Source organism: Petaurus breviceps, unplaced genomic scaffold, assembly GCF_028583685.1.
Source record: "Petaurus breviceps papuanus isolate PSGF00001 unplaced genomic scaffold, PetGlider_PUasm1.0 79, whole genome shotgun sequence".
Lineage (NCBI taxonomy): Eukaryota > Metazoa > Chordata > Mammalia > Diprotodontia > Petauridae > Petaurus > Petaurus breviceps.
The window spans coordinates 21,055,718-21,127,806 of record NW_027186523.1 but is presented as its reverse complement, the minus strand read 5'-3'; the positions used below and the strand labels follow the sequence as shown (position 1 = coordinate 21,127,806).

Sequence of the window (72,089 nt, the reverse complement as noted above, 5' to 3'; positions counted from 1 at the left end):
TCCAAAGAGAAATCCAAAGGTCAACATAGAAACATATGGAAGCATAGAAGATGTGCATTTCATACACCTTTCTTTTGTCCTTCCATTCTCTCTCAGTTTACTCAGTCTGCTTTTCATTTTCAAGAATATGAAAAATATCAATGCTACAGTATTTCCAGAAGTCACATAAAAGGGAGTTAAAACAATTATCACGAGTACTATAAAGGAAAGACATGCTGATTTTTTTTTGTTGTTATTCTTGTTGCTACCCAAATTCCATTTCTAAAATTATATTTTGAGGAAACTGTCCTTGTATTTTCCATAATGTTTGACATATATAAAAGTATTTATTAATTTCCCCCATTTTCTTATAACTCCATTTCTCAGTGGAAATGACAAAATTACCCTTAGGTATCCATATAATGAATTAGTTACAGTGTGCTATTGTAAAGCCAAGCACAAGCAGCTTTCCAGAAGAATGCTATTGTGAACAGCTTTTGAGGTTCTGATTACATAGTATAGTGAACACTCTATTCAATAACAAATCAGAGCAAAACATTCACAGTAAATCAAGGTACAGCATTCACAATGTTACAACTTATCACAAATAATCAAAATACAGCATTCGCAACAACTTATCACAGAAAATGGCTACATAGTTTTTACCACAGTGGTCACACAGTTTTGAACAAGGTATAATCATTTAGTCAATCAATCACTTAGTAACTCAATAATTCAATCAACCGTAAGGAGGCTCACCTCCTTAAGGGTCACAAAATACAATAGTCAAAGTTCTCTACTCATGGGGCACACCAAGTTACAGTATCAGTCACTACTCAGCACTCTCTTAAGGGGAAATGTAAAATACACAGGCAATCCACCCCTCAGTCACAAATAAGTTACAATCTTCACAGTCAGTACACATTATTTAAGTAAAGTCTTCTTTCAGCTTTACTTGGGATAGTCTCTCAGATTCCCTGGATCCCCTTCCATGGTCCCAGCTCGTACCTGGATTCACCAAACTGTCACCTAGGTTCAAAGGCTGACAGCTCCCAGTTCTTTGTCCAGTTCTCTGTGCTGTTCCTGTTCCACGCTGAAGTTCACAGTGTCCAGTCCACCTTCATTCTCTGTTCCTGGGAAGTCAAGCCTTAACAAAGCCACAAACAGACAAAGGACTGACACCACAGTCATGCCTCCTCCTGCAGCTCTGCTTCTGCCTCCACATGGCTTGCTCTAAGAAATTCTGTCAGTTCTTAATTCTCACCAGCAGTTGCTCTGCCTCCATGAAGCTTATCCCAAGAAATTCTGACTGTCCCTCTCTGGGGATTTTCCTTATATACAGTATTGCTCCTCCCTTTCCAGCCCTTCCCATTGTCAGCAACAGGAGTTCATACCTTCTGTTTCTTTAACAGAGGCTTAATCTGAACTAGGTGCTAAGTATCTCTTAGCTTTGCAATTCAAAGGGATCTTTAAATTTCATTACCATTACAGCTATAGCCTGGGTTCAATCAGTAGACTTCTCCCAATGAAAGCAGGTATGGGAGGAAATAGAGCATTAGACTTAGCATTTCAAAAGCTAGTCCATTTAGCTTCCCCATCACATTCAGGTGAACCAAGTTATTGTGTTGATATCTGATACCAAATTTTTTTTATTAACTACTCCTGATGTTGGTTCACATTTTAATGTCAGAAAGGAAGGGTAGCATACATATTTATCACTCTTCAATATGCTCCTAATATAAGGGGAAAGTGTTGAAGCAATACAATTAGAAAATACTATAGCTTTTGGGATGTGTTTGCCATATATGTTTCTGTGTGTTTCATAACTAGCAAATCCACTGATAGAAAACACTGCCATTTATAGATGATTTCCAATAGAACATATATTTTCAGTGATTTATTTTTTATAAATTGCAATACATTATCTAAACATTAACTCATTAAATTGGCTATGAGTTGGTTATTAAATTAGTACCAAGGGGGCAAGTAAATGAACAAGAGTGATTCTGATATTAAATTTTCTTAATTATTTTTTCCTTAATGAAGGGTGGCTAAATAATTGACTCATACTGGTAAACTGCCCCAGTGACATTTAAACATATATTGTAGTAATATAAATCTTACTATTTAGTGCTGTATAGGTAATCAAAGAATTGAGATCTATATAAAAAAACAGACCTAAACAAAACAGATCAAATAAATTGCTTTTTATTAAAAGGGCCAGAGTAGAGGTACATTTTGGATTATCTACTTATTAAGGGAGCTTTTGACTGAAATATCAATCTTATAATGACCCCAGTTAAGAACAATTCTTCTCTGGGGACAAACCAAGGGTAAATGTACTTTGATTACATCTGGAAGAACTTCAGCCATACTAGAATCAAGGACACTTTTATTGTAATGAGATTTGTCAGTGAAAAGGTATTCTAAGGAAGACTGGAATATTCTTCTTTGACTATTTGCATGAAGAAGAAAAACAGGCATGGATCCAGAATGTTTTATAGAAAAAAAAAAAAACAACATTTTACCTGGGAAGAGGCTAGATAATTTTTGGAGGCACCTTCTAGCTCTCTAAGTCAATAGTCTGAAGATTTAAGCAAATAAGACCATGTGTTTGAAGTAGACTGTCCCCTGCCCCCACCACATAAGTCTGTATGCCAAGATATGTCATACTGTTTTAATGAGACCCATTTGAAATTGAAAACTTCAATGTTTTTCTTAAGGGCCCTATAATCTTAATTACTTGCATTTCACATGTGTTGAAGGAACACCAACTAGGCAATAGCAATTTATCAGAAGAGAGAAAAAGATAAAGTGTGTCCTAAATGTGTATTTTAATATCAAATAGGGGGACTGTTCATTTAGAATAAAGGTAAAGCATTATGACAAAAGGTTATCATTAATTTGTATAAGACTGAGGCAGATAATAGGTTTCACTTTCATATTCATTCATTTGGACATATTGAATCCTTCCACCCTCCCAATAATAATAACAGCTTTATATGCTTTAAAATTTGCCCCTTCTCTTTCTCTCTATTTATGTGTGTATACACACACACACACATGTACATATTTACTGGTGCATACACACATTTTCAATTTCAGAATCAAAATAACTCCATCAATTATCTACTTTTTATAGATTAGAAAACCAAGAAATATTGTGACTTGTTCATGGTCACACAGCTAATAAGCTTCAGGGTTGATATTTAAACTCAGGTGTTTCTGATTAGAAATGCAGCATTCTGTTATACCACATTGCCTCTGTAAATGTATAGATAAATTAGGGAACTTCATTAGATTCTTAAAAATATAGGATAGTGACCAGGTATTTTCTTCCTCTATTAGTCAAAAGAGAAGAAGTCAAAAACTTAAGTCAGTGTAGGAATATTGATTAGATACTTAGTGGAGTTTCTGAATGTGAGCATGGTTGAACCATGAAATACGTCACTGAGGAAGGGATATTGGACATTACAAAAGGGAAAGATAGAAGAAAATCAAGTAAAATAGTTTTAAGGAAATTAATTTAATTCTCCATTTCTATTTTTATGAGGTTGGTTTTATTTTTAAATAAAGATATTCCCAGAAATAAACCTGTAATCTCATCAATATAGCTGTTACTACCAATGATATAAATCTTAATTCATCCATGACTGACCCTCTAGAACAAATGGCCATATAAGCTTGACCATCCTGTGTGACTCCTGTTCATTTCCTCTCAGATGTCCACCCCTATAGATCAATGATCTATGGCTCATCCTCTTTTTCTCCTGACCACACAAGGGCATCAGTGAAACATACAGGCTATCTAGTCATTCTTTGTTACTTTCATCATGTGATATTTCATCTCCTTTTCCAATCATACACTTTTCTAATGATATTCTTTGTTCTAGCTCTTCATGATTCCATATTTGTTGTTTGTTGTGGCCTGCTCCATATTTCATGTACTTTTCAATTGCTCCCTGAGAGAGACCCAAATTTAGTTCTCCTTCTTGGAGGTTGCCGCATTACAGTTCTAGGAGCCATGAAACAACAGAGGTAGAAGATTGACAATACAACAGAGGAGTCTTTGATTCAGGGAGAAATTAGGGGTTATTAAAGGAGAATATTAGTAAAAACAAATACATGATGTAGTTGAAATACTATCCAAATACGTATCACAAAATATATAGAATGGTGAGAAACCTGTGGCCTTGAGGTCACACGTATCCCTTTCCATCCTCTAGTACAACTCTCTGACTGAATCTAAACTTCATAGAATAAATCCCCTTAATAAAAAGATTTGTTCTGTGAGGTTTGAATTCAGTCAAAGGGCCACACTTGAGGACCTATTGGGCCAGATGTGGCCTCGAGGCTGCAGGTTCCCACCCGTGGATAGATTTCAAAGGTTTAACACCAAGCAATCATAATCATAAGGCACTTTCCATGCCTTAGAAACTCTTTAGGGTGACAATCTAGTTACTAGAACTCTCATATAGGCTGCATTAGAGTAGGTAGACCAAGACAACCAAGTTTCAAAATGTGCAATTTCAAGATTAGGATCTGAGTCTTTTCTAGTCTATTATATTGTATATCATTTTCTGAGATGATTAATTCAGGCACTGTTAAAATCAGGCCAAGTTTGTAGATTTTACACTGTATAATTCATTTAACTTTGTACAAAGAAAAACTATTCTAAGGCTGTAAACTAACAATTACATAGGTCTGCTATATCATGGATGCCAAATAAAAGATTATGTATTTCCTAATCTGTAAAATAAGGGTTTGACCTAAATGAGTTCTAATGCATCTTATAAATGCACAGTTCTAAAATTGAAAGTATGATGCATTTGGAATGGTAGGACTTCAGTTTAGGAAGCTGATTCAGCTATGCATGTGACCTTGAGTCAGTCACTTTTCCTGTCTAGGCCTCAGTTTCCTCATCTATAAAATGAGGTGAAAGTAGCTGAGATTTGATGCCACTTAAAGATGAGCTCTATATCCGTGATCCTAAGTTGACAGGCCATGGTAAACCAAAATGAATGGTTCCATTTTTTTCTGCTGACCAAGGACAACTGACATCTGGTTTGTAAATATCCACATTAAAAAAAAATAAATCTTGTAGACCGTATTCTGACGCACATGGAACAGAAAAACACAGAAGAAGAAAATGAAAGTCAGTGTAATGGAACTATAACTTTTCTCTTTCATTGTACTCACAGAGCTTTCTATATCTTAATGTGGTTAATATAATTTTTATTGTGTATTTTCCATATACAAATATAAAACAATTATTTAACAAAACAAGTTTATGGAACAGATTTTTATAATGCTAGTCTAGCTTTTTATAATATGTAACTATAACAATAGGTCTATATTTTTTATGTTAACTATACAAAATATAGTAAAATCATGTACTCAAAAGAGCTTTGCAGTATTTATATAAACAACAGAGTAAAGTAATGATCTGCGTGTAATAGGTTCATCTCTCCCTTTGGAGGCTTATTTCAATGTTAAGCAAATGCTGAATGTAAAATAAGACAAATGTACCTTCAGTGAAATGCATACAATCCTGGAAAGTTCTTTAATGCCCTTTAGATGCAGTTTGTTGGGCACTGAGTTTGCATTTACCAAGAAAATATTTGGTTTTGGTGGTTCAAGTCATGTCTCCTTCCTTCTGTTCTTTTCTTAGAGTTGGCAGTAAGTGTAGGCGTGTGTCTGGGCCACTAGCCCAACTGTACCAATGGTTCTCTTTCATTTCCTCTGCCTGAATCAGCAGTGAATGTGGGGGACAGGATGGTCATCAGTCTCCTTGCCAAAAAAGATCAGGATGATGCATCTGTTTCCATTTCTGTGGTAGTTTATGACTCCTGAAGGTGGTGAGCACCTGAATGGAAAGCGAATGGGAATTACTCTTCACTAGTTGATAGTACTCCCCCAGAGTTCCTTCCAGTTTAAAACAAACAAAAAAAGCAACAATCACCACAAGAAAATTCCTATCAACTATCCAAGTGTTTAAGCTGACTCACATAGAGACAGGATTACCACCTGTGGAGGGAGATTCCCTTAAGTGGATATTCTGGTTTTCCTCTAGTCACTGAAGGCAGTTAAGCCTGTGTTTAGTGGTTCATGCACATACAGTTTTCTGAGATGGTAAAGCTATCATTCATTAAACACTCATTGGTATCTACTATATGTGAGACAGCACTCAGGGTACAAAAGTGATATAAAAGATGGCCCTTGTTTTTCAGATGCTTGGAATGTTACTGGGCAGTTGACACAAACATAAAAAAAAAAATTATTGTTTTGGAGCAGACCTGTGATTTCATTGACTTATTGTTGTTGTTGAGTCATTTCAGTCATGGTTGACTCTTCCTGACCCCATTTGGGGTTTTCTTGGCAAAAGATAATGGAGGGGTTTGCCATTTCCTTCTCCAGTTCATTTTATTTATTTATTTATTTATTTAAATTCAATTTTTAATTTATTAATTTGTTTGTTTCCTTTTAGTTTACAGGATTCAATTCCACAATTCCTTGAATTTCACATTTTGTCCCCCTCCTTCCCCTCCCCCCAATGGCGTCTAATAATCAAGTATAGGATCTGTAAATACTTTCACATTATACAATGGTCAGGTTATACGGATGGCTTATACCAGCTGGAATGAAAAATGGTAAAGAGGACATAAAATCAAATAAGAGAATGAAAAAGATCAGGTATTTTGCTTCCACCTGGATATAAATTTAGTTCTTTCTCTGGATGCACGTTTTTCTCTCCATCATGCGTCTTTTGGGATTGACTTATATCCCTGCATTGTTGAGAAGAGTCCAGTCTATCAAAGTTGGTCATCACACATACGTTGTGTCTGCAATTGTGTACAAATTCCTCCTGGTTCTACTCTTCTCACTCAGCATCAGTTCTTTTAAGCCTCTCCAGGTAAATATGAAGACCGCTTGCTCCCCGTTTCTTATAGCGCAATAATATTCCATAACATGCATATACCACAACTTGTTCAGCCATTCCCCAATTGATGGACACCCCCTTAATTTCCAATTCTTTGCCACAACAAAAAGAGCTGCTATAAACATTTTTGTACATATGGGTCTTTCTCCCATTTCTATGATCTCTTTGGGATATAACCCTAGGAGTGGTATTGCTGGATCAAAGGGTATGAAAGTATTTATAGCCCTTTGGGCATAGTTCCAGATTGCTCTCCAGAAAGGCTGGATCAGTTCACAGCTCCACCAACAGTGCATTAGTGTTCCAGTTTGCCCACATCCTCTCCAGCATTTGTCATTTTCCTGTTTTGTCATCTTAGCCAATCTGACTGGTGAGATGTGGTACCTCAGAGTTGTTTTGATTTGCATTTCTCTAATCAATAGTGAATTAGAGCATTTCTTCATGTGCTTATAGATAGCTTTAATTTCTTTCTCTGAAAACTGCCTGTTCATATCCTTTGACCATTTATCAATTGGGGAATGACTTGTATTCTTATAAATTTGACTCAGTTCTCTGTATATTTTAGAGATGAGTCCTTTGTCAGAGACATATGTTGTAAAGATTCTTTCCCAATTTCCTACCTCCCTCCTAATCTTGGTTACATTGGCTTTATTTGTACAGAAACTTTTCAATTTCATGTAGTCAAAATTAACCATTTTGCATTTTATAATGTTCTCTAATTCCTGTTTTGTCATAAAGTCATTCCCTCTCCACAAGTCTGATAGGTAAACTATTCCTTGTTTTAGCAGACTGCTTACAGTATCAACCTTTATACCTAGATCATGAACCCATTTAGACTTGATTTTGGTATATGGTGTTAGATAATGGTCTATGTCCAGTTTCTGCCATACTATATTCCAGTTTTCCCAGCAGTTTTTGTCAAATAGTGAGTTCTTATCCCAAAAACCAGGGTCTGGGGGTTTATCAAACAATAAATTACTGTAGCCGTTGACTTCTGAATCTCATGTGTCTAATCTATTCCATTGGTCTACTCCTCTATTCCTAAGCCAGTACCAAGTGGTTTTGATGACTGATGCTTTATAGTACAGATTGAAATCTGGCAAAGCTAGTCCACCTTCCCTAGCATTTTTTTTCATTAATTCCCTTGATATTCTGGACCGTTTATTCTTCCAGATGAATTTTGTTACTATTTTTTCTAACTCTATAAAGTAGTTTTTTGGTAAATTAATTGGTATGGCACTAAATATATAATTTAATTTAGGTAAAATTGTCATTTTTACAGATGAGGAAACTGAAGTAAACAGATTAAGTGACTTGCCAAAGGTCATACAACTACTAAAAGTCTGAGACCAAATTTAACTCAGGAAGATGAGTCTTTCTGATTCCAAGTCTGGTATTCTATCCACTACTCCATTTAGACACAGAGAACTAATTACTGGTGAGTAATCTTCTTCTACTTATGAAAATCATCAACTGCCCTACAATTTACCACCTTAAGAGCATTTACTTGCATCATTGTAATGCTAAATGACTTACCCAGTGTCATCTAGCCAGTCAGTGTCAAAAGAAGGACCAGATCTCTATTGAATGTGTCAAGTTGCCACACAATATAATGATCATGAAATAAATCATATAGACAATAAAAGCTCTACCCATTTTCAGAGGAAAAATCACTGTAATGCCATCATGAAGAAAACCTTCATGAAAGGAAATGGGTCTTCATCTGTGACTTAATTTGACCTTTGAGGGATTAGTAGAATTCATACAACTGGAAAGAAATGGTGACAACACTTCAGGAAGAAAGAAAAATGGAGTCAAAGGTATAGAAGCCAAATGAAAATAGTAGACAGAGACAGCATGATTTAGGGGAAAGAACTCTGGAATTGGAGACATAGGACCTGGGTTCAAATGCAGTAACTGCTAACCAATACCTCTGGGACATTAGGAAAGATAATTTCTGCACCTAAATGTCCTAATTTGTAAAATGAGGGCACTAGACTTATTGACCCCTAAAGTGTTTTTTTTTCTCTAATTCTACTTGCCTATTATCTATGACAGTGGACAAAGTCTTCTGGCTGAAGTTTGTTGGTAAGTGCTTAAGGGGAGAAATGTCAATCAAATAGTATAGAGCCTTGGAATGAAGAGTTTGGACTTTGTTTTACAGAAAATGAGAGTTAATGTTTCATCATCCCACTGTATATCTTTGTACCACCCATCCACCAAGTCTGAAATGCATCCCCTCCAACTCATTTTCCTAAAATGGCTAGTTTCCTTTAAGATTCAGCAAAAGTATCACCATCCAAAGAAAGTCTATCATCATCCTCTCAGTTGTTCATCTCTTGTCTCCTTTAATTACATTGCAATGATTATATATCTATTTAGTATACACCTAGAAGCAGTTAGAATCTGTTAGGTGGCACAGCAGAGAGAATGTAGAACTTGGATTTGAGAGGACCCAAGTTCAAATCTATTCTCAGATATCTACTTAACTGTGTGATCCAGAGCAAGACATTCAACCTCTATTTGTAAGAGTTTCCACATCTATAAAATGGGGATCGATAATATCACTGACCTCCCAGGATTATTGAGGGTATACAATGAGAGAGTATTTGTAAAATGCTTTGAAAACCTTAAAATACTATGTAAATATCAGTTATATTTATTATTATATTCATTAGTTAAGTTTATTATGTTATGTTATATTTATTATTAACATAAATGCATATTGTCTTCCCAATAAAACATACTGTTCTTGAGGACAGTAACTAGATAGACTTTTGGTTTTCTATTCTCTTTACTGGAAAAATAATAGGTATACATAGATCCTTCAAGAGTGACTCCATAGAATTCTTTCTCTTCAGTAGTCTTCCCTATTAGTGATGAAAGGTCAGGCAGTAATGTTTTCCATAATAATGTTTTCCATAGCCCTCACACAGAGGTCAGAAGAAGCAATATAAGGACACCCTCCAGGTCTCTCTGAAGTATTTTGGTGTCTATTCTGAGACATGGGAGACACTGGCATAGTACCATCCAGTTTCACATGCCCACATCAAAGAAGGCATTATGCTCTATGAACAAAGCAGAATTACAGTAGCTCAAAAGAAATGTGAAGTATTCAAATTTAGAAACATTTCCATCTCAAATGTTGATATGGATTATTTGTATCTGATCTGTGGTTGATTCTCTGAGTTTGTGCTGGTCTAATCAGTCACAGTCAGATATGCTGTACACTGACCCCAACAACCTGATGTCATTTTAGTTCTCTTTGATTATGAAGGAAAAGAACAAATTGGTCTACAACAACTGGTTGGGAGATAGGAGACTATTTGTGTATCTGTTCCAGTTTGAGGATTTAAACATACAATTTCCCTTAAATTGACAGCTATATGATTTCCTTCACCGTCAGGAATAATAAGTGAAAATGTACATAATTATGTATTAATCTGCAAAGCAGCATTTCAGATGGAGCCTGAACCACCAATGTCACCTTTCATCCTGTAGGTCATAAATAGTGAGCAGCCTATCTATGATAAGACACCAGCATTGGGAATTAGGGGAAGGAAGCAGCAGCATACAAAAGTTTTTGGTCCCTTCTGATTTGTGGTTTGTAATAAAGTTGTAGTTTTCACTGCAGTAAAACGCGTCTCTGCTGCTTGATTTTGATAGGCACTGGTCTGCATGTGATTTAATATTTTACCTCCTTTCTTTCACACTTTGGCTCTTAATAGAACATCTGAGTTTTTGTAGTGTCTTGCCTTTCTTTAGGTGAATCAGCAATAAGAGAGGCTGTACTTGTGCTCAAGTACACAGCCATATTGTCATGGTGGCCTACACAATAGGATGCATATTTATTTAATGGAATACAGTGTTGGCGTGTAACTGAATAATTAAATGAACTGTGGAGACAGGTTTTTGATTTAGTTGTTTAATTATAATTCCTTAAACATTGCTAGTTCTAACAGGCCTTGTAAATATTTATAGTGTAGGAACTTCAGCGATGTTGCAATCCAGCAGACATAATGGATGTTATTTAGGGTCCTTAAAGACCTATAAAAGCTTGACAGCTCTTTTGATTCCCTTTGGCCATTTTGCAGCCTTTTCTTTAATCACTGGAGTCTATTTTTACTCTGCATGCCATGTACCAAATGAATTGGTCATTTTTGTTGAATTGGCATTCTCCTGTATGCTCAACAGAGATAACAAAGGGAGTCCTGGTTAAATGTTATAGCTCCAGGCAGGTACAAGCACTTTTACCTTCAGGGATGCAGAATAAATATTAGGGATGCAGGTAAATATTAGGGCAGAAGAAGAAGACCCTTAAGGCTCCATTTCTTTTTCTACAGTTCCACCTCTTTGTATTCTTTATGATTTGATTTCTTTGTCACATGAGGTTCCAAAACTCTAACAAGTGTCCAGGTTGGAGCAGGTGTTAGGCAATATGGAACAGTCCTCCATGACTCCTATTACATCAGGAATCTGGTCCATAGCTTTTAGAAAAGATTCAATTGTCCAGTAGAGTTGTCTTTGGGTATTCTACCATAAAATCATGTGCAAAATTGTCCTTGTAGGTTTTTGTAAGCAGTAGAGGATAGAACAAAGAACATGGAGCCAGAAAGACATGAGTTTGCATTCCTCCTCACACACTTAATCTGCTGTATGAGTTTAGGCAAATCACTTAACTCTGAGGCTTCTGTTTCCTTATCTATAAATTGAACTGGCCTCTGATGGCCCTTCCAATTCTAAATTTATGTTTCCTAGATATGAATCCTCAAGAAGAAATATTGAAAAGTCATTGAGGTGAGAATACATGGCAAGCATACACATCTGAAACTTGAGATAGATGTCCAAGGCCTCCCTGCCTTTTCTTTGCCATTTTTGGATGCTTTCTATAGGCTCACAGTTTCTTTTCTCTATGGGGTTTCTTGGGTAATGTTTTGGAGCTAAGGATCTCCATGTACTTTATACACAAATAGTATTTTTACAAGCCTCTGCTCTAACCACTACTAACTCATGCTGGCTAAGATCAAAGTTACAGAGAATATAATAGCTTCTTTTTGCTGAGCATACTTTTCATCCCCCTCTTTCCCTATTTCTCCCCTTGGGGATACATTGTCCTATGCTTAAGAAAACCTTCAGATCTTTGAGTTCCTTAGTGTATCCAAGGAAAACACCAAACAGCAACATCAAATACTCTAGTAATAATTCCTTGATTCTGTATTAAACCATGGTGCTCCTTTTGGACCCTTTCTTTCACGTGTTGGTTTATGTCCATGAAAAGTCATTTTCCAAATGTCCAATACTGTGCTTCTAAAAAATTTTTAAAATTTCATTCAAAATTAATTTATTTTTAAGTACCTGAAGGGGAACACAGGAAACTGCTCTTCCATAGGCACTGTACAGAGTGATGAGCAAGTCAAAGCTTCTAAAGGAAAATGATGTGGGGGAAGGGTGGATGGGTAGGTAAAATAATTAGGAGAACCTGGGATTGTCATTCTACAACTGATGTTTTCTCACCCTGGTGGGTGAGTCAGCAGATAGGGGTTAAATGACTCCACTATAAAATGAGGACAATAATACTACTTATCTTCTGGGTTGTTGTGAGGAAGAAAATGAGATCATATTTATAAAGTACTTAGCACAGTTCCTGGCTGGTAGTTGGTACTTAGGGAATCCATTGTTCCTTTGATTTATCCTTCCATTCATCTTTTCTTCCTTCCTTCATTCCCTCCTTCCCTCCTCCCTCCCTTATCTCTAGGCTCAAATCATGATTTTCTAGACTTTTTCTATTATGATTGTAGCAGCAAGCACCCTAGCATACCCAGGATGGCAGCTAGCACAGGTTCTAAGATCTGCTTTTCTAAAGGAAAGCAACACAAAATGGGTTAACAGTCTTACTTTAATCAATCAAACATATATTATTTACCTAGTTTAGAGAAAAAAAAACTTCAGAGATTACAAATAAGTTACAAGCAGAAGTTACAAGCAGACAGAGAAACATATCAGCAGATAGGCTTCCAGCTGTCTGACCATTACATCCATACCTAGTCAGTTACCAGAGAGGGAAGCACCAACATCTGGGTTTTCAAAGCCTGGGGGTTCAATGGCTGCCCAAAGTCTCATCTAGTCAAATCACACAACTCTTCTCAAAGTGAGCCCCAAAGCAAAACCTCATATCAGAGGTATTTGTAGCCTTCTCCTGGATCCGAGAATGTCATAACCCTCTTGAAACACTGCCCAAACACAAAGTAACAAGGTGTTGGCATTCCTGAATAATAAAAAAAAAAAGCTTCTCACCACAGGCTCCATGTGACCACATTCAGCCTTTTAGGGGGCAGTGTTTTCAAATTTTCAAATCTGGGAAAGTTCTCAGAATCACTTAAGCCTATCAAATGGCCAAGGGGCAGGGAAGATCTTCAGATTCCCATTCCCCTAACAATGACCAAATGTTAACTCAACTTCAATTTATTCATGGAATCCTACAAAACTGGCTGTTGTTAAATGGCTCTCTCTCTCTGCATTAAAATTTGAATATATGATCACAATGACATTTTGATTATAGATAAAATAAGAATTAGCAAAACATTCTTTTGAGATTAAAGTGTTGATTGATTCTACTTGTGACAGCAGGACTTTGGGTATCATAAAATGAGTGAGCCCCTGAAGAAAGTGGTATCATATTGGCCAAAGAATGTCGTTCTTTTGTTTTTCCTTCATTTTTGAAGAGGACAAATGACATCATGGGGGGGATGTCTTGACTCATGAATGAATTGGATTTAAGTGAGGCAGAATTGCACAAAGCCATCAGCCCCACTCTCTCTTCCACAGTCACATCAGAGGTGCTAAGGCCTCCTTGAATACCCCATATAACACAAGAAGTCTAGACACATTAAAACAGTGTAGAGAATATTGTTGTACTTCTAATGTTGTGATAAAAATTCAGCTTTCCTAAAATGGAGCCAGTGCAAAGGTTCAAAATATATTCCAATATATTCTGAAAATGGAAGATTTTAATATTGTTATACTTTAGCAAACTACCATTGGTTAAAACAACAGTAGCAACATCTTGCAGGAAAGAATTGAAAATCAAGGGGATGCTTATCAGTTGAGGAATGGCTGAACAAATTGTGGCATAGGATTGTGATGGAATACTATGATACTATAGGAAATGAGGAGGGGGTGGTTTAAGCAAAACATGGTAAGACTATATGAATTGATCCAAGTGAAGTGAGAAGAACTAGGAGATCATTGTGCATAGTAACATCCATGTTGAAATGATGATCAACTGTGAAAATCTTGGCTACTTTGATCAATACGATTATCTAAGACAATTCTAAAGGACTCATGATGAAAAAATCCTAGCCACCTCCAGAAACAGAATTGAAAAAGTCTGAGTGCAAATTGAAGTATAACTTTTTCACTGTATTTTTCTTGTTTTTTTTCAAAAGATGGCAAAAACTGAAATAATGTATGATTTGCATGATTTTACATATATAATTGATATTATGTTGCATGCCTTTTGAGTGGATAAATGAGAGGGGGAGTGAGGGAAAGAATTTAGAACTCAATTTTTAAAAAAGAAAAGAATACAAGCAATAAATAATAAATTGAAATGTAAAAAAAAACCCTTATCTTGCAGGGAATTGTTTCAGATAGTGTGTTTTTTTTTTTTGGTAAAAATACATGTGAAAAACAACAATAATAGGTTGGTAGTTACTTTTTAACCCTGCATGTAAATGCACATGAATCCAAAATGTATGAAAAAATGAAGTAGAAAGCCTACCAAAATTGAGAAAGATTTGACATAAAATATGTTTAAAGGCTCTAATTGTTATTTAAAAAAGAGTGTCTATGTTAGTTTTCAGTTTATATGATATGGATAATGGAGAATTGATATATAGAAAAATAACTTTTAGATCCCCTAGTTCCCATTAAATATGATCATACATTATCCATATTGTCAATAATCCTCCTGAAATATTCAAGATTAAAAATGTAATGAAAAAGAATGGTGTACATTCATAGTGACTGCTTGTGTGAGAACAGAGCAATAAAGTCAAACACTGATTAATAGAACTATTTTTATTCTGGGTGACAGAAGTTAACACTAAGCAGTAAAATCAAGTTCTCTGCACATTATAAGTTACAAAAGAACAGAGTTGTTATATTATTCCCACTTGAGTAATAAAATAAGGGACAAAATTTATTATTTTTCTTCTTGACTGTAGAAACCTTGAACTATTAAAAATGACTAAGCAAAGAACCTCTATTTGCCAGACTGGCTAAAAGAAGAATGTAATAAAAACTAGTCATCTTTCAATTGGTGGCCATGGTCTAACTCCTCAAATTTTTTTTGGAAGCTATGATTGTCAACTTGAATTTGTACTAAACTACCAGGATTATGAAATCTACAAAAGCAGTAGGACTAAATTCCCTCGAGATATCCTCCAAGTGAAACCTTATCTTGTGGCCAAAGAGAGTTACATCATGTTCTTTTCACATTTCCTTTCCTTTGTTGTCTAATCACACTTTTAGGATTAGAAGGATGTTAACACTGAAAGCTGCAAATACCAACTAGTCAAATTATTTGCATAGGTCTCATTATAAGTTAGAAAAGGTGATTAGAAGGGATTGAAACTGTTGGTATGCCTTTGAAAGAAGCTAGCAAAAAAAAAAATAGGATTGTTAGAAGAGAGAACCAATAAATACACACAAAAGAAGAGATTAGTAAGAAGGAGCTTATAGATATCTTAATTACAACTTCAATTAAAATACCCCTGAGCATCATAACTGTTCTTAGACATTACATAATGATGTCTGGTTTGATTTCAGCTAGGAATACCTAATTTTCAAAAAAAAATCTAACATCAACAACAATCTTTATTAATACATTTTGTTTTGATTCAATGGAAACTTTCCAACTAACACACAAGCAAAACATTTTATGAAACACATTGTTCATTAAAAAGTCTTATAGTCTAACAGGTGAAAGAGATGTGACCTCTAATTTTAATAAAATTATATTAATATTGACCATTGATGTTGAAAAGGTTTTTGTTTTCTTTTTTGATGATATAATTGATAGTATTGCACTTGTATGTTTTAGTGTGCCTTCAGTGTGTATCATATTGTCACACATGTGTGTATATGTATATATTTATATATACACAAGTCATTTAAATTTAAAAATTAATGAGAAAAAGAGCATAAAAATAATTTGGTAATTACTTTTTAACCTTGCATGTAAATGCACATGAATTCAAAATGTGTATAAGATGGATTAGAAAGCCCACTTAAAATGATAAAGATTAGACATAAAATAAGTCGTAGGAATATTTAAAAAAAAAGAGTGTCCATGTTAATAGGAAGTCTCAAATCCTCTAGAGTCCTTTCAAAGCTCACAAGTTTTTTGTGAGGGGGGCTAGATGTAGGCATGTAGGGGGCTATAGAGGAGGATCCCTAAACTATTCCTACTCAGGGCCTTGGTGAGAAGTCTTTTACTACTAAATTGCCAGTCAGGTTGGTTTGTTATTTTATACAAAACCCACAGGACATGAACAATTCTCCTTAAACCAGTTGCAACATACTCCCTGCATGGCATCGCTCAATTATGTCCAATGGTTTTTAAAGGACTTCTAAATTAATCAAGAACTTCTGCTTTTTTTTCTTTTTTAGTCTGAAGTCTTCAGTTGGTTGATGGAAATGTAATTATTTGGGCCTTGTTTGCACTTCAAGCAAATTCATTTGTAAAGTCCAAAATCCTCTGGTGTTAAAAGCTTTTTATAACCCAGTCCCTTTCAATCTTTTCAGTCTTACTCCATATCACATACTCTTTGATGCAAGGACATTGAACTCCTTGCTATTCTAGGAACTAGCCAGTCCATCTTTTGACTGGAGACATTTTTTTAATGTCTTCTGGAAGGTTCTCCCTCCTCATCTCTACCTCCTGGTTTCTGAACTTGCTTAAAATTCCATTTTCTTCAGGAAACCTTTCCTAAACCCTCTTATTTTCAGGGTCTTCTTCTGTTAATTATGTCCTATTTATATTGCATATGGCTTATTTGTACCTAATTGTTAGCTTTTTGTTTCCTCTATTAGATTGTGGCTTCCTTGAGGTTGGTCAAGAAGGATCTGAATAGGACTAAACAACAATAACAACAACAAAACAGACTCTTTGGCCTCTATTTCTAATCCTTGCCCTTAGTACAGTATCCGGATAATAATAACTTAATAAATGTTTATTGACTACCTTGCGTTTGTCTTGTTTGTTACAATGGAGATCAGCAATATACACTTGTGATCAGTTTTAGTCCTGTGAGTCAATTAAGTCCTGGAACAGTTTCAATATCATTTTTGGAAGAAAAAAAACTAGCCTAACTTAGAAGAAGGCGTAGGATATATCTACCAACACAAATATATTTTGAAATTTGATAGCATCTAGTACCCCTTCTTTCAAATTAGTAACATTATATATCATAGCTGATTTTTCCTTTCAATTGAATTTTGTTGTTTCATATAATTATATGGTGCAGGTAGATGGTGCAATGGATAGAACGTGTGGCCTGGACTCAGAAAGGCTTGTCTTTTTTAATTAAAATGTGACCTCCAACACTTACTAGCTATGTGACCCTGGGCAAGTCACTTAACCTCATTTGCCTCAATTCCTCATTTGTAAAATGAACTGAAGAAGAAAATGGCAAACCACTCCAGTATGTTTGCCAAGAAAATCCCAAATGGGGTCATAAAGAGACATGACTGAATAACTATTATATAAAATATTCTTTTGGCACTTTGCTATAACACTAAATTTGCAATTTGGGAAATACATATATTTTTTACTTTACCTGACCAAATTATGAATAATGAATATCTTTTAAATGCTATTGATTTTCCATTATTTCCATAAGAAATCTTTTGTATTTACATAGGTTGTATATATTACTTCCAATCATTTAATACATTTGTTATTATTACAAATGGAATTTATTTTTCTATTTCTTCTTCCTTTGTTTCATTAGTGATATGTTGTATAGAAGTTTTTTTTTAATTTTTTTATTGCTTTATTTTTTCTGGGCAGGTGTGAGAACCATATTTTCCTTATCTAATAATAATTTTGGTACAATGTCTTACTCTGTTTTTGCAATCTATTGATATAACATTGGAGCTATCCATTTAAAAATGTTTCACAAAATTAACTTGTAAGTATTAGGGCTATTTAATATGGATTGTTGTCTAAACCCAATTGCTGCCAAATCACTTTACCTTTATCTCAACATTTTTTGTTGAAGGTAGAACTTATTACAATAGCTGTGGTCCTTGGATTTATCAAACGCTATGTTACCATGTTCCATTGCTTCTGGGTCTTATTTACCTTTAATTCATTGATCAATTGCTATATTTTTTAAAAGACTATCAGATAGTTTAGTCTATTACTGCTTTATATTATAGTTTAATTATGGCACACCCAGATTCCTTGATTCTTTTTTTATTATTATTATTTCCCTGGAGATTCTTGATCTTTTGTTTTTCTGGAAGAATTTTATCATTTTAATTCATTCTATAAAATGACCACTTGGCACTTCAAGTGTTAGCTAATTTAGATGGTATTTCCATTTTTATTTAATTAGCATGGCACAATAATATCTCTTCATATCGTTCCAATAAAGTATTTTATTTTTTTATTGTTATTATTTTGCTATTTGGAGGGGGTAAGGCAGGGCAACTTGGGTTTAAGTGACTTACCCAAGGCCACATGTCTAGTAAGTGTTAAGTGTCTGAGGTTGGATTTGAACTCAGGTCCTCCTGATTCCAGGGCAAGTGCTCTGTTCACTGTACCAGCTAGCCACCCCAAATATCAATATTTTTTCTTTATTTTGCATATTCTCTTCTCTCAATCTTTTTTTTACTTATTGCTAACTTATTTCAAGAGACAACATTTTTATAATGATATTATATAAAATGGTGATCAGATATTCTTGCTTCATTTTTGATCTTATTAGGAAGAACTCTGCTATTTCTTCTGGATAATTATACTATCTCTTTGTTTTAGATAGTTCATATTTACCTTATTAAGAAAAGCTACATTTATTTTTTTTTATAGTTTGCTTAATATGAGCACTGTATTTTGACAAAAGTCTTTTCTGTAACTATTGCTATGGTCAATGTTATTAATACGATCTGTTACAGTTGTAGTTTTCATAATGTTAAACCAGTCCTATATTACGAGTATAAATGCAACCTGGTGATAATTTATAATCTTTTATGTGTTTCTCTAACCTCTGCTAGTATTTTATTTAAAATTTTTCATAAACTTCTTTAGTTTAATGTACCCATTTTTTTTAAAGCAATGGGGGTTAAGTAACTTGTAATGTACCCATTTTGCTATACTGTCTCACTGTTATCATTCTTTTCTAGTTGACAGTGATTACTCTGGCCCCCACTGTCTGAAAACCAGAACTGTTTCTTTTCACCTCTCCTCCAGGGCTCTCTGGTATACTTAAGGGGTTGGGGGTGGGGTGATAACTAATCTATGCTATCAGCTCAACCCTCTACCAAATATGTTCTTAAAGTTTTAGGAGGCCTTAATATCCTTGTTCCTTTAACATTTTATCAGTCACATCAGCTTTTAAAAAGGAATATTAACTTTACTGGGATGGCCAGAAACAAAATTCAGCACCTGAGAGGTTACCTCTATTTTACTTCCTGTCTCTGGGGAAGGAAGGGGAACTAGTGTCACAGATTAATTCATTTCCTATACAGCATTAGTTCCACAATTTCAAGTTCAAAGCCACCAAAGGCCTGAGTCCTTGTATCTTGGCTTCTCAGGTCTTCCTTCCAGGGACCATAGCAAAATCTAGTATGGAATCCTGGATCAAGATAACCAGGACTCAAGATCTCAGCTAGAGGTCATAAGCGTGTGTGGACCCACTCTTTTACACCCTCTGTACTTAGAATTGAAAACAAATAAAACAGATAAAAAAAGAAACCAACATCAGTTCAATGGGGCCTCAAGGTAGGGGAAGGTTGTTCTTCTCCCAACCAGTTTAGTGCTCTGTGACCACGCTATGGGCAAATGAAACCTTTACCTCTGAGAGAAGCTGCAAAGAGAAAGCTCTTCTGCCTCTGTCAGATTTAGAGGCAACCAATGCAAAGATGCTGTTTCCACATACGATGGTAGGGGGACATACAATGTCTTCTCCCAGAAGCAAGTATCAGTTCCTTGTGTTTCCAAAAGGAATGCCTCCATCTTAGATGATCTGGGTATGCACCAAAGGCCAGTGACACAAGTATTTATTGTTTATAGAGAGCTGTTGGGTTTTGCTTCACAATCCATTCAGTCACCCTCATCCATTTGGGGGACTGTTCATCCCATTCACATTCATAGGTATGATAGCTAAGTTTATTTTCCCCCCTCTCTCAGATGGTAATGTTTCTTCTACCTCCTCCTCATTCCCAATTTAAGTGAAAAAAAAAAGCAACTGAAATTCACAGTAGGGGGCTAATGTGAATTAGAATTATCAGACTGAGGTCTCTTTCCATTTTTTACCCTTCTAACAAAAGAAGATCTAGCCCCATATCCCAACATCTTTTCTATTTTCTCCTTCTTCATTACAACATTGTAATTTCATTGGAAACAATCCCCTCAGCAATTTCAATTTTCCTTTCAAATTCCCTGTCATAGCTCAGTCTCCTAGCTAGTTAAATAGAGCATCTATTAAAGGCATCCTAAATGACAAGCCATGTGCTAAAACCCAGTGATGCTAGTACAAGCAAACAAGACAATCCTTACTCTCAAACAGTTTATATTTCATTTGGCTATGACAGCATGTAACATACAAGTGGCTAGAATGTAGAGGAGGGAGAAATAGGGCTGCTGGTCAAAAGGTAGACATGTCTTGAGAATGAGTTATAATGACAATAAACTAAATATATATATATATATATATATATATATGTTTATCAAGCAATTTACTTGTATTATCTCCTTTGATTCTTACAACAACCCTATCAAGTAGGTGTCAATATCATCTCATCCTATGAATGAGGAAAGAAAGGCTGAAAAGTTAATTATCTTGCCTGGAGATATATAGCTTAATTATCCTCACTCCAAATCTAGGTATTTAATCTATGGGTTGTTATAATACTAAAACCACAATCTCTTTATTAAATAGTCCTTTTCTAGCCCAAATATAAGAAATGTTCATCAGCAAGTTAGTGAAGTGGATAGAGGGCTGAGCCCGGAATAAGTAAGACCCGAGTTTAAAGCTGATGTTAGACTCTTATTAGCTGTGTGACGCTGGGCAAGTCACTTTACCTCTGTTTGCCTCAGTAAAATGGGGTTAATAATAACACCATTCTACCAGGATTATTGTAAGGATCAAACAATTGGCATATAGTAAGCACTATCTAAATGTTAGCTATTGTTGTTGTTGTTTTTGTTATTATTAATCTGTAGTACCCAATTATAAGACATGACAACTGAGTTCTTTGCCACATTTCCTCCTTTCCCAGTATATTTCTTTCTTTCTTTTTAGCTCCCAAATTACAAGCTTGTCTCTGTTTCATCACTGCCCCTAATAAGTGATGAGTAGAGAAAGAATATGTAGCATAGTATTTTCACTATCTTTTAGAATGTAACCATTGAATCATCACTTAGCTTTTTTGAGGGGTTTGCACTTGTTTTCCTTTTGAAAGTTTCTTTTGTCTGCTGTATTTGCAGTTATAGACTTTGCCCAGCCCAGCTTTCTTAAAAAAAGTAGACTTTGATGTCATTAATTCTATTAAATATGATTTCTCTCCTTTTAGTACTTTTCTGTTTTAGGTTGAGCCAATCAAGAGTTCATTAAGCATTAACCATGTTCCAGTCCTGCTATGTGTTAAGGTACAAAGACAAAAATAAAAGTTCTTATCATCATTACATTCTATGAAAACACAGTATTTAAACATATAAGAGTAGAAGAGTGAGAGTAATCTAAAGTTAGAATTTTTTCAAGGCATAAGCAAGTGATAAGAAAAGGGAATTCTAAATTACCAAAAAAAAAAAAAAGGAGAAATGCGAATCAAAACAGCTTAAATTTTACCTCATACACAACTAATTGGTAAAGATGACAAAATGGAGATTGTTGAGTTGGAGAGTTTGGGGAAAAACAGGAGCACTAATGCATTGTTGGTAGATCTATGAATTAGAACAACCATTCTGGCAAATAATTTGGAATGATGCAAATAAAGTGGCAAAGATGTCTATATCATTTGACCCAGAGTTTCCTCTGGTAGACATACACCCTAAGGATTGTTAACAAAAGGGAAGGCTATATAGGTATTAAAATATTTAAAACAATACTTTTTTATGGTGGTAAAGAACTAGAAACCAAGACGTTCACAGGTGTGATGCATTACATACAATACCATATTTGTGTGATGTATTCTAATTTACTTTTGCCTAATGGGAAGATATTTACCATCCATTAGTAGGCCCATGTGACCTGTTTGAGTCACATGGAAGCCTGAGTCTCATGAGTGTGTGGTGGGAGGAGCTTGCTGAATGGGTGGAGCAGGAAGGGTGGAGCAGAACACAGAGAAAGTTGGTCAGAGCTGGGAGTGAGAGTAGTTACAACTGAGGGAGAGAAAGGAAGCAGGCAGTGAGCTGTGAGTGTTGTTTCTGGGAAGACCCTAGCAGGGGGAAGACTTGGGGATGGATGGTAGTGCCCTCTTCCATGTTATCATGCATAGATTTCTTTGTTGTGATGATGGATTTGGCTTTCTGGTGTGGGGATTCAGCTTTCTGGTGTCCTAATAAATGTTTTTGTTGTCTTTCATGTGGAGAATCTGTTATGTTTTGTGATTCAAACCTGGGAATACACTAGCATATTCATGCAGTTGCTGTGAGTATCTCATTGGCAAAATAGATGTCTTGATCAGTTGTACTAGGTTTTATTTTGTTTTGTTCTCTTCCTTTACTTTTGTATCTGTCTCTTTCATTTAGAAAATTTCTTTGTGGTAAGAAATTCTCTACTTGAGAGAATGGGGAGAAGGTATAGAAAGTGAAAGCTAAATGATAGAAAAACACAATATATCAGTAATAATCTTTTAAAAACTCCCTAATTATTTTTTAAAAGAGAAAAGTCATTGGTAAATTTGGGGGGAATAGTTTTTGTTCAGTGATTAGTGATGCAGCTATGTTGTTAGTGTAATTCTTAAAATTCATCAAATAGTCTATAGACAACATTTCTATTCCTATTCCTTGAGTACCAGCACAGCACTCAGGCTTTCCACTTGCTATCTCTTCCTCTCAGCAAGACTATTCTTTTGTTGTTGTATATAAATCACATTTATTTAATTGAATAATTTGGTTAAAGATTACCAAATTTAGATTTCAGAAGACACTACATGTACAAAGTTTTGAACATTCCTTTTGACTAGATTGGCAAGTATCTCAGTAGGTTCCCACAATAAGAAGATCACAGTAATTCAGTTCAAGGAAATAATTCACTGTTCAAATAATATATTTCATTACATTCATTACTTTTTAGACTGTACTACAGACTTTCTCTATCATACCTCCCTCCTTCTATGCTTCTTTTTATGTGTTGTCTTCCCCTATTAGAATAAAAGCTCCTTGAGGATAGGGACTGTCTTTCTTCATCAGCAAGACTAACTCATTGTCAAAACATACATTTCCTGGCTGAGAATTGATATGCCATTTCTTATATATAGAATAATCATAAGAAACAAATTGCAATCTCCTAAACACACCATTAGCCTCTTAGGTTTTTAGAGATTATTTTATTACATTATTCCCAGTCATGTATCATAAATGGAAGAATATTTTTATTCTTTAAAAAAAGGATTCTGTATCAAAGAGTAACATATCGTCTTTGAATGCATATTGAAATTTCCCAAATGCAATTTAGTACTTTTCAATTCTGAGTCCAGATATGATCTCAGATGAAATGAAAAAAAATATTTTGTCAGCTGTGTCACAACACATCATATATATTGTTTTTCCTTCACTAAAGTGTTGTTTTCAGAATGATGAAATAAGTATTTTTTTGAACCAAAGATCAAAGAAATGTGAACTGTGTAGTAACTAGAAAATGAATGACTTTTATATTTAACAATGGCTGGATTAATGTGCACTAAGATATTTATTATTTTTTTAATAATGCATCAATAAAGACTATTTATGCCTTAGGGACCCATAAGCATTGGTCCAATTGCTCACTTGATAAGAAAATTTGACAGCTTTAAGAGCTGAAGTGGTGGAAATATTTTTTTAGAAATTTCAGTTCTAAGGGGCAGCTAGGTGGAGCAGTGAATAGAGTACCAGCCCTGGAGTCAGGAAGACCTGAGTTCAAAATCAGCTTCAGACACTTAGCACAAAAACTAGCCATGTGACCTTGGGCAAGTCACTTAACCTTAATTGCCCTCCAAAAAGAAAAAAAAATTCAGTTCTTTCACACACACACACACACACACACACAGAAGCACACGGTATATTCCAAACTAAATTTTTGTCATTTGGTGATTTGACAATTGAAGGAAAGAATTAAAAATGGGAAAGGAAGAAAAGGTAAGATTGAGAGGAGGGTCAAGTATGAGTAATCTAGTTTGTAGTTGGAGAGAAAAGTCAAAGCTGTAGAGAGGAATGACAGAGCTAGTTATTACTGCTAAAAAAATGCATAAATATACAGTCTGTTGTTTGTGCTGCATAGATATGATTTTGATAGCCTATGTTTGCCAAATAAAAATTGATATGTTATAAGAAATGAATAGAAGAATTTTAGGTTTGTATATTCTATTCATTATGAATAAATTATATATTTCTTACTCATTGTCTCTGTGAGTGTTGCCTGTAACTTAACTTTGTGGGGAATTGGTTCTCAAAAAGAATAAAATATTTAATTTAGTTCCCACGGCCAACATTATTTCTCTACTTGGTCTTAGCCCAAATTGGGCAAGAAGTGGATGGCATATTTCTCTACAGTCTAAATAAAACAAAGATTTAAGATAAGCATCCATGTTATTCATGTAAAAATAATCTCTCCTACTTCCCCCATCCCTTTATATATCTGGAAAATTGCTTCAAGATTTCATTTTAACTATAGAGACAGCTAAAGTTAAGTTTGTGAGAAAGAGGGTCTTTTAATGGTTGAGTCTTAATTTTATAATAATGAAATATGAGGGAGAGACATTAACATGTTGAACAGATGTTAATTCAAAAGAAATTTAGTCATTGTATGATTTAAAACAATTGTCATTGAAGTTAATGTGTTTCCTTCAACTTGGGTGGCAGTTAATTTGCCAATGATGACTCTAAAATTAAGCAGAGAAGAAGCAACCAAACTATAATATTTTAGTTATTTGACATTAAAAACAGCTTTAACATGGGAAAACCAACATGTCCTTGCTACTTCTCCTTTAGTTAGCTTCATTGTATTTATAGCTATGTTGAGTCAGGAAAATAAATTTGCAGTCCTCATCACACAGCACTCACCCATGTGAGACATCATCTTTTTTTAGAAAACATTATTAAATTGTAAATGTTCTTTCTAGTTTTCAGTGTATAATTCAGTCACTGTTTGACAATTTTGTAATTCTATCAGTATTATTCATGGAATATGAATATCTACATATTAGGTTGGTTGCTTTTTTCTGAAAAGGTATAACTTTTGCTGGTAATACGGTATGTGATGCATGAACACTTGCTTCAGTATAATAGTCTCATAGCCTATAGGTTTTGACTTCCTATATGAGTCATGCTTTACACCATTTTCAAGGACTTCTTATACCCTCTTCACTTCTACTGCTCTGATTGCTAACTTGGTTTTGAATTTTCCTCTCTTGACATCTGGGTTCCTATATGAGGTTTTCTGTGAATTTCCTGCTTCCTTAAACACATACCTGTCCATGGTACTGTTCTTCTATCTTGCTCTTATATTTATTTTATTGCTTGCTCCTGACTATGGGCTTCATCTTCATATCTACTCCTGCCATTCTCCCTTGTTCTTTTCCCCAGCTGTGTACTAGTTTTTGCTCTCTATCTAGTTTTTGGATTGATGAACTATATGGGGGATTCTTTGATGTACAGAAGATGAAAGTAAGGAAGCTGAAGAAATATATAAATAAAAGATGACATGTTTGATAGGCATTATACCAAAAGAAGGCTAAAAGGACAGAAAGAGTTAAAACTTTGAGAGAGAGACAAAGAGAGAGAGACAGAGACAGAGAGACAGAGACAGAAAGAGGCAGAGAGGAAGGAGAAACAAAGAAGGAAAGAAAAAGGAAGAGAGAAAAGAAGGAAGGAGGGAAGGAAAGAAGGAAGGAAAGAAGAAAGAGAGAGAAAATTGTTAAAATTTACATGACCTAGAGGGGCACTGTTTACTTGAATTAATACACCAAATGTTAGGTTTCAGTGTTAGACTCATTTCCTTGTTAAGCTACTCTCTGTGTTCATTAATTTTCTATCAGGTGTGGGTAATAGACATTATCAACTTTTCAAAACATGTCACTCTAACTGGCTTGCTTCACCACTGCTCAGCTAGACTTGAGGATAAATTTCCTTTCCTTTTTAGGTTCACTTCTTCTCTCTTAATCTAAAATTAGAATTTTGTAGACCTGGACACAAATAATTCTAAATTGTTTTACACTTCAATATCAATTTTGGGGAAAAACACATATAAACATTTAAAGGTTTTACTTAAAAGCTGCTACTTGTAGACCACAATGGCAGCAGCTGATCATTGAACCTCTTTATTATTACTTCATGCTTAGGGAAGAAATAAGGAGTGGTTAGAGAGGCATGTGGAGGGAAGCTTACCCAGGTAGGCCTCTAGAGAGGTGAATGAAAGACATGGGTTAGATTCTGGTGGTATTTTTAACTGCTACAGCAGCAGGTTCTCAGTCTATATTTTTCAATCCTGTCAACTCCCTTTGGCCTGCCTCAAAGAATCTCACTTTGTTTGGATGTGTGTAAAGTCTCAGAAACTCTTAAATTTCCATCTAGGAGACAATACTCAGTACTCCTTTTCCTTTGGTTCTCTGAATGACTTCTTCCCATCTTAGCTACATAGCTTCATCATGGAAGGCAGTTCCTTCCTTAAACAAAAGTCTCTGCAAATTTAACTTATTTTAAAACAAACCTATGTCAACACTCAGATACTCCTCCATAGCCCAACATGTCTCAAGTCAGCATTTATGGAGGAAAGGGGGCTTAAATTCATAAAAAACTTTTATTTTTAATGAAAGAATAAAACAATAGATGGATCCCAGTGATTAGTGTAGATTAACTCACTCATAGTGGATGATAGCTATTCTATCACTATTTTCAATTTTTTCCTCTATAATTGATGATGATAGTTAGCATTGATAATGGCACTTTAAAATTTCCGAAGTACTCTACATATTATCTCATTTTATCTTCTTATTGGAAAGGATAAAATAAATGTAATTGAGAGGGAAATGAGACACCAAATAATTAAAGAAATAGTAAGTGATCACATTGATAAATCCAATGTACCTAGCCAGGATGAATTGCATCAATAAATATTTAAAGAACTTGTAATTGTGACTGTTGAACTTTACTTGAAAAATGAAATTTCAAAAATCAATAAGAATCTATGTTCATTCACTGCAAACCCCCATTTGCTCCTGGAATGGAGGTCCAAATTGAAGGAAAAAAAAAACTCTTGCAATAAATACACAGTCAAACAAAACAAATTCTCAAAATTGCACATGTCAAAAAAGAAAATAGATATCTCACCTCAAATTGCACCCGGAGTCTATCATCTCTATGTCAGGTGGTAAGGAGAATGTTTCATCATTTGCCCTCTGGAGTCATGGTAGGTCACTGTTTGATCAGAGTACTTAAGTCTTCCAAAGTTGCTTGCAACTTTAATTGTTTTCCTGGTTCTATTCATTTCACTTTTCATCAGTTTATGTCTTCACAGGTTACTCTGTAACTGGTTGCTCATTATTTCTTATAGGAGAATAGTTTTCTATTATAATCATATACCATAATTTTTGAGCACTTCAATTTATGAACAACCCCTTTATTTTTAGTTCTCTGCAATCAAAAAAGGAACTCCTATAATTGTTTTTGTACAGATGTTTCCTCCCCTCTCTCTTTTTTTTTTTTTATCTCTTTGGAGTATAGATCTAGTAATGGTAATGTCAGAAAAAAGGGTATGCATAATTAAGTAATTTGGTGATCATATGTCCAAATTGCTTTCCAGAATGACTGAACCAATGTGTAATTACATGAATAGTGCATTCATGTCCTATTTTCTCCCAACTCCTCTAAATTTGTCATTTTCTTCCTTCTATCAACTTTATTAATCTGATAAGCATTAGGTCAAATTCCAGATTTTTAGAATTTTCATTTCAATAATCATTAATGGTTTGGAATATATTTTTATAGCTTAGATTACTCCCTCTAATACTTTGACCATTTATAATTTGGGCAATTCTCTTTTTACAAATTTGAATCAGTACCCTACATATCTTGCAAATGAGACCTTATTCAGAGATTATTTCCCATTTGTGTGTCCCATCCCATTTTGGTCACATTGGTTTTGTTTGTGCAAAACCTTCAATTTAATATAGTCAAAGTTTTTCATCTTATCTTCTTTGATACTCTCCGTTCTTTGGTTGTAAACCCTTGCCCTATCCATACCATAAATCTGAAATGCAATTTAGTCCTTGTTCTTCTAATTTTATACTGAAGTTATGTATCCATTTCAAGTTTATCTTGATATAAAAGTTGTTGGCTTTTACCTAGTTCATGCCAGAGTGCTATTTTTTCCAGCAGCTTTTGATGACTAATGAGTTTTTATACCCGAGTAGCAAGTCCTTGGAATTATTAGGCTACTATGCTCATTTCCATATGTATATGTGCATTAGGTTACCATGCTCATTTGCAAATGTATGTGAGACATGTATATGCAAATGAGCACAGTAGACTAATATATATGATTACTGTTATATATGCATTATTATTTATAAATATGTATATAAATATACACACACATATATGTGTGTGTGTGTGATTACTATTGTATAGTGTAGTTTGAGATATGATACTACTAGGACACTTTCTTCTCACTTTTTTTCATTATTTCTCTTTTTATTCTTTACCTTTTGTTGCTCTGTATGAATTTTGTTATTATTTTATCTCTATATAGTAATTATTTGATATTTTGTTGTGGCATTGAATAAATCAAATGATTTATTGTCACTTTAATAATACTGTCTTGGCCTTCTCATAAACAATTTATATGGCACCAATTATTTGATGAAATTAGAGTATGTCTAGAATATTCTTAATAATTAAACCACACTATCATTAAAAAAAAGTTTTCTCCTTTTGGGTGCTTATTCCCTTGATTTCTATTTCTAGCACTAACTCCAATAGTAGCAATGAAAATAGACAACCTTGCTTACCTCAATCTTATTGAAAAGGCCATGGATTAAAGCCTGTAATATATAATTCTGACTTTGGGTATTAGATAGAAATTATTAATTATATGAAAGAAAGATCCAATCATTCTTATGTTTCCAAGTGCTTTTACCTTGAATAGGTTTTGTATGTAGTCAAAATGTTTTCTTTATCTATTGATATAAACATCTGATTTTATATTGTTCTTGTTATTAATTGGGTCCTTTATGCCAATAGTTTTCCTGGTATTTAACAAATCCTTAATTCTGAGTATAAATCCTACCTGTTTATAGAATATAGTCTTTTTGACACACTGCTATAGTCTTCTTAATAATATTTTATTTTATTTTTGCATCAACGCTATTTAAGGATATTGCTTTATAGTCTCTTTCATTTGTTATTCTTTGTTTTAGGTACTAAGATCATATTTGTAACAGGACAAAATTTGGTATAATGCTTACTTTTTATTTTTTTAACCACTTATACAATATTGAAATTAATTGTTGTTTGGATATTTGATAGAGTTCACTTGTACAACTACCAGAGACCAGAATTTTGATGTGTTTTTCATTTTGAGTTTATTTATAATATATTCTTTTTCTAAGCATGAGTTAAAGTATATATAATCCTGTTAATTTAAATATATTGTATTTTTGTAAGTATTTATCCATTTCATTTAGTTTATCAATTTTTTGGCATCTAATTGGGTGAAATAGTTTTTAATGCTTTTTTTCTATATCTGTTGCTGATTCATCTTTTCAAATTTTGATATTAGTAATTTGGTTTACTTATTTTATTTTTATAAAGTGAAATTATCTGATAACATTTCTTTCATTTCTCACCCTAAATATCATCTCTTAGTTTTATTTGTAATTCAAATTTTTGCTTTAAATTTTATTAATTTCTTTGATTTTCACATTCTGTTTTGGTACTTAATTAAAATTTCTTAATTTGATAGTTTTCTAATTTATGTGGTTCCATTCCCAATTCATTAATATGCTCTTTGTTTTGTTGGAAAAAAATATTTGAAGATAAACATTTCCTTAATAACCACTATGACTGAATTCCAAAATTTTTGACAGATTTTTCATTGTTATCATTAACTTTAATGAAATTATCTATTGCCTCCCTGATTTGTTCTTTGACCCACTTAATTTTTTAACATCAAGTTATTAACCTCTAATTTAATTTTTCCTCATTTACTCCTTTTAAGAATATATTTTAAATGTATTGCAGTCCATAAAAATGTTTTTAAGATTTTTGCTTGATAGCATTTGTTTACAAAATTTCTGCCTAGTTCATAATCAACTTTTGTAAAGCTGCCATGGGAAATTGAAAACTATGAATATTTTACCTAACTAATTGAACATGCTATTCAGATTCTAAACTACTTTCATATTGATTTTTAGTGAGATTTGTGTAGGTCTGAAAGAGACTCTGTGGTCCACCAATATTATACACCTATTCTCTATTTCCCTCTATACTTCATTTAACTCTCCCTTTCAGCATTTACAAGTTTAAGCCAATTAATACACATTCACCATATATGATATCTATCAGGATAATGTGGTTTTCTTATTTATTTTAATTAAGTGTATTTTTACTGTTGCTTTGAGACCATGATTACTATGCCTTTCTTTTTATTTCAGAAGAAGCATAAAACACACTAATTAGGAAATTTTTGCAATGATCTAGGCCAAAAGAGATGAAAACTTAAACTAACGTAGCATTTATTTGAGTTGAAAGGAGGGGCCAGATGAAATAAACCTTATGAAATTAGAAATTGCAACTTATTAGATATGTGGAGTGAAGAAGAATGAGGGGGCCAGGATGATGAAGCAGTAGTACAAGATATTGCCAATGTTGGATTTGGGAGCTGTGTCTCTTCTATTGCGCTTATCCTAGTATAATGCTATTAGTAGCAATTGAAAAAAAAAATGTCACTTAATATAAGACATTGTATAACATTAAAAACCAAAAGAGAAAAAATTCCTTCACAAATTCATGTTGAAATAACAATGCCTTAATCTTCTATTATATCCATTAAAGTATTTCTACTTCTTGCTTTGTCTTCTAAATCTGCTATGCATATCCATGATATTATTTTAAATTCTAACTAATGTTTGTTCTTCAGTTTTATTTTTATTACCTATTAATCTGTTTGACTTTATCGATTATATTATTTCCCACCATAATTCATTTTAACCCTTTAATATAATTTTGTAATATTATTAATTACTCTTTTCCCCAATTGAACTAAATCCTCTTTTAGTTAATTTATTTTCCAGTTTATTTTTTCCTGTGTTACTTTCTTCTTTTTTTTTTGCCTTCTTATAACATATTGCTCTCCATATATTCTGCAATCTAATCACACTTGCCTAACTGTAATTCCTTAAACATGAAACTCCATTGCCCACCTCCATGATTTTTTACTGGCTATTCTCTGTACTTGAAATACCTTCCTACCTTTCCTTTGCCTCTTCAGTTTCCTTTAGAATTCAAATTAAACCCCAGTTTTTTTTTTCAAGAAGCCTTTCCTAATTCTTTTCTCCATCCCAGTTACTAATGCCTTCTATTTTCATATTATCTATCATCTACTCTGAATAGACCTCAGATATTTCCCGGTTATTTACATGTTATAATCTTTATTATAAAGTATGTTCTTTGAGGGTAGGGACAATTGATTTTGCCTCTTTTTATATCTCAAGTATTTGACATAGTGCTTGGCATACAGCAACCATCTAACTTCTTCCCTTAGTATTTGGATGGTATACTACTTGGTGCATATATGTTTATTATTGATATTACTTCATTGTCTATTTTAACAAGATGTAGTTTCCTCCCTTGTCTCTTTTAATTTGGTCTATTTTTGCTTTTCTTTGTCTGAAATCAGGATCGCTACCCCTGCTTTTTTTTTTAACTTCAACTGAAGCATATAATATATTCTGCTCCAGCCTTTTACCTTTACTCTGTGTGTAACTCTCTGCTTCAAACATGTTTCTTGTAAGCAACCTATTTTAGGATTCATGTTTTTAATCTACTCTGCTATCTGCTTATATTTTAAAGGAGAGGTCATCCCATTCACATTCACAGTTATAATTACTAACTGTCTATTTCCCTCCATCTTATTTCCCCTACATTTCTACTTTTTTCCTTCTTTTCATCCTGTCCTTCCTTATCAGTGTTTTGCTTCTGACTACTTCCTCCCTCAATCTGTCCTCTCTTCTACAGCTCTCCTCCCTTTTCTTTACCCCTTCTCCTTCAAATTCCCTATAATGTAAGATAAATTTCTATACACAACTGAGTGTGTATGTTATTCCCTCTTTGAGTCAAATCTGATGAGATGTAAGTTTCAAGCAATGTTCATCCTCTCACTTCTTTTCCTCTACTGAAAGCGGTCTTTGTGTCACTTCATGTGATATAATTTACCGTATTGGGACTCCACTTTTCCTCTTCTCCCAGTACAATCTTCTTTTTCATTCCTTAATTTTTTTTATCATCAATAAAAGTCCATTTATACCCATACCCTCACTTATGTATACTCATTCTAATTGCCATAATAGAGATACAGGTCTCCAGACTTACAAGTATCATCTTCCTGTGTTGAATGTGGTGAATCAAATGAGAAAGATTAGTATTAACAAAATCACAGATTCCAAATGTTTAATCACGTAAGGTTATTTAACCTTATTAAGTAACATTTTCCCCTTACTTTTTCATGTTTCTCTTGAGTCTTGTATTTGAAGACCAAACTTTATGTCCATCTGTGGTCTTTTCATCAGACAATATTGAAAGTCCCCTATTTCATGACTGTTTTTCCCTGAAAGATTATGTTCAGTTTTGTTGAGTAGTTGATTGTTGGTTGTAACAAGCTCCTTTGCCATCTGGAATATAATGTCCTAAGCCCTCTGATCCTTTAATGTAGAAGCTGCTAAGACCTCTATAATTCAGCCTGTGACTCCTTGATATTTGAATTGTTTCTGGCTGCATACAGTATTTTCTCCTTGACCTGATAATTTTGGAATTTGGCTTCATTATTGCTTTGAGTTTTCATTTTGGGATCTCTTTCAGGAGGTGATTGGTGGATTCTTTCTTTTTTTTAATATATAAGCAATTGGGGTTAAGTAACTTGCTCAAGGTTACACGGCCAGGTGTTTCTGGGTGGGTGCTAAGTGTCTGAGCCTGGATTCGATCCCCACGTCATCCCGACACTGGGGCCAGTACTCTTACTTGCTGTGCTACCTGGCTGCCCTAGTGGATTCTTTCAATGTCCATTTTACCCTCTGGGTCTAGGATATCAGGGCAGTATTTCTTGATGATTTCTTGAAAGATGCTATTCAGGCTCTTTCTGATCTTGACTTTCAGGTAGACCCATAATTATTAAATTATCTCTCTTGGATTCATTTTATAGGTCAATTAGGTGTTTTACATTTTCTTCTAATTTTTCATTTTAGTTTTGTTTGACTATTCTTGATGTTTTGTGTAGTCATTAGCTTCTACTTTCTGAGTTCTAATTTTTAAGGAATTATTTTTTTTCAAATAGCTTTTGCACATCCTTTTACATATGGTCAATTATACTTTTTAAGGAGTTGTTTCCTTCAGTGAATTTCCCCCCTCATTTGACCAATTGTATGTTTTAAGGATTTTTCTTCTTCAGTCAATTTTTGTCCTTCCTTTTCTAAGATGTTGATTCTCTTACATAACTCATTTATTTCCCATTTTTTCTTCTGTCTCTCTTATTTAATTTCCAAGAAGGCTTTTGGGCTTGAGATCAATTCAAATTCCCATTTGAGATTTTACATGTGTGCATTTTAAAACTGTTTTCCTTTTATGAGTTTGTGTTTGGATCTTAACTGTCACCATAGTAGCTTTCTATGGTCCAAGTTATTTTTTGCTTTTTGTTCATTTTAGCTTATTTCATAACTTTTAATGTTGGGCTCTGCTCCATGGATGTTGTCCCAAGATCCTTGTGCTGGAGGCCAGGGGTCTGATACACTGGCTTTCTGCACTGGGGAACCTGGTCTAGTTGCACCTGCTGTGCCCTGAGTCCTAGGACTTGCAGTTTGTCTTCTTTGCTGGGGCTGGAGGCTTCACTGTTGGCCTGCTGTGCCACTGGCCTTCTGAGCCAGCACTGTGAGGGACTTCAGGTTCTAATCTATTTTGTGGTCAAGAGTCTCCTTCTGGCTTTCCTGAACACTGTACACACTGGCCTATACTCCCCTCTTTGCCCAAGTGAGACACATCTTTCCTGAAATCCTAAATTATCTTAAGCTGAAAATTGTTTCACTCCATTTTTTTGTGTTCGCTCGCTCTGTTTAGAGACTTGATTTAACATTGTTTCTAAGGGAAACTGGGGAGAGCTCACCCAACTTCCTGGCTTCTCTCTACCATCTTGGCTTTGTCCCCACAACCCCTTAAGTTAAGCTTGTTAACTGACTATAGGAAATTATCAATGATAAAGAAGAATTAATTAGACAAAAACCTCATAATACTAAGGGTCCTCAACACTCCATTTTGTTGAATGTGGTGAATCAAGTGAGAAAGATTAGTAATAAGAAAATCACAGATACCAAATGCTTAATAAGTTGCAATGAATAGGTATATGAAAATAAGTAAATGGAAAGAGCCTGAAATACATATTCTTTCCAAATATATATGGAACACTCAAAAAACTTGATCAAGTTTATATCATGTATTATGATTACCCTGTAAACTGAATAATGTAGATGTCATACAAGTAATATTTTTAAACTGTCATGTAACAAAATAAAATTTAAAAACACAGAGAAGCAGTTTGACCTAATAGATGGAAGACGTTCTAACTTTGACACATATTATTCCAGAAGTCCTAGGAACAACACCAATATCCACAGAGCATTTATCCATAAGAAAACATGAAGAAATGCTTATTTGTCTCCTTATGATAGAATTTCTAACCTTGGAAAAATAGCAACGATGCCTCAGAATTATCAGGTACAATTTCAGTCTCTGAATAAAAACAAAATATTTGCTTTTCTTTTCTGACCTTCTTTTGCTACATTTCTTTTTCACAGTCTTTTCCACAAACCAATGATTCCACAGTTGTTACCCAAGGCCAGTTTCCTTTAATTTTTCTTTTTATTTATGTTTTCTTGAACTTCTTTAAAATGATTTATAATACAAAGACATTTTAAGAGTTTACCACTAAATCAAATTCTGTCCTAAAAATACAAACTTGCATATGCATATTCAATGAAAAATCTTTCTAAATCAACAGCCAGCTTGCTTCCTTTCAGAAGGAACAATAAATATTAAGCCCATATTCTAAACACAATTACCAGAAGTCATAGAACTAATTCAAAATTGTCAATCAGACAGGTAGAATAGAAGCTTTATTGTTCTCAAACAATGAGCAAATGAAAGTAGAATAAAGGTCTACATATCAAAACTACTCACAGAAAAATATCTACACATGAAGTGAAATGATTCTATGCTCTGCTGGGGAAGGCACATGAAATACTTAGCTTCTCTTTGATTCTTTCACTTGAATCTTTGAACATAATTTCTGTTCCATTTGGAACAAAAAGTGTTTTGTTGATAGTTACCTTGGCAGAAAAGAAACAAGCTAATCCATTTCCTTGTAGAAGAGACAGCAAATGGAGCAATTCTCTTTAAGAAATACACAGTTTTTTCTAATCATAAACAGATAAGGAATGGATTAATATTAAGATGCTGAGAAATTTTTTCAGGATAGATCTCACACTTAAGATATAGATATTTAAAACACAATGTTATCATTTATTTATGTACAACTCTTCATGGCCCCATATGGAGTGGTTTGCCATTTCTTTCTCCAGCTTACATTACAGAAGAGGAACTGAGACCAACAGTGTTAAGTGACTTGCCTGGGTCACATAGCTACTAAGTGCCTGAGGGCAGATTTGAACTCAGAAAGATGAGTCATGATTACTTTAGACCTGGTACTCCATCCACTTCACCACTTTGCTACCCTCTGAACACACTGTTTACCTTTAGTTTCAGTTTGTAATTTACATGACTGTCTCACATACAGATTTACTTTATTTATTTTTAACTAGTATTTTATCTGCTGCCAATTACATGTCAAGACAATTTTTAGCATTTGTTTTTACAAGATTTTGAGTTCTAAATTTTTTGCCCTCCCTCTCCTTCCCTCTTCCAAAAATGGTTGGCAATTTGAAATAGGTTGTGCATACGCTATCATATAAAATATATTTCCATGTTAGTCACAGTTGTGAAAGAAGAAGCAGATCAAAAAGAAAAAAAAAGAGAATAAAATAATTGAAAAAAAAAACTATTCCCTCATCTGTATTCTGAGTCCATCAATTCTTTATCAGGATATAGATAGCATTTTCCTTGGTGAGTCCTTTGTATTATTCTTGGATCATTTTGTTGGTGAGAAGAGCTGAGTCAGTCATCATTGATCATCACATTATGTTGCTGATATTAAGTACAATATTTTCCAGGTTCTGCTCATTTCATTTTTCATCAGTTGGTATAAGTTTTTCCAGGTTTTGTTGAAATCTACCTGTTTATCATTTCTTATTGAACAATAGTATTCCATTACATTCATATACCACAGCTTGTTGAGTCATTCTCCAATTGATGAGCATCACCTTAATTTCAAATATTTTTCCACAACTAAAAGGGCTACTATGAATATTTTTGCACATGTACGTCCTTTCCCCCTTTTTTGAGATGTCTTTGGGATGCAGATTTACTAGAGATTTTGTTGCATCAAAGGGAATACACGGTTTGTTTTCTCTTTAGACATCGTTCCAAATTGCTCTCCAGAATGCTTGGATTAATTCACAACTACACCAATAGTGCATAAGTGCCCAATTTTCCCACATCTTCTCTAACATTTCTTATTTTCTTTTTCTTTGTCATATTAGCTAGCCTGATATGTGTGAGGTGTATTTCTCTAATGAAAAGTGATTTAGAGTGTTTCTTCATATGCCTAGAGATGGCTTTGATTTTTCATCTGGAAATTGCCTGTTTATATCACCTGACCATTTATCAATTAGAGAATAGTTTATATCCTTACAAATTTTACTCAGTTCTCTATATATTTAAGAAATGAGATCTTTACAAAGACACTTGCTATAAAGATTGTTTCCTAGCTTTCTGTTTTCCTTCTGATCTTGGTTACATTGATTTTGTTTGTGCAAAAGCTTTTTAAAAAATTTAATATAATTAAAATTATGTATTTTATACTTTGTAATGCTCTCTATTTCTTGTTTGGTCATAAACCTGTAACATAACTTCTCCTTTAAGAATTTGGAGGCTATGGGGCAGCTAGGTGGTGCAATGAATAGAGCAGTGGCCCTGGAGTCAGGAAGTCAGGTCCCCCTGACTCCAGGGCCAGTGCTCTATTCATTGCACTACCTAGCCACTCCCCATAGTAACTTTCTATGATCAGATTATTTTTGTTGTTTTTTTTGCCCATCTCTTTTTGACCTCTCTCTTTTCCTTTAATTTTGAACTCTACTCCCAGGATGGAAGGAGCACTGTCTCGAGTTTCTTGTGCCAGGGTCTGCAGGCCCCGACTGTTTACTTGGTGCTGCACTAATATTGCCTGGAGGCCCACAGAGGACCCTTGTGTCTGGTGCTATGCTCAGGTGGTGGGGTGGAGCGTGACTGGCCCTGCTGGGAGCTGTAATAGTATGAGAGCTTACCTGATGCTGAGTCAGGGTCCTAGTGCTGGTGTCTGGCATTTGCTGAGGCTAGTGTGGTGTTTCTGCACTTGCCCAGGGCTACACTGAAGCCCATGCCAGTCTGACCACTCACAGCTCCCTGTTTGTCCAGGGCTATGGGGAGGCATGCGGGCAGTTTTAGAGCTGGAGTCTTCCTCTTTCCTTGGCTATTCTGAGACACATGGTGGGTCCTGTGGTTGGCATTTGCCTGGTCTACCACACTGGGGTTCAGGATCTCCCACTTGTTTGCTGGGGGAGGACTTGCTGCTGGTTTTCTGGGGTGCTTTCTGTCCTGTAATGTGTTCCCATTTTACCTGAGTGAAACAGAACTTTCTTGTTGATCTTCCAGGTTACTTGGTTTAAAGAGTTGTTTCACTCTGTCTTTTTGCTGGTTCTGTTGTTGTGGGATTTGTTTTGGGGGTTATTTTATGGCTGTTTAGAAGTGTATGTGGAAGAGTTATGGCTATTTATTGCTTACTCTTTCACTCTTTAATCTTGGCTCCCAGAAGTCTCACATATAGTTTTAAAGGAATTTTCTTGAGGGTGGAAATGTGCATTTATAAAACAGGATTTATCAATGTGTTTCAAACCTGTCCCTGAAATAAGGTAAGAAATTCTACTATCCACAACAGATAGGTAGCACAATGGATAAAGCACTAGGCTGGGGAAAGATCTGTGTATGAATATAGTCTCAGATGCTACCTGTGTGACCTTTGACAAGTTGTTGTTCAACCTTTGCCTTAGTTTTCTCATTTGTAAAGTGTATCACTTACCTTCTAGGATCTTTGTGAGGATAATATAAGATATTCTTATAAATTGCTTTGTATACTTTAAAGTGTTATATAAATGCTATTATTATCAATAATTACTGTTACTACAAACACATGTCCTTGGATATTAATGTTGACTCTGTGTTGTCTGTTCATTGGCAAGGCTCAAAGTGAAGTGAATTTCCCTTTTGAGGAAGCTGGAGTTCTTCCTTCAAGGTATTTCTTCTAGATGCCCAATAGCTATTTGTATGAAAGGCTCCATTAAGTGCAAAAATTTGCATGTGGCCCTTCTGTCATTCAGCTTTAAAAATTGTTTTAATCTTTAAATTTTTATTACTTTTTATTTAAGTGTAACTTGTGGGTTACATGTTACACTTTACACTGTTGACTTGCTAATAACTTACTTTTCACTCTCTTCTCCTTCCAGTTCACACTCAAACTAAAGTCAATTAGATTCAAGGCTTTCTGTTCTGTTACCCATCCTATTAAAAAAAATCTTTACAATAAGGAACCCTGTTCTTCCCAAAGGTTGAAGAGTTTCTTACTGTGCTCCCCTCACTCTTCTCTATTTTTTTTTTTAGTATTAGTGACTTTGTTAACCACTCCTTTACATGACAATAATAGCTTCATTGGTCTAGAAGTGAAAGAAAAAAAAATCCCAAATCAGTTTAAAGGAACTGTCTCAGTAGATTTATCCAACTGTATGAATTATTAATAAAAATTATAAAAGTTCATCATGTCCCTCCTAGCCACCAATCTGAAAGAGAAACTTCAAAGTTAGTTGAATTCTACATAGTCAACAAGCCAAAGACTTCCTCATTTGCTCCTTCTGGATACTCCCAAAGTACACATAGTCAAAGCTCAGCATACCCTGATTCATTACACAATCTGTTGATGAGAAAAGGTTGTCAGGGTGGCCAGGTAGCACAGCGAGTAAGAGCACCAGCTCCAGTGTTGAGAAGACCTGGAGATCGAATCCCGGGCTTAGACACTTAGCACCCACCCAGAAACACCTGGCCGTGTAACCTTGAGTAAGTTACTTAACCCCAATTGCTTAGGGGCGGCCAGGTGGCTCAGTGAGTAAGAGCACCGGCTCCAGTGTCGGGATGACCTGGATCAAATCCGGGCTCAGATATTCAGCACCACACCCAGAAATAATAACTGGCTGTGTAACCTTGAGCAAGCTACTTAACCCCAATTGCTTAAAAAAAAAAAAGAAAGAAAAGGTTGTCGTTCATCCTTAATTCTCAAAGAGGACCAATGATATCATGAGGGTGATGTTTTTACTTGTAAATGAATTGTATTTAAGTGAGGGAGAGCTGTGCAAAGTCATCAGCCTTACTATTTCCTCCAGAGTTATAAAAATCTAGTTGCAAGACATATACAGGTTGAGATTACTGGCAATGACCCAGGAAGCAGTGAGTCTTTTTAAGCAAAGTCTTTCCCAGGTATCTTTGTCTGTTGCAATGCCCATTCATTGATTGAGGTCTAGGAAGACACTGAGACAAAAGATGGCCTAGTTTGCCATCATAAAAAAAAAGCAATGTGGCATATTGGTGATGAATCATCTCTTTTCCCTGTATCTGTTTGAATGAACCAGAATGAGAACTTCTCTCTTATGTCTAAGAGAAAACTGACAAATTCATTAAAAAAGAAGACAACTCTTTTGTGTCCTGTAGTTTTCATTTATGATTTCTTAAAATATGGCTCTGGAAAAAAACAAGCTTTGAAAAAGCTCATTGTAGGGGGGGCTAGGTGGCACAGTGAGCAGAGCACCAGCCCTGGAGTCAGGAGGACCTGAGTTCAAATCTGGCCTCAGACGCTTAACACAAAAAAAATTAACTGTGTGACTTTAGGCAAGTCACTTAACCCCAATTGCCCTCCAAAAAGCAAAAAAAAAAGCTCATTGTGATTCAAATGGAGCTACTTGACAGTGCCTTTGAATCCCAATTTTTTTGGCTTTCGTTGATTGGCTAATAATAGGTCAGAGCCCAAGTCTCTCTTGCTTATTGTTCTGGTGGCTCAGAGTGACTGTAAATAGCAATTGTTTTCTGTTCTGACCAGAAACTCTGAGGGTCTTCCCCTCCCAGGTTGCTGAGAAAATATAATTACTATAAAGAAACAACTTCACTCACAAAGGAAAAAAATGATAAACTAGAAATAAATGGCAAACAGCACTTAGAGGGATGGAAGGGAAGCTAACGAAACTTTTCCACAACTTTTTCACAGCTGTTACAGAGGGATGAGTGCTCCCTTGTCATAAATCAGGAGTCAGAGGCAGGTACATTCTACTGCCAACCTCTATTTAGTCCACAGTTTCATTCACTGTAGTAATCTTGTGCCTGTCAGGCTACTTCTATCCCTAGCTCTATCTCCCTCTTGTTGCTGTATTTTGTCCTTTCTTCTCCTCCAACACAGTTCAAAGAATCCCTCTGGCTTGCATGATCCCAAACAGCCCATTTCAAGTTTCCTGATGTTCTCTCCAAGGGCAAGGGGGAGGAAGAAAGGGAAGGATGCTATTACCTCCGGAACTACAAATCCTATGATTCCCTGGAGAGCTTTTGAATGCCTCTTCTATTTCCTCCAAAACAAATGACACCCATCAAAGCCATGTTACATAAATAGCATAAAACATAGTGTCTCTCTCCAAAAGAAACTACTTTCAACAAATAGCAAATATTAGATGAATGCCTACTCTATCTAGGAGAAAAGTACTCACTGGGATGGACACAAGACCTCTTCTGGGGGCAAGAAAGAATCCAATATCACCGAAGCATTGAAAAACAGGAAGAAAATAATATAAGACAAGGATGGAAGAGTGGAGCTACATCAAAAGACAAAGGAAATTGTAAGAGAGACTTCTGAGTTCAATGCTAAGACAATGACACAATTTCAAAAATGGTCCATCAAAATGTTTAACAGTATTGCAGATTTAGATCTTAGAGGGACATTGAAGGCCGCCGAGTTTAGCCCTGTAATTTTATAGATGAAACAACAGAAACCAAGATTGAGGAAGTTATTTGTCTAAGAAAATACAGTTAATGAAAAACAAAACAACAAAAAGAAAAGAAAACAAACAAACAAAACCAAGAACTTGGACCCAGGTTCTTCAACTTCAAACCTGGAGTTCTTTCCACTTTACCATACTTTGCAAATATATTGATACTACTGTGGTAAGCCCATAAAGATTTGGTTAATCTGATTTGTCCAGACTTTGTAATAATAGACTGCAAATGGGTTGAATGCATATTTCTGGGTCCTCAGCTTTATGGATGGTGTTGAAAAGCTATGGAAAATTAGATCAATAATCATTTATGCTGTATTCAGTTTTTTACTCATATATTTAATCATTACCTATACCATATATGATTTATGACCATAAATATCTATGTGAAATGATTATATGATTATTGTATATGTATATAATAAACATAATAATTATACAACACTTGAGTATACATTCCTCAATGTCAGAGAATCATTGTGTAATTGCTTATTCATTAATTCATTTACTAATACTCAATAAGTATCTTGTGTGATGCAGTCATGATTCTAAAACCAGCACACTCTTATTTCAGGTTTAATGTTGGGATGAAATGAGGCACTTGCAAGTCACTGAACATTCAACAAAAGGAATAGTTTACTTTGCCCTAATACAGCAAGGATATATGACAAAAAATACAGTGTCACATAGCTATTTTGGTTGCCTCTCCCCCCAAATCTTTATCTGGATGTACACCTGGTCAGTCAATCATCAGAGTATGACAATTTATATAATCTCAGGTACCTAACAGGTCTGAGAGATCATAACTCATCCTTATCCAGTGATTCAGAATTACAACCAAGTCAACTTGGAGATCTCCTTTCTTCCAGGTAAACACACATAAACCACTTTTATAGCAACAATTTTACCATTCCCTAGAAAGATGCCTCCAAACAGTACTACCCACTTGTCCCCTAAACCCTTTCTGTTAAGAAGCGATCTGAGCCATCCCAAAAGAAAGAAAATATGTCCAATGGAAGGATTCAAGCTGCTTTATTAGGTTGGATAGAGCTTTCTGAAGGGGCAAGGACCTTAAGGATAGGCCATTCTGTTCTGGGGGTAATAACAAAGGTCTGGAGTGAATCAGCACCAAAAGCAGTCCATTCTTATCAGGCACATTTTCCCAGAGATTGGTTCCAAGAAACCAATGGACAAGGAAGTCCTTCCACTTTCAAGAGTAGCATTGATTTATCATGGACATGTTTTTTAAGAGGTCAGACCTCTGATCTGGGCAGTGAGATGCATAGTTGTACAGCTATTCATCATTAGAGGAAATTCTCTTGCCCTGAGATTGAAGAGTACAATTTTGCCATTTGGGGATAGATTTAGGGTAACTTTATATATTGGAGCCTACTGAACTAGTGGAGGAGGCAGGGTTGCAGAGTCTGGGCTGGAGGCATCAGTCTCTGGTTTTCAAAGCTACCCTGCTTTTCTGTTCTTCCTTCTAAGTTTTCTTTTTTCTCTGCTGTTCACTCTTTATTGTTTTTCTCCTTTCTTTCCTAGTCTGTCATAGAGTTAAACACACAGTTTACTACAGTTGAACACACACACACATAAACATATATATATATATAAACATATATGCATGAATATAGGTATACATACATATAGTAAAGCTATCATGTACATATTTCTATCTATTGATTCTTTCTCTGGAGGTGGATAGCATCTTCCTTCATAGGTCCTTTGTAGTTGGTTTGAGTATTTATCTGATAAAATACTTTTAAAATCTTTCTTGAGCAATAGATTGACATATAGTTTGGCAGCTAATGGAGCATGCATTAGAGAAGAGGGAGACTAGGGGAAGGGGAGACTGATCATAATGGCAAAGCAGTGGTATAGAACAAAGGTGACATGTGACTGATCTAGAATAGTGTCTGTGTGAGAGGAGAGAAGGTTGATATGAGAAATGGGGGTATAGAACCAATATGACATGACAACTGTTTTCATATGAGGAGTGATGGACAGTATCCTGTAGTTAAGAATACCTGCTGACCAATAACTAAATGGTGTTCCTGAGTAACTTGAAGGATGATAGTGTCTTTGACAGCAGTTAGAAGAGTTAGGAGTGGAATTGATTTAAGGAGAAATAATTATGACTTTCTATTATGGCCTTGCTGACATTAAGAATACTTATTCAGTTGGTTGTTTAAAAGAATTTGGACTGGAATTTAGACTAGGGAAACATATACAAATCAGAGTCAGAGGACTGTAGCATCAAAAGACATCAAAGATGTGGAATTGCAGGTCATCTAGTCCAACCTTATTTTACAGATGAAGAAACTCATACTCAGAGGTTAAGTGACTTGTACATAGTCACATTAGTAAGTACTGAAGGTGGAATTTGAACCCAAGACTGCTCAATTTAAATCTGGCCTTGTATTCACTATGCTGCAATGAGTCATCTTCATGGAAATAGTTCTTGAATCTACAAGGGCTGTTGAGATTACCAAGAAAGTGAGAATGTGGAGAGAGAAGAGAAGAAGGCCAGGGATAGAGCCCTGGGGCATACCCATGGAGAGAAACATAAAATCACCAAGCCCAGACTCTTCCTAAGGCCACTGTCTCCAAGTTGAGCACCCTTTCCTCTATTTCACACTGTCCTTATTTATCTAATGTCTTTCTTAGATTGTAAGTTTCTTCTGACAGGAACACTTGCCTTATCTAAACTTTCTGTTTCATCCAGACCCTACCATATTGTGCTATACAAACATGTGCTTAACTCATGTTTGCAAAATATATTTGAGTTAAAAAAAAGATTGTGGTTTATCCCATAGATGAACAAGGGACGAAACCATATGTTTAATGAAACATCCAAGTCCAAAAGGAAAAAAAAGAGAATATTTTATAACTAGTATTCTCCCTGAACATTAGGCACACCTTCTTCCCTCACCCCAACAGATTCCCTTACAATACTAGGAGAGCCTTGCTTTTTTGTCTGTGTAAGCTTTTCTCTTCATCTTGGGAGCATAATACAAGCAAGAGAAATGAAAAATTCCAAGCACTGAAAGTAGATTAACTTTCCAGGAAGTTCATTAATCAGTAGACTGACTACCTTTTAAGCCCATTCATTTCAAGGATTCTACATACATTCCTAGCACCACCCTCTCCCCATAAGGAGAAAATGGACAACCATCAATCTTTAGCCTAATGCTCATCAATGTTCTTTGTGAATAAAGTGTCCAGAAAACAACTAAATATGGACAGGACTATTTGGAATTTTAAAGAAAACAAATGAAAGTAACAAAACACTCCAGGGAAGGAGGGGAAAAAATCAGAAAGAATTTTGTTGTATAAGCATTGTGGTATTGAGCTTATTTGCCATATGGCATATTTCCAGCGTGATAAAGAAGAATACCAAATAACAAACTGATATGTAGGTTTTGTATATACATGTAGGCTCCTTTTCTGCCAGCACTCCAGGGAACAGTCCTGCCTGAAGTGATGGGATGGGAAGTGGTGGGGAGGTGAAAGAGGGAGGACCATAAATCACAAGCTGCTGGCTCTGTTGACATTATTCGTGCTGTCTAAAATATTCTCTTTGTACAGAAAGAATGTGTGTGTGTGTGTGTGTGTGTGTGTGTGTGTGTGTGTACACTAATATGTTGTTCATGTACACTTAGAGAAATCTGGCCCCAGGAAAAATTGAGAAGTATGGGTAGTAAGTCTTTGCTAAGGCTAGGTACTTGTTTCTATATCTTTTACATGGAGTCCCTTCCCTTCCTTTTTTTTTTTTTAATTAACCAGTGAATTCTTATTCTCTCCCAGAGTTGAAACTAGAGCTTTGCCACAGATTAAAGGGGCTGAGGTTGTGAGATCCCTTCTCTGTCTCTTCAGGGTAGGAAGGTCCAGAACAGTAGGCTACAAAGGGAATGGGCTGAGAACTGGGGCAAAAACAACTTTCTCTTCCAACACAATTGTCCCGAGTATGGTGAACTATTTTTTGTGTTCTTTCTTTTCACAGTATTTACACTGGTTCTGCTATCTTCTCTCTTTCCAGTAATATTTCTCTCCCAAACAGATTTGCATTCTAATAAGTCATTTGTATAAATTAATATAAATTTAATCTGTTACATCTTTCAGAGATAAATATTTACCTTTTAAGGCTTATTTATAATGGCAAATAAAAGGTCTTATGCCTTTTAAAGGAAAATCAAACACCAGGGAGCTGATGAGGGAATTTTGAGGTAGGGAGGAACGAGGAAAGGATAGGGGAATCAATCACCCATGTAACTATTTACTTTCCCTAGTAGAAGGGCTGGCTTTGTGCTTATAAGAGGTATGTTTTCTTTTTTTAATTTTAATTTTAGAATTTAGTTTTATTTAGTCTTTTAAAATTGAGGATATTGAACTTTAGAGCTAAGTTGTATTTTAGAGAATTGACCTAGGATTCTGGTCAAATATTTATAGGAATAGTTTTTGTCGTGGCAAAAAACAAAGCAAAAAAAAAAAAACCTTTGAAATTTGGTTGGTGTCTGTAAATTGAGGAATCAATCAATGGATGAATTGTGGCATATTAATGTAACTAGGATAATATCACATTGTGAGAAACAATGAATATAGGAAAACATTAAGACCGATGTAGGAAGACTTTAATGAACTGGTGGAAAAATGAAGAAAACAGCACACACACACACACAGACACACACATTCACAATTTCTGTAGTACTGTAAATGAAAATGGCATGGAAAGTAAATTTCAATTAAACCAAATGGCCAATCTTAATCCCGGAGAAGACATGATGAATAATTATACTTTCCTTTTCTCAGCAGAGGGGTAGGAGACAGTGGGTATGGAATTTTGCAAATACTTTCAGATCTACTAGCTTCACTGCTTAGTTTTGGTTTCAGTCTCTTAATTATAAGGAAATGTTTTATAGGACTGTGAGAATGGGTAGGATAATATAAGAAAATGAATGATATAAAAAACAAAAGGTATCAATTAAACAGACATGTGGAACACAGTATCTCAGAAAATATTTAAGAATATGATTTACATAATATAAATCAAATATAGTAATGGGGCAAATGTGTTTTAATATATAATCTTTATTGTTTAAAGTATAATATTTCCTCTCTTTCTGGATTATCTCTCATGATTTGAAATTCTAAAATTACTTTTTCCTAATCTTTCAGTTCACCTCTTCTTACAAATCAATTTATATGTGACATAGCAATACAAATTATAATTATTTATTGGCCTAGACTCATGACTTTATTGTTGTAAATTACTCCCAGTGAGGCAATTCCCTTTACCATTGTTGATTGGCAATTCTTCTATGTTTTATTGTTTAGAAATATTTGTGTCACTGAGAAGTTGTTACTTATCTGTTGTCAGATAGCAAGTATAAGTCAGAATTTTGACTTGAGTCCAGGATTGATGACTTTAAGCCCAGCTTTCAATCTATGTTTCTTATTGTTCATTTTATTTGTGCCTCAGTTTAATTGAATTAGGTGGCAGGTTATTTTTAACATTTATATTTATTTATATTTAATCAGAATAAGATAAAATATCACCCAAAATATAACTACTGATAATTCATTTTGTTTGTGGCCTTCTTATTTTAGCAGATCTCTCCCTTCTTGGGGTCTTTTCTGCTGATTTGTCAGTTCAGCCCAGAACCTCTATTTTAAAGAAGGCCCCAGGTAAGCCATGTTCATGGATTTTTCTCTGGGCTCCCCTCCTGACTTTTTTCTCCACTAGGCCCCAGGGTAGAGTTCTTACAGCTTCCTCAGTTTCTTTTTTATGTTTTGTCTTTCCCCTATTAGAATATGATCTCCTAGAGTGTGGGGACTGACTTTCTTATTGCATGTATTTGTATTTCCAGGACTTATTTCAGTGCCTGGCATATAATAGCCACTTAATAAATGCTTATTGATTTGACTAGTTGGCTTCAATGTACATATAAAAATAATATTGAATGTTTTTTTCTATTATTATAGAAAACACCTTATTTATTCATGCAAGGAGGGGGGGTCTCTCCAATGTACAATTCTTAGAGCAAGAGCAGTCTTCTCTACCTGATGCTCTATCAGGTAATGTTTTGGTGAGACTGCTTCCTGTAACACACAATGCCTGACTTCAGGGTTCACAGCTATTTGTGATTGTTTTCTGTTGACTTCAAAAAGCTTCTCAATTCCTCTATTGTTGGAGCTGAGTATTCACACAAATATATGATAAATAGTTGAAATTGGTTTCATTTCCTGGGCATATTTCAAATGAAGAGGAAGAAATAAGTTACTAGGTGAAGCATGTACACTTCCTCACCAGTTACCATGTGGCCATAGCTGTGTGGCGAATGCATCTTACCACTTTTCTCTTGTCTCTCTGTGTCTTTTTGATCCTATTCTTAGGGGGATGAATTTCAGAAATGGAGGAGACCAAGTTATGATCTTATGAGGTTCAAAAAGTAAAAGAGAGCCACCAGAGGTCCAGGAATTGGAATCCTTAGCAGACTCTACCAATGGAAGTTCAGTGAGGAGCCAACCCATTGGACCCAGCCAACAAATAGATTGACATACATATGGGTGAGAAACCTTGTCCTGTCAACAAGATAGTGTGAAGTAAACTCAGCGGGAGGGAGAGGGGGGACATGGACTGAGTCCAATTTTCCTAAAGACTAAAGTGGTAGAAGATTCTATTTTTTGCTACTTATTGTATTTTCTCAGTAAATATTTATATGCAAAAGGAGGGAAAGGAATAAGCTTTTATATAGCACTGTTTATTTTTTTTGTCAGGCTCTGTGATAAACACTTTTTCAAATATTATCTCATTTGATCCTTGCAACAATCTTGCAAGGTGTTATTATTTCCCCATTTTACAGTTGAGGAAACTGAGGCAGATAAGAGATTAAACAACTTGGCCAGGGTCACACAGCTGGCAAGAGTCTAAGGCTGATTTTAGCTTGGTCTTTATGACTACAGGCCCAGTGCTCTAATGGACTCCCTCAAAAAAAAAAAGTCTCAAAAAAGCTAATTGATGTAAAAGGTTATTCAACATCGAGGAACAGTCAACTGATCAAAACTATATCAGGACAAGGATCACCAGTTATATGGTATTGAAGTAACTCGTAAGTGGTCAATTGACATTAGGGAAACACATTCATTGGTGATTCATAATGTTGGGAGTAATTTGTATATGAGCTTGTAAGCAACTGTATTAGAGAAACTCCCCAAACCTTCAGGTTACTCCTAGAACTCTATGTTGTAATATGAGTTGGGGGAGTAAGCTTAGATTGTATATATACTACATCATCATGAAAGGATAAAGGCATCAAAACTAAGAAGATATTACCCATAATTGCGTCTTACTCCTTTAGGCACATGTGGTGTGTTGATGTATGTGTGTGTGGAGAGGTGTGGAAAACTCTGCAGTTAGTGATTTTCAGAGTGAATGAATGGCCTAGATATCTGTGGTGGAGTTTCTAATCTTTTGGGTTCATTGGTTAATTACTCCACCCCAAAAATCTGGGAGTGTGGATACTACCTCTTGTGTTATTACAAATTCCCCTTAGGAGCACATACCTTAAGAAATTTCATTTACATTCCAAATAAAACAAATGTAATTCATAGTGGGGATGAGGATAGGGCCTCAACCTATGATTTCATTGATACAGGGAACTCCCAGCTGAGGAAATTACTTCAACCAGTAGAGACTGGCACCTTCTCTGCATCTTTTAATCTTAGTTGCTTAGAGCACTGAGAGACTAAGTGACGTTTTTTGTATTATACTGTCAGTATGTGTCAGAGATGAAAATTAATTGCAGGCCTTATTGGGGATGAGGCTGGCCAGCTATTCCCTATGACCTGGTTTGGTTCCTATCATTTGTCCTGTATGACTCTGCATGCACCAGGACATACCATCTCTAGATGCTTCTCTATCACCTTCCTCTCCCCACCCCAAACTCCCCTTAAAGAGAACAGGCTCTCTGCTGTGGGTCTTCAGTGGCAGTATGGCAAAGGAGACACAATAAATGTCCCTCTCATGGTAGGTGATGTAGAATCCCTCTATATCACAGCTTATATATAATGACAGATCCATATGTCAAGGCTATGAAACCTCTCTTGTGATCCAGTTCTTATTGACATATGGCCTCTCACTAAAGCTCTCCTAGGAATGCAGAATATGCCTTGCTGTTTTTATCTACATACAGGTTTCTATCCTCAAAAGTTGTTTGCAATAGGCTAAATTCACATTGGGATGTTCTCTTTTTTTCAGGGTCAGCCCAGTGTGATTCTTGCCTAATTGAGATGCTTTTCATCAGGTTGCTAATTTTTTCCCCATTGTCCTTCAAGCTCTATAAGTCCTTCTGGGGCCAACTGCTATTTTTTTTTTATTATCCAGGAGTGATTCTTATACTATTTATGGTAAGGGGTTGGAATGAAGAATCAAACAGTTCCCCGTTCTTGCTAAATACCAGGAAAGAAACAACAAACTATAATTCTCCAAATGTTTTTAACCATTCTGTATGGAAATACAAAATTTATTAGGTACTTCAATGCCTTAAACACCATGTATCAAAGGTAGACATAGAATAGTTCATATTTAAATAGAGCTTAACAAGAGTACTTGGATATGTTTATTTGGTCCTAATAACAATCCTGTGAGATAAATTGTAGAAACATCCTTATCCCATTTTATTGAAGATGAAAATCAATTTTTTTGAATTGATTTAACCAAGGTCATAAAGCTTGAAATTGACAATGCCATGTCTCAGACCTTTCTTTCTTGACAACTAAGACAGTGATTTTTCCAGAACATCACTCTACTTCATACAATCCTTAGCATTATGAACCATCACTATGCTGTACCCAATAATGCAATGACACCTGGTCTACCCAGGTTTTCTTTTAGGTAAATGAGCCCAAACTGTTGTTCTTTTGGGGTTCTGCATTTTTGTAGTTCTCCTATCTCTTCCTTGCCGCCAGACAGCTATTACTTCTTGCTGCTCTCTGAATGCCTTGCTCTATTGAATTCACTTTAAATACCTAATTTGCCCTTTCTATCATGCTATGTCTTGGGAAGCCAAATAAACAAACTTGTTTTCTTCCTGTATCTTTAAGCATTCCTTCCAAATCATCCTTTTTTCTGGGTTGCCTTCTTCCCCCTTCCACGTGGGTACCTCCCAAGGATCTGTTCTTGGCTCTCTTCTCTCATTTCTCTAATGTTTTCTTCCTTGGCAATCTCATTTAGTCCAATAACTTCAATTATCATTTCAATTCAGATGACTTCCACTTATATTCATTTATTTCCCTGCTTTGCTCCCAAGTCCCAGGCCCCTACTATCAAACTTCTTTGTAGATGCATCTACCTAGATAGACTCCTATCACCTCAATTTCATTATATCTAGAAATAAACCCCAAATTTCCTCCTGATCCCTCACCAGTCTACCACTACTTCAAATATATCTATTTCTTCTAAAGGTTCTAATAATTTACCAAGCCACCAGATTTGAAAATCTAAGATTTTTTTATTCTTATCTTCCTCTTATGCTCAGCCTTCAATAACTTATAAAATTCTATCAGTATTCTACCTCCTAAATATCTTATGTCCATACCTTTCAATCCCACTACAGCTTTCTCCATACTCTCCCTAACCCCCCTCACCCCCCCAAAAAACCAAACAAAATAAAATTCAGGCCCATATGATCTCTCTAATGAATCATTGCAATGAGTTCTTACATTGGTTTTATGTTTTTTACTAAATTTAATTTTTTTAAGTAAGAAAAATAAATTTTCCCACTTCTACCTTCCCTAATCTTCCCACTGCAAAAAAGAAAAAAACAAAAAAGGCATTATTTTAGTAAATATGAATAGTCAAGCAAACAATTTCCTCATTGACCACATTCAAAAGCATATGTATAAATATATATCCTTGGTCTATTACATCTCTTTCTAGAAATTGGTGGCGTGTTTCATCATAAGTCTTCATATTGATAGAGTTCTTAAGCTTTTCCAAACTGTGTTTGAAATGCTGTTTTCATTGTATCAGTTGTTCTTGTTCTATTCATTTCATTCTTCATCAGTTCATACAAATCTCACAAATTGCACTATATCTGTCTCCTTTGTTATTTCTTAAAACACAGTATTTTATAATGTCCATATACCATAATTTATTGACCTTTCCCCCCACTTGGTGGCTCCCCTTTTGATTTCCAGATTTTTGCCATCACAAAAGAAGAGCTGCTAAAATATTTGTGCATAAATGGGTTCTTTTCCTCTTTCTTTGCAGTCTTTAGTGTATAGACCTATTAATGGTATCACTACAGCAAGGGTATGTACAATTCAGAAGCTTTTAGGGCATAGTTCCAAATTACTTTCCAGAATGGTTGGACTAATTCACATCATCATCAATAATGCATTAATGTATCTGCTTTAACATAGCCTCTTAAATATTTGTTGTTTTACGTTTTTGTAAACTTTGGATGTGGTTATTGATGACTTGGATTTCATCTAAAAACTGCCTGAATCTATGTTAAGGTTTTTAAAAAATCAATGACACAATTATAGTTTGGGAGAAGTGCCTTGATGGAATTTATAGTTGATTATGAGTTCAATAATGGTACCTAAAACCAAAAAAACAAAAATCTAATTCTATCTTAGGTTATATTAATGAAACACAGTGTCCAGAATTAAAGAATATGATCATTTCACTCCATTGTACCCAGATCAGATTTGTGTGTCAGATTTTAGGAGGAACTTTGATAAGAATTCTGGTTTCAGAAATGGTATGACAGCATATTCCCCTCTTTTTGTCTTCCTCCTGACCACAACCTTTAGCTTCCTACCTTATCCATGATCACCATACCTCTGGGACCCCCACTTTTTTGGGGGACCCCACTTTTATGACAAACACACATGCATAGAAGAATTGCTGTGTGCCAGGCACTACTAAGCTATTGAAATTTAAAAAATGGTTTCTGACCTCGAGTAGCCTACATTCTAAGGGTGGAAAACAATACATAAAGGTGAACTGGAAAGAGGAAGGGGGTATGTGTTACAGCATGGGATGGAATAGGTGGAAAATGGTATTTAGGTTTGGACACAAGACCTACAAGATAAGGCTCATCTAATAGAACCAAAGGATCTAGGGGAGAGTTCAGGTTAATGATCAGGAGGAGGTAGAGATGATGGGACAAGTAAAAAAGGCATGGCATGAAAACATTGAGGAATATGAGAATTATCCTCAAATATTTTTCAGGGAGGGGGTCATTTTGAAGTGACCCATTTTTTTCTTTGCCTCAGGATGAACTATATTTCTTAAGATGGAACTGTGGGGCAGGCAGATTTTGGCTAACCATAAGGCTTAGAAACAATGGAATGGACTACCTGAAGAGGTAATGAGTTTCTTATCCCCAGAGCTCTATAAAGACAGGTTAGATACCCACATGGTAAGCTAATTTTATAGAGAGTTTTCATGACTCAGGAAGGGGTTATACCAAGAAATCTCCAAGGTCTCTTCTAATCCTGAGATGTTTTTGTTCAAAATTATATGATAGAGTAAGATACATAACATAAAATGACAATATGAAAATGTATAGAGAAGATGATTAGAAAATAGGATAATATGTAATAAGCTGTTAATTACTTACAATAGTTACACAAAGAAATGGAGAATAAATAAATCAGTTAGACTTTTATGTTACTGAGAGCTTTTGGGAGGAGAGATGGGACTTGATCTAGGCCTTGAAAGATACGTAGGATATGGATAGAGATGGAGGAAGCAGTGGTGGAGGGGCACTTATGTGAAGGCTTAGGGTGAACATAGTAGAGAATGACGGAGACTATAGGGAAACGCTAAGCAATTATCAGAGCCAAAATATCATGTGCCAACCTGATTGTAAGTTTTCAGTAATGACAAGGATGTATATCATACAACTTCTCTTTGCCTTCCAACTCAGCAGCCTTGACTTCCTTATTATCTGTTTCAACAATGTACTTACTGTCTATTGAGAATTGCCCTGAGCATGAGGAGGGGATAAAAAGAACAAAGAAAAAAAAAGGAGAGTGTCTTCATCATTGCAATAGAAAGTTGAAGATAAAAGACAGACACATTTAAAAAAATCAAGGTCATTTAACCAACCACATTCAAGTTTGCAATGGTGAATATAGTGCACAATGCAAAGACAATGAGTCCTGGAGACAGTTTAAGAACAAGCTTGTGGGCTAAAGAAGCAATGCTTCCTAGAAGTGGCCAGATATATTTTATAACTTAAAAATATGAACATTATATTCACCCACATTTTAAACATTGCCGTGGGAACTCTCCTTTCCTTGCCTGTCATATCTCCTTGCTATAAGTGGAAAGAACTTTGGACTTGGGGGTTAGAAACTGTGAAATCTAGAGCTGTCCTAGCCATTGGGTGGCCTGGGATAAATCACTGGACCTGTCTTGGAATTGGTTTCCTTAACTGTAAAAATTGGGAGTTAGATTAGAAATTCTACCAACCCCTATCCATCTGTGGCATTCTGTAATTCTTTCAGTCAAGTAAGAGAGGAGCAATATTTTCTAGAGGCCTGCAGTGTAGACTGCTATAACTTTCCCTGAGGCCCTGCTCTTTTCAAGGCTATCTTTTGAAGGTTTTACTCCTTTAAGGTTTTTTGTTTGTTTTTGTTTTTTCTTGAACACTGAAATTCTCATTGGAATTCAATTGACTAAGGAGAATAAGATCCCAAATATGACCAAGCTTTTTGGTCACCAGCACGAAGAAAGTTAAATATTTTTCCCAAGGCTTCAGATTTAGGAGACAAGCTTCATGATAAAAACTGGGAAAGCTGAGATCCCAAGATCAGCACTTGATCCTTGCTGAATTGCCTTTCTCTCTTCTGAATGTCCTTGCCCTATTGTAGCATAGTAAACCTTGTTTTATTGGTTACTAGATAGACTTACCTGCATCATGTCTGCCCTACCAAACAATAATAAATCCTAAAACAATAATAAATTATTTAAATATAATCTTTCTTCTTAAAACTCTTACTCTGAGTACTGAAGAGTACTCTTCAAGGGGGAAGTAGATATTGTAGTGAATGGAGCACTGGATGTAGAAACAGAAAGATCTGAATTCAAAGGCAGCGTCTGTTGCTTATAAGCTGTGTAAATCTTTGTAGTTACTAAACATCTCTCAGCATCTACTTCCTCATCCCTAAAATGGGGATAATGGTAACACCAACCCCACAAAAATTTATTATCTCATATGAAACAGTATCTGTAAAGGCCAGTTACATGCTAACATCATTGTTCACAGAATACATTCAGAGTTTAAGTTAATGAAATGCCCCAAGAACATTTCTAGAAAAAAATAAAAAATTTAAAAACTAACTTTAAATAAGAAAATGACAAAAAAGAATTTTCTTTTTCTCTCAGTTTAGCTTCTGGTAGAAAGCTGTAATCTGATTGACTATATTAGGTCTACAATGTTCCAAGGAGCCTTGTGCCAGCAATGATTTATTTTTCATATTTTTATGTTCTTTCTTCTTTATGGCATATGTATATATATATATATATATATATATATATATATATTTTAAAAAATATCCTGAAGAAAATCACCAAAATATATTAATAAAACATATTCTTTGACTCTATTTGAAATAAACAACCAACACAATGCCCTATGCTGTTGCTGAGGATCCAAGTTTAATTATAAAAGGGATTCTTATAATCCCAGGAATCTTCAGAGGAGAGTTTGAGAACACTCAAAGAACTCCAACCACATAATAAATTCTAGTATAATGGTTGAATCTCATTAATTATTCAGAAAAAATAAAAATAAAATTTTAGGTATTGAAGATAACACATAGGAAAAGAGGCAAATGAATTTATTTAAAATCTACTTCATTATCATTACAGTAATATTTCACATCATGTACTTTCCCCTGTCCATCAAAAATATTTCGTTACTATCTATTGCCTGTAGAACAAATCTGAAAATCCTCAGCCTGGTTTTGAAAGCCCTCTGCTCCAAGGGATGGCTCACACTTATCTTTTCACTTTCACTTTATGTTATACTTTTTCCTGCACTATCAATTACAATCAAACTGCATTGCTAAATGTTCTTTATTGTTGATACCCCCTCTTCTGTCTCTTTGCCTTTGTCCATGTTTAGAATACCTTCCCTTTATTTTTAGAAATTAATAAATCTTTAGAAAGATACCTTCATTCAAATTTAAGCTCTCTGTGGAGAATTCCTGCCCCATTTTGTTTTCTTTATATCCCCAGCTTAGCACAAACTTGATCATAGGCAAGTAGACAATAATTGTTAGTTGAAGAGAATGGAATTGGCCCAGAAACTCTTCATGTGTGCTATTATTAAATTTCATGAGAAATCTAGTCCCATGAGGGTTGAACATTCATTCATTCATTCAGCTAACATTTATTTACCATTGTGCTAAGAGCTAAGGGAGACACAAAGTTTAGATAAGACATGGTCCTCTTGCCAACAGAGCTTACAGCAGGATAAGACTCAAATTTAGATAATTATAGTATACAATATTACATAGTAAGTGAAACAGTTTTAAGAGAAAGTACTATATGAGGTCAAAGAGGAAATGTTCCAACCACATCTTCCTTTCAACTGATGACATCCTTTTATTTTACAGAGAAAACTGATGTTATTTATCTCTCTTTCCCATTTCTCTTCATTTCAAAACCCCCTTTTATCATCCTCTATTCTTTCCTTCAATTTTTGATAAAATTTTAGGTCTTCTAGTTGCCAAGAACATCATGTCTACAAGTGACCTTGATGCCATCTCCTCAGAACTTCCCTTGTACATTGCCCTCCAAGTCGTTACTCTCTCTCTCTAGTCTTCACACATGCCCAATCCATTCTTTTCATGTAATTTGCAAACATGCCAATTCATCCAAACCTTAAAAAATCCCAATAAACACTATCCTCAATTTTAAGTGATTGGCATTTATCTCTGCCCTTTTTTAGGCAAATTCCCCCCCAAAGGCTTTCTTTACTTGATGCCTTCTGTTCCTCTTCTCTCCCTCATTCTTCAGCACTTTGCAACCTGACTTCTAACTTCATAATTCCTCTGAAACTATTGTTTATGCAGAGAATTCCCACATTTATATAGCTAGCCCTAGTTTTTTTCCTGGTCAACCAGGTGGCACAATGGATCAAGTATTAGGTTTGGAACCAGGGAGACTTATCTTCATGAGTTCAAATCCAGCCTCAGACACATTAGCTATGTGACCCTGGGAAAGTCACTTAACCCTCTTTGCCTCAGTTTCCTCATCTACAAAATGTGCTGGAGAAGGAAAGGGCAAACCACTCCGTTATCTTGGTCAAGAAAACCCCTAATTGGGTCACAAAGAGTCTGGAACAAGCCTACCATAACAAAAGTCTCTCTCCTGAGAATTACCAATTACCTTTGAAACATCTCAATCTAGATGTTCCCTGTGCATCTCAAACTCAATTTATCAAAATAAAACTCATTACCTTTCCCCTCAAAATCTCTTATCTTCTGAACTTCCATCTTACTCCCCAGGGCATCACTCTCTTCCTTGTCATCTGTAGTGCCAATGCAATGTGCACAGCGCCAGAAGTCACTATAAATATATCTTCATAGTGCTCAACCACAAAATATAAAACCTCCATATAGAAGACAGAAGCAAAACATTTATTCAAACACCAGAAAACTGGATCCTAAAACCAGTAAGCTGATTCCATCACAGTAGTAAAGAAGTTAATAAGCCACAACACCATAGAGCACCACAGCATCCTTTAGCTTTCCAACAAACCAGCATAAGCCTAATAGTCACTCATAAGCCTAACTGTTTCCTTTGGATATGCCCTCTCCTCCCAACCATATCTAGTTGCTCTGACTCCCAGCTTCCTGTGGGCTCTGCTTCACCCTTCAGTAAACTCCTCCCACCATAGGCTCCATGTGATTACATTCAGCCTATTAGGGGGCAAAGTATATTTTCAAAGCAGGGAAGGTCTTCAAATTCCCTTAGGCTTATTAAGAGGCAGGGAAGATGTTCAAATTCCCACTACCATTACATCATCCTTTCCTGAATTATCTCTTATGTTGTTTATTCTCAAGTCTTAAGTTTTTTAAAGAATCCTCAGCTCCTCTTGTGTGAGTGACAAAAAAAAATCTCCATCATGCTCTGAATGGCATGACCCCTGAGTCAACTGAATTTCAAAGAGAGTTTCAGGGTTAAGGAAAATAAAAACAACCTTAAAAAGGCTAAGGCCTCCTCATAAATACAACCTTATGATGAGTAGGGCCTTAGGAAAAGCTTACAACAGTCTACACTCCAGGCCTCTAGGAAATACTGCTCCTCTCATACTTAACTGAAAGAATTATAGAATGCCAGAGATGGACAGGAGTTGGTAGAACTTCTAATATAACTCCCAATTTTTACAGTCAAGGAAATCAAGTCCAAGACAGGGAAAGCAATTTGTTCCAGATTACCCAATGGCTATAGAACAACTCTACATCTCACATTTTCTAACTCCCAAGTCCAAAGCTCTTTCCACTTATGGAAAGGAGATGTGTGGCAGGCAAGAAAAAGATCATTCCCATGGCAAGGTTGAAAGCTCATATATTTTTAAAAGTTACAAAATATATTTCACCACTTCTAGGAAGCATTGCTTATTTAGCCCACAAGCCTGCTCTTTTGCGCATTCTTAAACTGTGCGTCTAGTACTTATTATTGTCTTTGTACTGTGAACTCACTATATTCGCCACTGCTCATTTGAATGTCGGTTTGTTAAATGACCTTGACTTTTTCAGATGTGTTTGTCTTGTATCTTGAAATTTCTTTTGTGATGGTGAAGACGCTCTCTTTTTTTCCTTTGCTCTTTCTATGCCCTCCTCCTGCTCAGGGCAATTCTCAATAACAGTAAGTATATTGTTGAAACAGATAATAAGGAAGTTAGGTCTGGTGAGTTGGAAACCAAAGAGAAGTTGTGTGATGTACATCCTTTCATTGTTTAAAACTTAAAATCAGGTTGGCGCATGATATTTTGGCTCTGATACTGCTTAGCATTGCCCTATAGTCTTCCTCATTCTCTGCTGTGATCACCCTAAGTCTTCACTCATTCTCTTTTCTCTGCTTCTCAACTGATGCTTTGTCTACCTCCACCCATATCCTATTCATCCTTCAAGGCCTAGATCAAATCTCATCACTCCCCCAAATCTCTGTGTGACATCAAAGTCTAATTGATTAATTTGTTCGACAACTCTTTTTTAAGTATTGTAGTGTATTTGCCACATAATAAACACTTTGTTATATGCTACCTATTCTCCAAGTATCTTTACTACACATTTTCACTTTATGTTATGTATTATATTTTATTGTATCATGTCATCTTATATTAGTGTTCACTGGGGTCATGGAACTTTACCATTAGAGGGATCTCAGTATTCATCTAGTCTAACCTGTATCCTCCCAAAAGCCCCCAATTTAAGTCACCTGGTAGACCAGAATCTCCTCAGAGACATCTAATGGAAAAGAACTCAGTATTTACAGAAGTATCCCATTCTACCTACAGAGCTATGTGTCTAATGGTCAGGAATATATATATTCCCTGTCAATATTAAATTTTCTTCTCTTCAACTTTAACTCATTTCTTCTTGTTCTGTCCTCCTTAATAGGAATAGCCCTTAAATTACCTGAAGGCAACTATCATTTGCCCCTGATTCATCATTTTTCTAGGCCAATTCTTCCCAGTTATTTAAACCGATTCTCAAATGACAGGAATATGGGTCCTTCTCATGCTGGTTGCTAATCTCTGAAAGTTTTCCATCGTTTCAGTTCCCAAACTTTGGGGTCAAGAACTGAATGCAATACTCCAGTTGTGGTCTGATCAAAGCAGAGTACCAACACCTATTCATTTATTGGGCTTCAGCAGCATTCAATATTATATTAGCTTTTTTTCTTTTCTTTTGCTGCTATCTTATTAACTATCATTGAGCTTATAGTTCACTGAGAACTTCTTCAGATCTTTCCCCCCCAACAGAAAATCCTATCTAAGTTTGCCTCCTTTATCTTATACTTACAAGGTGATTTTTTTAAAGTCAAATATGTATTTGACATTTGTTTTACTTTGTGGTTATTGTCTTATCTCATTATTGTGCAGAGATTACCTATGGTTCATGAAATCTCTACCAGTGTAGCTAAATGCATGTCAGACCTTACCAATCTAAAAGGCTTCTGTGAGGGTTCAGAAAGATACTGTGTTTGTTAGTAAAAACAAAACAAAACAAAACAAAAAAACAACAACACCAAAACAGCCCAGTTAACTTAAGAGTTCATGATGAGAACATTGACCATAGTAATATGGCATGTCTTTGGTCACAGAAACTTATGAGCCCACTGAAGCTCAAAATGGGTTTTGATCTATATTGGAAATTTTTAAAAAGGAGCTCATAACAATGGAATCATACATCTTTTTTAGTATTTCTTTGAATATACACAGTATATACAGGGGTAGTTAAGTGGAACAATGTATAGAGTCTTGGCCTGGAGTCAGTAAGACTTCTTTTCCTGAATTAAAATCTGACCTAAGACACTTATTAGCTGTGTGACCCTAGGGAAGTCACCTAACCCTGTTTGTTTCGGTTTCCTCATAGGTAAAATGAGCCAGAAAAGGAAATGGCACACCACTCCAGTATCTCTATCAAGAAAATCACAATTGGGGTCACAAAGAGTTGGACGTAACTGAAAAAAATGACTGAACAATACCAAATATTAATGCACTATGAGCTTGTATTAATAACAGTTTCTTTGTCTTTAATGGTTCTTTTCTATATGTATAGGTTGTTTCTAAACCCAGGACGTGGTAGAAGCACCTTGTACTCTTTGAGGAGAATTGATTTAAAAATTTTTCAGTATGTGCATTTATACCTTGGAAGAAAATAAATGCTATAGATAGGAACTTGATTTATTGTTTTATCGATAACCTAGACTTAAGTGATGGAAAAAATGAATATTATACTTAAAAGTGTGGCATTCCTTTGCAGAGAGCTTGTTATTAAACACTTATCAGCACACCCCTGGTCTAACCTTTAGAAGAACTTCTACTGGTCCCACAGGGTCTGGACTACAGCATAATTTGTTGCTCTGTACCCAGGCATGAGGTATAGATCAGGATCCCTCCTGGGGAACCAGACATCTAATTAAGATGGAGGAAAGGGTAGATTCTTTATTTTTTTCCCCTCACACACTTTGGCTTGATGTATACTCACCCCCCAGTGCTTTAGGGCCAAATTACTTATAATTTAGATAATAAATAATATATAACAGAACAATCTGTTACAAAATTATTTCATTTTAAGGACTTGGACAATAAAATGATCCTAACATTTCTGCTTGTATGAATGTACAAGGTCGTGGAACTTTACCATTTCAGTTCTTGATCCTATACATACACTCCCTGCTTTCATCTACCCCACCTCTGTGCTCTAATTATTCCATAGTTGTTCTAATATCTAGAATCCAGATGCACAGAATTTTTTCTTCCCCTTTATTTCCAGATTGAGATAGTATCTCACTTTTAAGTAAATTGTTTTTGGGATAACCCTGTTTCTCATACAATGACTTGTGATTTATTCAAGAAGGTGTAGAAGCCCTATATTCATATTAAATTCTCTCCTATGCAAGGCATTGTAACCACATCGGAGGTGGGGTTACTATCCTACCTTTACAATATGATTTGCCCAAAATGGGGGTCATTTAAAAAAAATATCCCTGTGCAATATAACCTAGGAATGGGATGAGTTTTTTTTTTTACACCATAAAGAAATGGTAACATAAAAGCCCCACACTTTGTAGCAGAACAGTTTTAAACAGAACTGGACAACTTAACTCATAACTACTGTTCTAATCTTCTGGGTGACGGTGTCAGTCTCAATATGTTAAAGTTCATACAAACATAAAACAGTTCCCAGGACTGTTAATTCGGCCTTTTAAATTTGACTTTACCCCTATACTTTCTAAACAACTCTTAGAACATCTGCTGGTAAAAGATCCAGGCCTGGGTCAATCCTCTTAATGTCTCTGTGCTCTATAAATGTACTTAAGTAGTTCACAGGATCTATTGCCTTGCTGCCATTTAGCTCTGACCCTTTTGGACCCAAGACCTCTGGTTCTATCAGACTCACAGTCATTATTTCCAAGTCTGTGAATGTCCCTCTCAGTAGAGATTTTCATTTGTCTATGATCAGGAAAGAACAAACAAAAAAAGAGGCGACTTCAACTCAGGCTCAGGCTTGCCTTCACAGGTTATGTACGAAAGATGCCATATGCTTGTGGCTTCAAGTAAGCCAGGAATGGAGGAAGCTGAATTTACCCTCACCTCCCTCTTGGGATGTGGCATTACTCCTACTCTTCTCAGCTGAAAGGGAAGAAAGGAGAACATAGGGTCACTCACTTTTAAACATTCATTGAGTGATCAGCTTCGTGGTCTCCACAACTAACAAAGGGCCTCCTCATCATCTGGAAGTGAAAGCACCCAGTGATGTCCAGAAGCGGCAATGTCCTAAAGCTTCCATATTATCACCTAAAACCAAATTCTGAGCATGCTCTGTGGAATGGACTTTTCTACACATCTCTTCAATCTGATTTTATGCTTCTTGTTGACAAATACTATGTCACACATTTCTTTTGTACCCCATAGAGTGAGAATCCCGTGTGCCTAGTGTAAGCTAAATAAATTCTTACTGGCTGATTTGGCGAATTGATTGAAAAAGTCTAACCCAGAAAGAATTGATATTTTCTTTGAGGTCTCAGTATTTCCTCCAGAATGACTCATCTGTGTTAAGATGCATTTAGCTCTGGAGTAAATGATTGCATAATAAGTTTCACAAGAAGCACTCCCTAGTTAACTGCCAATTCCTTGATGAATAACAATTTATGTCCAACATGAAAGTCTTCTTGTGGGTTTCCATACCATCTGGGCCCATGGATGACTAAATCTTCAAGGAATTATAGCTAGATGTATTAGAATATTTGATACTGGGAAATCTTCAGGAAACTGAACTCTCCTGTGGATACATTCAAAAGATGATAAATTCATTAAAAGTTTGTATCAAACTCTGTTGAATATATCTACTGTCAAAGTCATCTAAACTTCAGAGTGCTGGCAAAGTAATCAATAACAGAACCATGTTTTTTCCAAACAATTCTTTATACTTCAGCAGAATATGATTAGTATTTATTAAATACTTATTGTGTGCAATACTTTTGGGATACAAAACAAAAATTAAAAACATCTTCCATTCAGGACCTTACATTCCACTTGGGGAACACAACAGGTAAACAGATAAATATAAATAAGTACAAAGTGATATAAGAACTCAAACAGCATGACTGCTGGGGAACATTAGGGAAATCTTCATGAAGTGGGTAATATCTAAGCTGAGCTTCAAAGGAGATAAAGGTTCTGAGAGGACTGCCTTCTAGAAATAGAAGATTGCTTGCACATGAGGGTAGGAAGTCAACAGTTAAGTCTGAGTTAAAGCTAGTAATGCAATTGGGCAGCATTAAAGAACATGCAAAGAAGAGTAATAGGAAGTAAGACTGGGCAGTAAGCTTGGGTTTAGATTAGTGAGGGCCTTAGACACTGGGATGAGGTGTTTACATTTTATTCTCAAGGTAGTAAGAAACCTCTGAAGGATTTTGAGTAGGGTACAAGCACAGAAGGAAGTAGATAGGTGTATTAGTATTGTTATCACTGTTATTAGTGCTTTATATTATAAAATTATACCTCATTTACAATAATTTACATTTGTATTGTATTTTTCAATTTACAAAGTACTTTTATATGCATGATCTAATTTTGTCAACATTTTAGAGAGGATGAAAATGAAACAGGATGAAATTAGGTCATAAATCTATTAAGGTCATCTATCTTTTAAGTGACAGCTTGGAAACTTACCCAAGTCTTCTCACTCCAAGTCTATAGCTCTTTGTTAGGGTATGAGCAATAGATTTAGTCTCCACTGGTTTTTATGCATTTGGATGGCCATTATCCTGACCAAATTTATTGTCCTGTTCTGTTACAGTTGTGTAAACATGGTCTTATCTTATAATATCATTTCAATTTTTCAAATTTCAAATGGCTTTATCTTGAATTTGTGAGGGTAGCATGAAATGAAACAGATCCTGATTTTTAATAACAGATACTAAATGGGACATTTATAGATCTTACATATTATTATTATGTAAATCAACACATATGTATGATAAACAAGGGAGAATGGATTATTAGTTTATGATGTTAAGCAATATTTCATATGCAGAAAAATATATTTTATATTATTCTGATTATTTATATTTTGAGTTAAAAAAAAGGTCATGCACATAACCTAGAGAATAACAAAGATAGAAAAAGTGGATCTCAGACTTTACAATAATGAAACAATTGTTATTTTCAAAATATTTTTCCTCTCACTAATCACTTAGTACAAGAGATGAAGGAGGAGGAAAGAGGAAGATACCACACAAGTTAAATTCCTCCTTATCCATTGCCCTTCTATTAATAGAAATAAATGTTGGAGAAAGGGAGGGTGGTTTCAATTAAGTATGTATTTTATCCTCTTTTTTAGATCATATGGCCTTCACAATGATAACATATATACAATCTTCATTTTTATTAAGAATAAAAGTCATCTTTCTAGGAGTGGGTTAGAATATGTATATATATAATTTAAATAATAAAATATATTTTAATAAATATTTAATATAGAGACATATTCATGTGTATATACATATGGTATAGATACATGTATACTTATGCATTTCTAAATAATCTATATCTTCTATATATCTCTCTTAAGGTTAATAATCAAAAAGGATTCCCCTCACAGGGAAGCAACTGTGTTCTCATATACCTTCTCAGAAAAAAAAATTCCCTCCTTTATTACCTTAACACATAATACATACACACAGCCAAGATGTGTGACGATTACCCCGACATTCCTTTGATTTGGTGGTTATGTGGTTTGCTTTGGCTGTTAAGGTCTAACCTTTTTTTATCCATGTTTGTGACAAAGAATAGTAGGGGGGTTAATGAATAGAAGAGGAGAAAGAGAGGGGAAGAAAGGATGGATAATAGGTGAGAAGAGCAGGAAGGAAATGAAAGGAGAGGAGAAAAGAGAAGGAGGGGATGGAAGTGAATGGGTGTGGAAAAGAGGAGAGGAAGGAACGAAACAATTGAATATATATGGAGTGATTGTTTAATAACAGGGAAGTGATAGGAAAGGATATAGCCCAAGTGTGGCATTAAAAGCTGCTTCCATGTTGAGTATCTGTGGAGTAGATACAGGAGCTGATGATGCCTGACTTTATAGAAAAAAGGGGAAATTATTGGTGCTGGATCCTAATGGAAATCCCTATAGAGTAATATCAGTACTTAGGGAGGTGGGATAACCAAGCCTCGAAAGAGGTAATCTGAATGCTAAAGTCTTATACCATCATAGTCTTGAAATGGGAAGAGAAGAGAGAAACCAACAGACCCAAAGGAAGAAGTTGAAAATATTTGATAGTAAATCTGAAGTGTTCAGAGGGGCTGAAGAGCGAGATCTGTGTTAGTAACTTGGTCTATCCTCCTTTCTCTTTTATGAGGAAATTTATTCATTTATTAATTTTTGCTTCTGGAATTTTTTATGTGCTTTGATGGAAGTGTTGTTGATGACAGCAGTAACAGTGGTATTTAAGAAAGTGAAGTTTATTGAATATACTCTCTTCATGTACTCTGTGCACACACACACAAAGATACATACACACACATATGCAGGCTGTCCCAAAAGTTTAAAAGGAGTTTTTGCATTAAAGCTATTAAAGCTTAAAACAGTATTAAGACTTTTGGAACTCTTTCTCCATATCTGTGTGTGTCTCTGCACATATAGGTATATGTGTGTATACAATATAATGTGTACATATGCAAAACATACACATGTGTATGTGTGTGCATAAGCATATTTATCTGTGCTATCACATGTATGTTTCTGCACAAACACATACATGTTTGTATTATATATAATGTCTATGTATATTGTATATATGCACATATATCCACACGTATATATGTGTTTATTCACATGCATGTACATTCTCTTTATTAAAATTTCTTCAGCATTTCTATTACTGTGCAAAAAGAAAGATGGTTGTTGAGGTGAGGGCTGGAAGGAAGGTGATGTCAGTGTTGGAAGAATTTATCTAAATCCATTATTTTTCTTAGCAATACAACTCCTTCCTCAAGGAAGAAATGAAGGATTGCTCTGTGCTTTACCAGTTTTCCAATCCAATATTTTTTTGAGTACAAACAGGGAGCAAATTCCAGTAGCAGGCTGGCACCACTCTGAGGACACGCCTTTTTCTTATCTTGACAGAGGCCTTCCAGGAGCTCTGTATCATAACTTCTAAGTTTTTTCCTCCATATTACCTTCAAACAAGTTTATATATATATACATATATGTATATACACACACATAGCATACCTGAAAATAACTCCAATTGATCAAGTATATAGTTATCATTAAAATTCCAAATTTCTCAGTTAGCAAGCATCAGCAGTTCTTAAAACAAAGCAGAAAGCTTTAATTTCTAATAAGAAATGCTATTAATTCTATCTCCTGATCAGCAGAAAGGATCCTTTTCATTTTTACTTAGTTGTTTTGTACTGGACACATCTAATTATGATTTCCTTGAGGATAGGAAGACTGGTAATATAAATATTATTGTTAATACTGGCTTACTCTAAAACCCTCTAATTTTATAAAACATCAGAAGTTCATAGTTGAGGGAGAAAGCCAAGTTTTAAATGTATTCTCATATGTGATGGTTAAGAATGAACTTTGTCCTTGGACTGATGTAGCTTCTTAAATTGTTTGGATTTGACGACCTGTTCAGAATTATTTTCTCCCAAGTCTTTGCTTTTTATTTTTTGAGAGGTAAAGTTTAAAGTAGGGGGATAGGGAGATACTTCCTCTCAAGGTGGCACTGTTCAATCATGACAGCGTGATATGAAATGTCCCATTGTGTGATTCTAAAGGCACCATTTTCATTGTTAATGTCTCTGGGGAAAGCTGCCAAACTCATAATTTTAAACTGTTCTTACAGTCCTTTTGTACTGACAGCCTGGATTTGGATCCCCTTCTGCTGGCAGGAAAAGATCCTTCAGTGATGACACTTATCTGTGCTTCCTTAAGAAAATATTCATTACCTTCATTTCAGTTTTCCTGTAAATGAAATTTTAAAGGTCAGTCACTGAGTCGAGAAAACTTTATGAAACATTTACCATGTGCCAGATACTGTGTTGTGTAACGGAGATGCAAAAAAAGGCAAAAACAATTGTCCCTTGCCCTCAAGGAGCTTGCAAGGTGCCACACTATTATGAGCCACAACAAATGAGGTTGAAATCATGTCTATTCTTGCAACTTCCATAAAGAATATTTGCATTGGTAGAAAAGCATAGACCCCTTGCTTTTAAGGTCTTTATATGTTTTATAGTATTGATAAAAACCATTTGAAGTCTGAGCAAGGAAAGATAAAGAAACGAAAAGCTCATTTAAAAGTCTTGCAGAAATTCTACAACCTTATGCAGAAAACTTCATGTGTTTGTGTTAAAAATGTACATTCTATATATTATTAGAAATAAACCGATTGTCTTATATAAACACAAATGCTAATTAAAGCATTCTTTCTGTGGGGGTTTGCTCTCCTATCCAAACTTCTTGTTAAGGAAAAAAAATTGAACTGAATTTAAGCAAGTCAGTAGAAAACAAACATAAACCTATGTTGTGCTACTGGAATGGGAGAAATCTTGCACAGGATAGCAAATTCCTTGCGGTACAATTAGTCCAAATTTTTAGCATACTTTGAAATGTACTTTTTCCCCTCCTTATTTAAATGACCATTTGTATAGTTTTCAAAAACTGCTGGATATTCAATAATATACATGATTGAGACCAAGAGTCCTTGGTACTCTTTATATTTAGAACCTACAGGATGATGCAAAAGAGAAAAAGGCAAGGAGTCCTGGAATAAGCTGAATACTGACAAACAACATAAAAAAAATAATTGAAACTATTTTTTTCCTAAAAAAATATTTCAGTTGTTGTATGTCACCAACAAGTTTCTCTTTTTCTTTTCAGTCTTCCATTTAGGACCAATAATAACAGTGATGATTTATGGGTATTTGAAAGCCATTTCTTAGCTCATGTCTACTTGAATTTGGCTGTTACTCAGTTTCTTGAGCAGCATGTCTGCTTTTGCTTTTCTGAGTCTGAATCTAGGGCGTTATTTTATTTTATTTTTTTGCCTTGGCCTGGATTTTGTTTTTTAGCCTGCTTCTAAATTGGTTCATCTGTTTCTATCTCATTTGGATTCTAGAGTGACGTTTTATTAGCCACCCAATTTGAACACTTGTAGGAACAACATCCTTAGCCTCCTAAAAGGCATAGCTCATAGAAGGGCAGAAACAGAGAGGAGATATTTAATATAGTGAATGAAATGAGTGAATGAATGAATGATCCAAAGGGGTGGGAAGGAAAAGCACTAAATCTTCTCCTTTTACAAATTAAAAGTGTCAATCACTTCTTTGATATCTAGGAAAGAATGGTGCATCAATGCACCTTCTCAATGTGATTATTCTTTCAATCATAGGGCCTTAAACCCCTGCATAATCTCCCTTACTTTGTTACTCACTTCTACATTCTCCTATACAACCTTCTTAGAAGATCCAGTCAATGTGCTGAAGGCCTCCCTTTGGTTCTTTTTTAGCAGATGGGAACAAACATTTATAAATGGATGCAACCATTGACTGCCCAGGAACTTGGCTAAATAATTTACAAATGTTACCTCGTTTGATTCTTACAGCTACCCTGAGAAAGAAGGTAATCCCAGAGTCACACAGCTAGTGTCTGCAGCTAGATTTGAACTCAGGTCTTCCTGATTACAGGCTCAGTGCTCTATTTACTGTACTACCTACCTTCTCATAATAATATTAATAAGAATATTTAATTTTTAAATAATACTTTAAGATTTGCAAAGTGCCTTACATATAGTATCTTATTTTGTCCTCACAATAATCCTGGGAGATTATTTTATTATCCCCATTTTACAGACAGAGAAACTGAGTCAGGCACCACTAAATGACTTGCCTAGCTATTAAGTATGTGAGACAGGATTAAAAGTTGGTTCTTCCTGACTTTTCGTTCATAACTCTTAGCTACTCTGCCATCAGATATCCCTCTTAACATTCCTCTGGTACCAGTGAATCACTTGGACTGTCCTTCATGCCTTGTTCTCACAAGACTGTTCTACCTCCTTTTCTGATCAGATAATAAATGAAAATTCATCCCCAAATGAAACTAAACAAAAAAAGTAAGGCACAAGTTCTATGTTCTCATGAAATTTTATATAGGGCATCCCAAAAGTTTAAAGTTTTTAAAGTTTAAATAGTTTAATAGTTTAAAACTGCACTAAGTTTTGGGGATACCCTATATGATTTCAAAGCATACAATGACTCTGACTGTATCTGCTATCATGCTAATTTTGGTATGGGCATAGATCCTTTCTACCCAACAACCATGACATACCTGAAAGTATCAGCTTGTTTATCCACATTGCATTTTTGTGACACAGGGAGGGATTATATACCATCTTTATTGATCTAGAATGACAAATTAACTTCATTTTTACTTTCAATTAGTATTTGAATATTTATATTACAGATATAATAATAAAGCATTTCTATCACACACACATGAACAATCATTCTGTATGTTATATACATAGACTGGGTTGTGTCTGACAAAATTAGGGATCTGGATCTTTCTACACACAGATACACAGAGAAGCACATACATATATACTTATATACATATAAACACATACACGTGTATATATATATGTATATGCACATCTATAATACAACTTAAGTAGTAAAACAGTAAAACAAATAATAGCCCATTTCTGAGTGAGAACATTTATCTTAATATGCCATAAGGAATTGAATTAATGGTATCTTCTAATTGTCTCCAATTCTACCACATGCATGCAGATAGGAATTTGAAACATCAATCCAAATGAGGTCAAGGACTATGACCATTGAGCCAATTATTCTCCACAGCCTAAACTATTTCTTTATGATTTGAGCAGATCAAACATGATGTTTGCATAAATTGATCATGAAAAAGATGGACATTATCTAATTAGTCTTCTATCCAAATTTCTGTTCTCCTACTCCCTAATCTAGCAACACATACCTTCCACATGCCCAAAAGATAACAATTTTGGTGATTGGAATTATTACAGAATAAAGATTATCTCTTGGTTTTATAGTACTCATAAAAAATTTTTAGCATTTGTATAATGAAGGATAAGATGATGAAAAACTCATATACCTTATATTTATTTTTGTTACTCATTTTCCCAACATAGTCTTAGTGAATTTCTTATCATTGAGAGTTGTTGTCTTTAATTGAATCATTAGAAGAGAAAAGGCAGCAAACACACACAGAATCAGGTGTTATTGAATGTTTCCATTATAACTGGGGAAATACTGGTAAGTTAATTACTGTCACTGAGTCTTGAAAAAAAATCATGAAATAGGAACTTGATGATTTTAGAAACTATTCTTTCCAGTCAAGGCAACTATAGTCAAATATTTTTACTCACAGAAATATGCAGCATTCATGCAATGAAAACTGGCAATTAGCAGGAAGTATATTACATTCAGGTTTTGGTAAAAAAAACAAAGTAAGGCAAACTAGAGAAGAGGTTTTTTTTATTAGCTAAAATTTAAAACAACTCATGCATTATTTCAGAAATGTTATATTTATTAGATCTAAAGAAAAGAGAATTGAAAAGACTTTCCTCCTAACATAATTGGAATTAACGTCATTTTTCTTTTAATGAAATTTCATAAAAATTTTGCATACCATTTTGCACTTTGATTTAAAATAATTATGTAATTCAAACTTTTTGCAATATATGTTTTTCATTTTATTGGTTTTTTGGAGGAAAAACTTCAGTGGCTACTTTTTGCCTTTCACAAAGCTTGAATCCAAAGAAAAACTCTGGATAAAGAGGTGCTATCAAAAAGAAATCCAATTTCATATATGTTCATGTGTTCTACCTCTTCAATATTATCTCCTTCTAGGTTCCCTGTATTTATAACACTCTCCAAAAAGGAATCAAAATTAAAAAAAAATCTGTCTTATATGACATGTTTTGGTTTTTACCACAGCAGGAGTGAAGTTGCAAAACCATGAAATCACCCCCCAAAATTAAATTATTTTTAGAGCATCTTTAACTTGAATCTAACTTTCGGATCTTATATGGATATAATTTGACCAACCTATCCCGAACTAACACACTTCAGGTAAATATGAACCAAAGTTGAATAAAATCAAACCTGCGTTACCTCAAAATCTTGAGTTTGAGTCTTCTTATTCCAGGATGATTAGATTTCAGAGAATCATGTGGCATAGACAATTCATCTGTTTGGCTAGTATAATTTTAGAAATCTACAAAAGGATTCCCTCCTGTAGCCTACCACTACTTTCCACACAAACCCGACCTACCTCTTCTATCTGCTTTCTGATGCCAAAGATTTTATAAGGTGACCAAGGTAAATTTAATTCCTTGGCTCAAGATTTAGCTTCCTGGAGAATGTGCATTTAATTAATTATGCAAAACTTTAAATTGTCAGTCCTTTACAAGGATGTATGAATTTATGTCACATTTTTTTCTGGAGAGTGGGTTGAGAAGGAGAGAATTACATAGCTATAAACTGATTTGCTTAGGCATTATGGGTAATACTGTCTTTGTTTTGTGGCTCCATATTTTGTAAAGGACATATCTGAGCTAGAAAAATACTTTGAGAAAGAAAATGTACAAGTTCATAAAAGGGACTTAAAACCTTGGCAGATAAGGATCAGTTGAGATAAATGAGTACATTTAGTCCAAAGAAGATTTAGAAGGTACATGATAATTATATTTAGAATTTTGAAGTAATGTAATAGGAAAGTAGAATTAATTTTGTTTTGGTTGATAAAGCAGGCCAAAATGCTTGCAAATCAGAGTTAGATAGACTTGGATTGCATAAGGATGAACTGTCTAAAAATTAGAGCTATTTGTTTAAAGTGGAATGGAAGGCAGCTAGGTGACACAGCAAATAGAGTGCTGGACCTGACGTCAAAAAGTCTCATCTTCCTGACTTCAAATATGACCTCAAAAAGTTACTAGCTGCAT

At 35.0% G+C, this 72,089-nt stretch overlaps 1 long non-coding RNA gene across 1 annotated transcript; it reads left to right on the top strand.

Annotated features, from left to right (window-relative positions):
- The first annotated feature begins 45,554 nt into the window (after positions 1–45,554).
- On the top strand, positions 45,555–61,127 carry LOC138175759 (uncharacterized). The gene is made up of 4 exons (XR_011172080.1): positions 45,555–46,151; positions 47,441–47,518; positions 48,227–48,400; positions 60,461–61,127. It is a non-coding gene; the product is annotated as an uncharacterized lncRNA (long non-coding RNA).
- Positions 61,128–72,089: the final 10,962 nt, after the last annotated feature.